Source organism: Meles meles, chromosome 5 (genome assembly GCF_922984935.1).
Source record: "Meles meles chromosome 5, mMelMel3.1 paternal haplotype, whole genome shotgun sequence".
Lineage (NCBI taxonomy): Eukaryota > Metazoa > Chordata > Mammalia > Carnivora > Mustelidae > Meles > Meles meles.
In genome coordinates this window covers 3,744,649-3,816,737 of record NC_060070.1, presented here as the reverse complement: position 1 = coordinate 3,816,737, position 72,089 = coordinate 3,744,649, and the positions used below count along the sequence as shown (strand labels likewise).

General features: G+C 44.0%; 2 protein-coding genes across 3 annotated transcripts in view; both read right to left on the bottom strand.

Moving 5' to 3' along the window:
- Positions 1–16,934: 16,934 nt before the first annotated feature.
- C5H6orf118 (chromosome 5 C6orf118 homolog) lies at positions 16,935–51,002 on the bottom strand. Its single transcript, XM_046006839.1, has 10 exons — positions 50,978–51,002; positions 41,875–42,548; positions 40,883–41,005; positions 39,482–39,541; positions 28,406–28,530; positions 25,597–25,655; positions 21,297–21,478; positions 19,544–19,597; positions 18,730–18,791; positions 16,935–17,007 (listed from the first exon to the last, which is right to left on the bottom strand). Exons 1-10 carry the CDS (start codon positions 51,000–51,002, stop codon positions 16,935–16,937), a joined length of 1,437 nt encoding a protein of 478 aa, XP_045862795.1.
- Positions 51,003–60,817: 9,815 nt separating this feature from the next.
- Positions 60,818–72,089, bottom strand: part of PDE10A (phosphodiesterase 10A) — a 573,461-nt gene continuing 562,189 nt past the window's right edge. Inside the window, exons 20-22 of one of the 2 annotated variants that reach the window (XM_046006910.1) lie at positions 71,946–72,026; positions 69,747–69,835; positions 60,818–67,387 (exon numbers count right to left, since the gene is read on the bottom strand). In XM_046006910.1, the coding sequence (XP_045862866.1) occupies positions 67,270–67,387; positions 69,747–69,835; positions 71,946–72,026 (288 nt within the window). In that variant the 3' untranslated portion in view covers positions 60,818–67,269. The remainder of the gene's footprint in view (positions 67,388–69,746; positions 69,836–71,945; positions 72,027–72,089) is intronic. The other variant, XM_046006911.1, reaches the window with a different exon arrangement.

Here is a 72,089-nt window from a genome sequence, read left to right as displayed (position 1 = left end):
AGAGTGATTGCATTCCAGAAAAGTCCAAGACCAATTCTTCTAAGAGTAGACAATAAGAAGTCTAGGTGACTTGGTTCAAAGATAATTTTCTTAACGAAAAATGAAGGGTCAGAATTCACATACAAAAAATCATACCCAGGGCACCTGGATGGCACAGCCAGCTGAGGGTCCAACTCTTGGTTTTGACTCAGGTTGTGATCTCAGCGTCATTGGATCGAGCCCCATGTCAGGCTATGCACTCAGCTCCGTCTGCTTGAGTTTCTCCCTCTCCCTCTGCCCTTCCCCACCCTTCTCTCTCTCTCTCAAATAAATAAATCTTAAAAAAAAAAAGTCACCCAGGATTTATGCTATTTTGAGCAAGAGTGGTCTAGATTTGAACTTCCAACACAGTCCTACATGAAGGATGCTTCCCCTGCCCTTTGAGTGTCCCTGGCGCTGGGGGTGGAGCTCGTTCCCGTGGTTAAGGTTAACTTCCCGAGCACTCGTCCCTCAGCCATGCAGCAGACACACAGGGAGCCCTCACTGCATTTGCTTCCTACAGCTGCTGAAGGAGAGTATCACAGACTGGCTTACACAACAGAAACTTCTCTCCCCATGGTCCTGGAGGCCGCAGGTCTGGGATCGGGTGTCCAAGGGCCATGCTCGCTCCAAAGGGAGGGTCCCAGCCTCCCTCCAGGCTCCCGTTGGTTCCCTGGCTTACAGCAGCAGAACTCGCATCTCCCACAGTGTTCTCCCTGTGTCCATGGTTCTCTTCTCTAGGGACGCTGGCTGCCGTGGGTTAGGGCCCACTGCTCCGGTATGATCTCAGCTTAATCATCTACAAAGAGCTTATGTCCAAGGAAGGTCACTTCTGAGATCCTGGGTCTTAGAATCCCAACGTCATTGGGAGGACATAGTTCTACCCATAACAGTCATTAAGAGGCATCAAGCATGATGAGGATTTTGAAGGTGCTGAAAAGTTATCTGCCCTCAAGAATCAAACCCCTCTTCTGGGGGACACTGACCCATAAACAGCGTATGACCACATCTGTGACGATATATACCCAAGAAGGGCTGCATGCCCACTCTGCGACAGCAAGGGACAGCTTTCTGGACACGGTGAACATCGGATCTTAAAAATCCTGCTTAATGCAGCAACCAGAACAGTAGAAGAATAAATCAAGGGAGGTCTTCAGTTTTGTTTTCCCCTATGTTTGGAATGTGGTTCACTTGGGCATGTTCACAAGTTAAGTGAAAAGACCCATGGGGCACCTGTGGGGCTCAGTCGGTTAAGTGTCTGGCTCTTGGTTTCTACTCAGGTCATGATCTCAGAGTCATAAAATCAAGCCCAGCGTTGGGCTCCTGGTGGGGCTCTGTGCTGGGCATGGAGTCTGCTTGAGATCCTCTCCCTCTCCCTCCATCCCTCCTCCCTCCTTCTGTCTTTTTTTCTCTCTCCTTGTCTGGGCCTCTCTCCCTCTCAAAAACAAACAAACAAACAAAAAGGAAAAAGGTGAAATTGAAGATAAAGGCTAGAGGACATACTCAATGAAGTGAGGTTATCAAAGAGTCAGCCAAGGCTATGTCCAAAGACTCAGAGTTCACAACAAGCTAAATGGGCATAGACATTATTAACATACCTTCAGGACCCTGTTCATAAGAGTTGAGTCTGAGATCCTGAACAAGCTTCTCCTTAGCAACAGAAAGTCGTAAGACAAGATGTACAGAAAGTAGTGAGTCTCAGAGAGCAGTTCTAGAAGCCCCAAGAACCAGTGGTTACCTCCACCCCTAGGATCCTCTACTCAGGATCCTCTACTCAGAGTGCCCGGACTCCCTCGCTGCTCCTGTCAGGAAAGAGACCAGAGCGAGTCTACAGCACACCCGATAGCAGGGTCTGCAAACTCATCCTGGAATTCTAAATTCTCTTAAACTTTGCTAGCAGAAAACGAGGGAGAAATGACATGTTGGTGGAGCAGATGTAATAGTTCTTGAGGTAATTCACATTTTAAATGAAGTCGATCCAAGGGATTTATACACACTTGAACATAAAACATAATACTCATTTAAATACAATAATAGAAGGCTGAATGTCGTGCTGAGGCTCAGCAAACTCAGATGATAAAGTAGTAATTTTAGGTCCGGTCTCTTCAATAAGAATAAACAGGGACTCTGAAAAATTACGGCTTAGTCTTGCAAAAACATAGCTCTTCAGAATTTATTTTTACATTTATGAATGAACCTAAAGCAAATTAGAATATGGAACCAAATCCAAGTTAAGATATTCAGCATTCTCAAGATAAAGACATTTTCTAAATAAGTGTGTATGTGCTCACTAGCTAACAACAACAACAACAACAACAAATGTGCTCATTAACTACAAGTTCAAGTTAATTAAGATTATAAAAATAGTTCACAAAAAAGGCAGTGGTGTTCGATTAAAGTTATTGCTGTTTCACTCATTCTGTTGATTTGGTCAATGTCCCTTATCAGTGTTATGAATAGGGATATATATATCGATAAATATCTTTCTCAATTCTTTAATAGAAATACATAGTAATTGGGTACATTCGGCCTAGTGGCAAATTAGCCTTTGTGATAAAATGTTATTAAATGCACAGTAATCTTCCAAGATTCCATGCAACTTTAAACATCATCTAGAATTATTTTGGTGTTACGACATTTCAATTCGGCTACTATTAATGCCTTAGCCTTGAACATTTTCCCAGTTTCTTCCACTGCCGATTTCTCCTGTCTGTTTCATGTTTCCCACATTACAGAGACAGGAGAGAAACCCTCAGGATCGAGATCAAGGCTTCACTATGTCTGTATACACACCACAAACCCCACCAGACGCTCAAAAAAGAAAACCCCACACGAACATGCCCAAAGTATGAACATGAATAGCCTCTGGGTATACAGAACTGTAGACAGTTTCCTACATTTTTACATTGTTCAGTATTGACCAAAATTTCCAAGAGGTCAACATTACTTTTAGAAGACCAAAACACTACTCTCCGAAAATAATACATATTCTGAAGTTTTACCCCTCTCCCCCCAGAAAAGCTCAACTTCCTAATTTCAAAACTGGGGGAATGTAAGAGTAAGTAAAAATTCTGTCAGTTGCTTAATCCATTTTTCAAAGATTTTCAAAATAGTTTAATTTTATGTAAAAAGTGAATGACTGTCAAGAGAATGAGAAGGCAAGCCACTGACCGAGACAGAATTTTTGCAAAAGACATATCTAATGAGGGACTGTTATCCACAATATACAAAGAGCTCTTAAAACTCAACAATGAGGAAATGAACAATCCAATTTAAAAATGGGCAAAAGATCTAAACAGACACCTCCCCAGAGAAGACACACAGATGGCAAACAGAAGATGCTCCACGTCACATGCCATGAGGGACGTGCAGACTAAATATCTCTACACAACCATCAGAATGAGCAAACTCCAGAACACAGAGGACACCGAAGGCGATGGGAACTCCCGTTTACCACTGGTGGGAATGCACATGGCCACACGTGCAGCCACTTTGGAAGAAAGCCTGGTGGTTTCTCACAAAACAAAATATACCGTAACCAAATGGTCCAGCAACTGTACTCCTTAGTATTTGTCCAAATGAGTTGAATACTTATGCCCACACGAACACCTGCATATTAATGTTGATAGCAGCTTTGCTCATAATTGCCCAAACTGTGGTACTTCCAAGCAATGGAATATTATTCACCACTGAAAAGAAATGAGCTATCCATTCAAGAAAAGACATCCAGGAAACGTAAATGCATATTGCTGAGTGAAAGAAGTCAGTCTGTTAAGGCTACAGACAGTATGATCCTAATAATATGACATTTTGGAAAAGACAAAACCATGGAGACCGTGAAAAGATCCATGGTTGCCAGAGGTGACTGGAAGAGGGAGGACTACTTAGAGCACAGAAGATTCTTATGACAGTGAATCTATTCTGTTTGATATTAAAATGGTGACATGTCATTATACACTTGTAGGGCCAGAGTTTACATGGAAATCTCTGTACTTTCTGCTCAACTTTGCTCTAACCTAAATTTGTCCTAAAAAACAAAGTCTATTAAAAAACTGAATAACTCCATTTACAAATATAAATAAAGTGCCTCTCCCCTTGGGATTTTAAATCATTGCTTTTAATGCAAAGAATAATGTAGAGATAGAGGAGACTCCTGGGGAATAATTCTGAGGATCTATAAAGAGAACATTGCTGGAGCCTTTGGATCTACAACCCCCTGCCCCCATCACTACCCCTGACCCCCCACCCCCACACCCATCACTAACCCCCACCCCAAACCCTACGCTGATCCTTCATCCACCACTCCTGCCACCATCCTAGGGCCAAATGGATTTATCTATAACACAGGCCAATACTAGGTCCTTATTTTTTGATACTAATGATACTAATTTTAAGTTGCTTGCTGTCCCTTGAAAAGAGATCCATACTTTAATCCCAATGGATTATTCTCACAAACAGAAATTCTCATAAAAGCTAAGTAACATAGCAATTGAAACTTAGCTCACTGGTAGATGGGCTTCCGCTTCTTATATTAACTTAGCGTTTGCTTCAGGTCTGCCATGTGGACAAGGGGGGGAGACGGGGCCGTACCTAGGCTTGGCAACAGAAGGAACATTTCTTTAATGAGCTTGAAATGCCTAGAAAACACACCTTTGCAGCACTTACAATACCTATATTTATAATTAGAGTTTGCATCTTATGTGACTTGATCTGCACACTTTGCTTTAATGTAAATCTAAAATTCATGGACTTCCTTAGAAAATACATTCTTACCTCTTCCTCCGGCTGGGGCACAGGCGGTGCACGTACGTAGACTGTTGTGGGGCAGGGATGGGAGCAGATTCAGTTCCACTCCTTCATTTTCCAAAACAAACAAACAGGCGGAGGGCAAGTGAGATGACGTCTTAACGGAAAGCACTGCAATGTGGACAACTAGGAACATCACGCTCCAGGGGCATTCCCACCTCTCGAGCATCACCTGTTTCCTGGACGTCTCCATGCACCAGGCGAGGGTGCTGGGATACTACTGAGCCCTGCCCTCTGGTGGGGAGGCATTCCTCCTCCTCACACTTTCTCCCAGGGCTCCCCAAGGATTCGTGGCTGTGTTCCCAAGACTGGCTTCATCCCAGCGCCCCCCTCTGTCACCACACACAGGGAACATGACTTCAGCAGTTGAGCTACGAGCAAAACATCAAAGACCCCCACCCCCACCCAGTGTCACCGCTGCCTGATGCCATCCAGCTCCTGCCGTGTCCGCAGAGCACGCCTGGAGAGTCAGACACCGGGGCTTATTCACGACTTAGGAGCACATGCCATGGGAACCCATCCCTAGATTAGGATTCTGTATGTTGGAAGTGGATCTGAGAATGTGGATTCCCAGCAAGTTCCCAGTCACACCCACGTGGCTGGTCAAGGACCAGACCTGCAGAAGTACCACCGCACAGGTGAGCAGCACATCCCAAGGCAATGAGGATTCCGAGTTGAAGGCACAGGAAAGGGGAATGGGTTTGGAAGGAGACATAGTAAAAGTAATGCTAACATTAGCTGACCCTATTTACTCTATCCAGGCAGCATGTTAAGTGTTTAACCTTTATTTTCCCATTTAATCCCCAAATAATTAGATGAAGGAGGGATGAGCATCACTGCCATTGCCCAGATGGAGACACTCACAGGGAGATGGAGAGCGGGTCGAGCGGGCGGTGGCTGGGGACGCTGCTTGTCTTCAGGGTGCCCGCTGCTTGCTGTCACTCCCCACCTCCCGTATCTGGGCTGGAAGCCAGGTTCACAGTTTCCCAATTGTGTCACATACCGTCCTGTGGGCCTTTCAGATCCACTTTCCTTCCTTCTCTGCCTCACCCTGGAAGGGCAGAGAAGCCCTACCTGCCTTCTTCCTGCTGGGGTCTGCTGAGGATGAGACCAGAGCCTCTGCCGACCCTTCTCCTTGGAGGTCGGCCTCGGCCGGTTGTGCCTCTGCTCCCCGCTAGGTGGTCTCTGCTACATGATGCCCTCCTTTTGGGGTCCAGTAACTGCTCTTTTCCCACATCCCTTTAGCCTAGTTAGGCTGACGCTCCAAAAGTACCAGCTGCGGGGTACTGCCTGGGCTTTGTGGGTGCCCTCTCCCCGCACCTCGGAAATAAACAGTTTTTCTCTGTAAATAAACGGTTCTGAGATGATCCTAATTTGAGCGGGCCTCCTTCCTGTAGGGTCCTGATGGTTGCACGAGGCTCTCTTGCAGATAGAGTTTGAGCATCTACCCAGTTTTATTCTGAGATCTGATGGGAAGTCTAATCACAGCTCCTGGGAAAGATCTTCTTGATAAAAGCCAGGAATAACACAAAATGCCTCTCTTCTTTGGCCATTTACCATGACAGAATAACTCTAAATGTCAAGCCAAAATATGAGGATCCAGAACCAAGGAAGGAGCTTGGATATCCGAGGATGCCGGTCAACTCTGGAACCGCCTACCTCTGGGCTTCATGACTTCTATGGCTACAGACAGAGAGAAGTTCTTTTTGAATCACTGGCCCACGTCAAGGTCTTTTTGTCTATGAAAGGCACAGCACTGAGCTTCGTGGTGATGCCTGTTGTCGGATTTCCAGTAGTAAGTTAAGGACATGGATTCCTCCAGCGCATCACTTTTTTTTAAGTTTTTTATTTTAGGGGCGCCTGGGTGGCTTAGTGGGTTAAGCCTCTGCCTTCGGCCCAGGTCTGGTCTCAGGGTCCTGGGATCGAGTCCCACATCGGGCTCTCTGCTGAGCAGGGAGCCTGCTTCCCCCATCTGTCTCTGCCTTCCTCTCCACCTACTTGTGCTCTGTCTGTCAAATAAATAAATAAAATCTTAAAAAAATAAAATAAAATAAAGTTTTTTATTTTAATTCCAGTGTACTTAGCACAGAGTTGTCTTCATTTCTGGTGTACAATACAGGGCATCAACAATTCTATACACTACTCAGTGCTCATGATGAGTGTGTTCTTTGTAGTGTATCACTTTTTTAAAAAATTTTATTTATTTATTTGACAGAGATCACAAGTAGTCAGAGAAGCAGGCAGAGAGAGAGAGAGGAGGAAGCAGACTCCCTGCTGAACAGAGAGCCCGATGCAGGGCTCGATCCCAGGACCCTGGGATCATGACCTGAGCTGAAGGCAGAGGCTTTAACCCACTGAGCCACCCAGGTGCCCCATTGTAATGCATCACTTTTGACACTGGGCCCTTAGCCACCCATGGCTCAGCCCCAGTAATCTTACCTGTAAAATGGGGACAACACGGTTTTCTTGAAAAAGGAGCTCACCAGATGCTTTCATGAAGGTCTAATCAGGGGCTCCTGGGTGGCTCAGTCAATTGAGTGTCCAACCCTTGATTTCAGCTCAGGTCATGATCTCAGGGTCGTGAGATCAAGAACCCTGTTTGGCTCCATGCTGGGCATGGAACCTGTTTGAGATTTTCTCCCTCTATCTCCCACTGCCCTTCCCCTCCCCCCATTCACGCTCGCTCTCTCGCTCTCTCTCTCTCTCTCTCTCTCTCGCTCTTTCTCTCTCTCTCTAAAATAAATAAATTAATCTTTTTTTTAAAAAAAAAGGTCTAATCAGCTCTGAGAATAATGACAAGTTTATGTTGCACATTCCTCCTTCAGAATCTGGCAACAATTTACAAGTTGGCAGCCCCAAAATTAAAGATTCAATCAGTTGGCATTCAACAACTAAATTGGACAAAAAGACTGATTCATTATGGTAAAAACTAGCACATACATAGGTACCTCATGGCCCTAATCTAGCAGGCACATGCCTTAGGGACAGAAAAAAAACGAAGCCTTTTTTTTTTATTACAGATAACACAATTTCAACTTTCTTGTTGTTTTAATTAAAGAAACAAAGTAGCACTAATAGTATACATCTTGTATATTATTGACAGGGAGAATAGATTCACGATTATGTAGGACTTTGAATCCAATTGTCTAAATTGCTCTTATCCAAATAGAAATCAATGCTTTGTATTCGGTGAATGCAACACAAGACACAAACTGCACAGAGTTAAGACGAAAAACCCATAAAACGAATGAGTGTGATATAAATGGATAGTCAATAAGCTATTAAAAATAGTTACTGAATATTTTACATGCCAGAAAATACACAGAAGGGGGAAAAGAAAGAGATAATGAGTGTATTTTAAGATGCACAATCTTGTTAATGAGCAAAGAAATTAAAATATTTTAAAAGCATGAGTAAGAATCTTAACAACTAAAAGCTCATTATTTCCTCCCACCCCCACTTTTTTTTTTTTAATTTGTTGTATTTAAGCTTAAGTTAGGGCAGCAACGCAGGATACAAAATCTTCACAAAGAAGAAAGTGCTCCAGGAAAGGAACATTTGGTGTAGGATTATACACATTTTTTTTTTACATTAAAAAGTTACAAATCAAAACAAAGGACGTTTCCGAAAGTGGCAGACCTTATTTTAACCTTCTGATATATGCAGGGTTGCATGACTTTAATCTTATGGGAACCAGGGAAGTTTCTTCCTTTTTCTTATCTATTGTGTTCAGAATGCTCCTTTTTGGTTGTTTTCTTTAACAAAGCAGACCTACCATGTGTGCTCGGGGCAGAAATAGAGCCCATGCTTTGAGGTTTTGCCAAGTCATTCTGACCTTGGTAAACGTTAAAGAGCAGCCTCCCTGGGAGCGCAGGAGCAGGGCCCACAGCCATGAAAAGTTGAAAATTTCTTTTACCAACTACAAAGCTATGATCAAACAGTATGATACTGGTATCAAAATAGGCACATAGACCAATGAAAGAATTCAGATCCCAGAAATAAAGCCCACATATGCAGTCAACTAATGTTTGACGAGGCAGCCAAGAAGACTCAATGGAGGAAGGGCGATCTCTTCAATAAATGGGGTCAGGAAAATGGGTAGCCACATGCAGAAGAGATTGGGTCCTACCTCACATGACTCACAAGAATTGGGTCAAGATGGTTTAAAGACTTAAAGAGCGGATACCATAAAACTCCTGGAAGAAAACAGGGGAAAAGCAACTTGACATTGGTCTTGGCAGTGATTTTTTGGGTAAGACATCAAATGCAGGGGCGCCTGGGTGGCTCAGTGGGTTAAAGCCTCTGCCTTCGGCTCAGGTCATGATCCCAGGGTCCTGGGATCGAGCCCCGCATCGGGCTCTCTGCTCAGCAGGGAGCCTGCTTCCCTTCCAATCTCTCTGCCTGCTTCTCTGCCTACTTGTGATCTCCATCTGTCAAATAAATAAATAAAGTCTTTAAAAAAAAAAAAGACATCAAATGCATTAGCCCCAAAAGGAAAAATTAATAAGGGGGACTGCATCACACTAAGAAACTTCCTGCACAGCAAAAGAAGCCATCAACACAAAGAAAAGGCAATCTACCAAATGAGAGAAAATATCCACAAATCATATATCAGATATGGGCTGATATCCAAAATACATAAAGAACTCAATAGCAAAATACCAAACAATCCAATTAAAAAACGGGCAGAGCTCTGAATGCTTCAGGAAACATATGAGTGCATCCATGCTTTTGAATTAGAGTTTTTGTTTTCTACAGCATATGCATGCTTTCACTCATATGTGAAATACAAGAAACAGAACAAAGCAGCAAACGAAAAACCAGAAGAGACTCATGAATACAGAGAACAAACTGGTGGTTGCAAGAAGGAAAGGGGGTGGGAGATGGGCATCATAGGTGAAGGGGATTAAGAGGTACAAACTTTTCATTATGAAATAAATGAGTCACAGAGATGAAAAGCACAGCATTGGGCACAGAGTCAATACTATTGCCAGAACATTGGTGACTACACTTAATGTGGTGAGCTTTGAATATTATATAGAATTGTCCAATCATTACGTTGCATGCCTGAAACTAATGTAACATTGTATGTCAACTATACGGAAAAAAAAAAAAAAAGACATAATAAGTGTTGGCGAGGAAGTAGAAAAAAAGGGAGCCCTTATGAACTGTTGGTACAAGGTAAATTGGTACCGAAATGGAATATAAATTGGTGTACAGAACAGTATAGAGATTCCTCAAAAAAATTAAACTCTGAGGGCACTTGGCTTGGCTCAGTTGGTGAAGTGTGAGACTCTTGATCTTGGTATATGTATATATACATATACATCCCGCCGTGAAATATTAATCAGCCATGAGAAAGAAGAAAATCCTGCCATTTGCAACAACATGGATAGACCATAAGGGCATTATATGCTAAGTAAAACAAGTCAGGCAGAAGCAAATATTTTATGATGTCACTTACTTATGGAATCTAGAAAAGCTGAACTCATACAGAGAACAGAATGATGGCCACCAGCATGGGGTTGGGGGGACAGAAAAGGGAAGATGTTGGTCAAACTTATGAGTAAGTTCTGGGTATGATGTACAATATGGTGCTTACAGTTAATACTGTGTTATATGCTTGGAAATGACTGTAAGTCAGTCTTACGCATGTTCACCACACAAGGACTGTGGTCCTGCTGTATGCTAGAGGTCGTAGCTAACTCTGTAGGGGTGATCGTTTCCTGGGATATAAACGGGCATCATCTACACATCGTACACTTTAAAGTTACACAGTGTTATACATCAAATGCATCCCTCAATAAAATTGGAAGAAGAAAAGCAGCTGGTCTATGTGGAGACAGAGCACCAGAATGGTAAAGGTCTGGGGAGCTGCACATCCCCAGAGGCCTCAGTTGGAATCACTTTTCTGGGAGCCCAGAAGCAGGACCTGCAGACAGGAGAGGTTGAAAGGTCTTTTATCAGTAGACGAGAGGACGCTTACTTGAGGAGTGGCCAGCTGCTCAAACATGAGACACAGAGACTGGCAGCAAAGTAAGTTCAGAGGCACCTGGAGGCAGAATTCTGGATTAGAAGCTGGAGAGGGTGTTCTTGCAAACCGCTCTCAAGTCAGAATCCAGAAAAGCCTCTGACAGTGTGGAGGGCAGCGGAGTCAGTGCAGCCTCGCAGGTGGAAGAACGTGGGCACATGCCAGGAAGCTAGCACCTGGAAGAACAAGGTTTCGAGTGACCCTGCCTTACCTAACCTGTTCTCCTGTTTCTCCTGGTTTCATCTCCACGCTCACAAAAATCATAATTCATAGGCATAAATTCTCAGCTTCCCAATGTGTTACCAGTAGGCTCACTTGAATATGTCCCCACATCCAACTGCTCTCCTACACGCAAAGGGATGGGAGCTCTGTCCTCTTCTCACTCATTCCCCCTCCCTTGGTCCTGACCCTCAGGACTCAGGGCTCAGCCTTCCAGTCCTGTTCACCTCCTCTTCCCTCTAGACACCCTCCGTGGTGATTTCCCCCCTCCTTTGGCATCCACTTCCACTCACTGCTGCTGACTCCCAAATATCTGTCTCTTCCCAGCCCCCCGTCCACAGACTCAGCTCCACCCAACACCTCCCTACAGATGTAATTCCCTAGAGACACTAAGCTTCAGAATGTCCCAAAATGAATGAATCTTTACCCTCAAAATCTACTCCTCTTCTGTGTTCCCTATTTTAATGAACCATCTGAGTTGTCATCCAAGCCAGAAACCAGGGAGTCAGGCTGAACTCCTGCAACCCTTACTATCTTCATCCAGCCCCTCACTGACTTAGACGCCCTTGCATTTGGTCCTTTTTGCCTCCTCCTCACTGGCTCCCCTGCAGCTCAAACCCACATCACCTCCAACTCAGACTCCCACAGTAGTCTCCCACCTGGCATCCTTCCCTCCAGTCCTACCTCTTACAGTTCTTATTTTTTTTAAACAATGATGCTAGAGTGATCTTTCTAAATATTGAATGGGATCCTTTACTGCTTAAAGGTCTTCAATGAGTTATCTTGTTTGACTCCATCCTTTCATTTTCTAGACCACCAGCCACCAGCATCTGAAGACACACGCACACACGCCAACACCACCACCAGCACCAGCACCAGCACCACCATGACCATCATCACCACCATCATCATCACCACCATCATCAGCACCATCATCACCACCATGACCACCACCACTATTACCAGCAGCACCACGACCACCGGCAATGTCTCCACCAATTCCAGTCTACTTGCTCTTTCACATGGTTCTCTCTTACCTGAATCACCACTCCACCCATGAAAACTTAATGGTAAAAATAACTTGCAAAGTTTATTTGGCCTTTCTGTCCCTTCTCCCCCATGGATAGTATTGAGTTCTGTGAGCTCATCTTTGTACTTTCCTTATATCACTTACAAATACTTATGCCACAGCCCCATGATAAATTATTGCATTCACTATTTCTTAAACTATATTTAAATTGTAATTAAATTTAATTTTTCAAGATTTTATTGATCTATTTAACAGAGAGAAACACAGCAAGAGAAGGAACACAAGCAGGGGGAGTGGGAGAGGAAGAAGCAGGCTTCCGGCTAAGCAGGGAGTCTGATGCGGGGCCCAATCCCAGGACCCTGGAATCATGACCTGAGCCAAAGGTAGATGCTTAACTGACTGAGCTACCCAGGTGCCCCTAAATTTAAATTTTAAATTAAAATTTAAAAATTTAAATAAGATATTTCCTAATCTGTAAAATAATAACTGTAACCTACCACATAAGATCACACGGAAACTAAAAGAATACAGGTTAAATGCATAGAATAGTGTCTAGCATATAATAAGTGTTTAACAAGTGTTAGCATAGTACTTATAGAAAATAATATAATACTTATGAATCTACTATCAATATTAAACATATATTAAGATATCAGAATATTTGCTTCATATTTTTTCTTTTTTTATTAACATAGCATGTTTCATATTTTTTAAAAGAAATAAAACACCATACATACTACTGAAATATTAAAGCCCACCTGAGCCTTCTCTTTTCCCTCTCCTCTTTTCCCTACAGTTTTTTTTTTTTTTAAAGATTTTATTTATTTATTTGACAGAGAGAGATCACAAGTAGACAGAGAGGCAGGCAGAGAGAGAGAGAGAGAGGGAAGCAGGCTCGCCACTGAGCAGAGAGCCCGATGCGGGACTCGATCCCAGGACCCTGAGATCATGACCTGAGCCGAAGGCAGCGGCTTAACCCACTGAGCCACCCAGGCGCCCCTCTTTTCCCTACAGTTAATCAACATCCTAGAATTAGTGAATTTCATACCAATGTATGTTTAATTTTATATTTATATTAATAATACTACCATTATGTACTCTACTGAAACTACTTTTTTCACCCAACATTATGGTTTTGCTATTTACTCATGTCGATGTATGTGGGTCTATTTCTTTTATCTGCTTTATAGTGTTCCATTTAAAGACGACCACCAGGACCATTACTACCCTACTCAGAAAAAAATGATGCTGCTTCTGTTTTCTAGTATCAGGGTTATTCGGTGAACATCAATAGATCAAATATCTAGATAGATAGATAGATAGATAGATGGATGGATGGATGGATGATAGACAGGACAAGATAGAGAACAAGAGAAAATGAGGAAGAGAAGCTTCCTTAGGTACATGCACATGAGGTTCTTTAGGGTAAACACAGTAAATCGATGTAGACAAGGTCATGTCACAATAATGAGTTAACCCTGATCTCCACTGGCCTGATCTGACAAAGTTTATGTCTCACACATGTTCTGTGCCCAAAATGGTGGGCTCTGTTGAAGAACTAGGTACACAGAAGGCCCAGTGTCCCAGCAGCCACACCACCTGGAAGAAACACAAGTCTTTACAATGTCTACAGTAGAAAAATATCTCTCTCATGGTCCACATTCTGATTAAGAAATTCCTTTGCTCACCTATTTCTTTGCATAAAACACAGTGCCATCCTCTCTAAGGGAGAAAAATCCCCCCTGTCACCACATCCAGCTCAAAGTCCAAGATCCCTAAAGGAGACACAACTTTTTTCCCATCCTTTGAGAACCAGGATAATTGCAATACATTTACGAGTGGATGTTCATACCAAGGCGAGGACACACACACAGCAGTGCATGGTCTGTAGCATTCCCGAAGCCCTAGAGAAGACCAAGGCACAGGGTGAAGTCTGACGGCATCGGGTCGGAGCTCTTGTTCGTTGCCCTTATCACTGGTTTGGCCGTCCTTTGCCCTCCTCGGGCGCATCTGAAGGGGACTTAGGGGACTACATTCTCTTAGGGGATATACAGATTCTTCAGTCTGCCTTCTGCTCTTCATGGATGTTCGGGGACCCAGGGCTGTTAAAGCTTTTGAGTGGCAATGGACTCACTTACCTTGGTTTCCTGATTGCCTGTAATCTTCAAACTCCCTCAAAAACTCAGTGCCCTTCCAATCCATTTGCTTCCAGTCAGTTCCACATGCCCACAGTTTGGTTAGAGTTGCTCTCAGATCTCTTTCCTTTCTCCTCCTCATGGCTCATCCCTAATGGTCCATTCAGACAGGAGGCTATGGGCTTTGATGAAAAGGCCACACTTGTAATGCATTCTTTACTTTCAGACATATAATCTGCCTGTAGATTTTTTTAAAACTTCATCTCTTGAATCTGTGAACTGAAGTCAGTCATCTTTTCCCACACTGAGAAGTCACATTTCTGTTTCTCTGTATTCCCCTTTATTTCTTTCTACACATAAGCTGATCTCTCCAGAACTCACCCTTCCTCTCCCGTGTTATCACAATCATCCCACATCGGCTCAAACAAGCTACATAACCCTCATGCCAGCAGGCCTGATTCTGCAAGATTCTGGGAACACACAGGTATTCAGTGAGCTTGTTGCCAAATTACCTCCCAACCGTTCCTGTCGATTTACACTTGCTCCGGCAGTGGGTAAAAGCGTACCTACCCACATCCTTGTATCCTTTAGTTTTATCAGGCTTTCTTTCTCGCTGTTGGCATTCTTTTCACAAGTCTGTACAACAAACAACTGTCAGCTCCTGGAGGATTGGGGCCATGTTTTCTTTTTTTGTCGTTTCTTTTTTAAATTTTGATTTATTTTTTTAAATTTCTTTTCAGTGTTCCAGAATTCATTGTTTATGCACCACACCCTGTGCTCCATGCAATCCATGCCCTCCTTAATACCCACCACCAGGCTCACCCTACCCCCCACCCCACCCCCCTCCAAAACCCTCAGTTTGTTTCCCAGAGTCCACAGTCTCTCACGGTTTATCTCCCCCTCCCATTGGCCATATTTTCATTTCCATACTTCCAGCAAGCAGCAAACATCTGAAATGTACCTGAAGTTGATCTAATGAATGTTGCTTGAATACACGAATGAGTGGTGGGATTACTTACATTGCTTAAGTGAAAAGTTTACCAATCCAAAGAATACCCATAACAAAGTGCCAGCTACAAGAGTTTGATCTTGACAAGGTCTGATTACAACCAAAGTCACATCTCTTCCAAAACAGTGCTTTTGTGACATCAGAATAAAGACCAAACAACAAAGGGAATTTCCAGCCCCTGTTCGCCTCCCCAGGAAATCCACTCAGGCCTTCCCGACTAAAGTCCTCTTAAACAGACCAGCACGCCCTTCTGCCTCTAGATCCAGCCTCCCCTCCTTTCTAATCGAATCATCCCTGAATCCTGCCTCTCGAGTCAATGGCTGTCCCTCGCTCAACAAGTAAGTAAATTCGGCTTTGATTGTTGGTCTGTTTCTTCTACTCCTAGCAGTCTTTATGTCACTGCAATGTATAAACATTCATCACGCAGTGGTGAAACTTTAGGAATTGAGCACACCAAATCTGGGATTGGATTCCTGCTCTGTTTTTCACAGTGTAGTTTATAAACAAATCAATTCATCCCTTCACATTTTTATTCTCTCCGCCGTATGATGGGAAATAATGGTGCTTACTTAATAAGATCCCAGCGAACATGAATAACCAATAGAAGGGAACTTGAACTTAGAGAATTCAACAAACATGAATAACGCCCAATTTATTTCTATATATGGTGACATTTGCAGCTTCAGGGGCCACCATTTCATCTCTAAAAGCAGGATGACTCCTGCCCCAGGAAGAGCTACCGGATTTGAACAGAGCTGTGATGAAAACACCACCCTGACCTTGACCTCCCAGTCCATAGGAAGCAAAACCCACTCACCCCCCCACCAACACACACCACCCCTCTCTCACCCTGAGCTCAAACTCTACTCTTCCAGGTTGGGATCAAATCACCCCTACCTTTGATCCTCACCACAGCCCTGTATACGGCTGTCCAAAGAAACTGGACTAGTATTTGTTCTAAGGGCTCAGACTAGATTATAGGCAAAGTGGGCATTAAAAAAAATCTTAGTCACGGGACTCCTAGGTGGCTCAGTGGGTTAAACCGTTGCCTTCAGCTCAGGTCTAGATCCCCGGGTCCTGGGATTGAGTCCTGCTTCTCTCTGCCTCTGCCTGCCACTCTGCCTACTTATGCGCGCTCTCTCTCTCTCTCCATCTGACAAATAAATAAATTCTTTTTAAAAAATCCGAGTCACAATGTTGACATGAAGATCACAGTCAGTCAAGACCCACATGTATTGAAAAGCACCATGCCAGTTCTGTAACCTTTCAGAGCACTGCATCACTTACAATCAGTAAAGATTATTTAGTTTATGAGTGTTAATTCTGTGATTGCTACATTAAATGTTTATATATAAACTTGCATTGGCAAATAAGAAACATATTTGATCTGTATTGTAGCAGTGCTGAATTTCTTATTCCGATCAAATAATTGAAAGTATTTTTCCCCAGAGAAAATTACTGAAGGAAAGCAGAAAATACTCTAAGAACTAGTATCGCTATAAATATATATACAAAAGGAAAACTAATCACATGCACACATGTATTTATTCCAATATCTTGAGTAGAATACATATACTACGTTAACTTTATTGGAGATTAAAACTGACAAAACGAGATGTATCTTCATTAATTTATAAATCTGCAAACATTCGTGCTACGAACATGGTGGCTATGAATTTTCATAGGTCATTTTCCAATCACTTGATTAGTTTCTGTTTCCTTTAAGTTTACAAATTCTTTAATAAAATCCCAAAGGTTCCTTAAACACAAGTGAACACAATAGATTAGACAAAAATGCCTCAAGGATAAGAGAAAATTTTAAAACAAACATTTATTTTAAGACGTAATTACTCAAAAACACAAAGTGAGACTCTGTAATCTTCAACTTCCATTTTAAAGGACTTCTTGCAGAATTTTGGCCTGGAATGTAGCAAAGATTCTCCTTGTATTTGGACACAATCCCCTGCAGTATTTTCCAGACAAAGTATAGTATGGCAGCAGATGTAGATTTATCTTGGAGATAATGATGATTAAACTTTAGGTCCATCCACTCTCATTGCCAAAACTATGGAAGGAGCCTTCCCAATTTTGTATGCATAATTCTATCTTCTTTTCTTTGAGGACACCCCACCTGTGTGGTTCACTCAGTCACCATTCTACCACTGTTCTCCCGTGACTCTCTCTACTGTGTGAGCTAGAAAGTAGAGTGTACTATCTCCTAGACTCCTTTGTGGGTAAGAATTGTCTTGGGGCATGGTGCTGGGCACTGAGATATGGGTGTAAGTCCCTGAAAGCACTTCCCCTTCTAAATAAAACAGAAAAGTCTCCTGATGAGAAGCTCTTTGCCTTTTGTCCTCCCCTTTCCCCTTTATTTCTCTTTGGGATGTGGACCTAAGCCTGAAGATAGTCACACTGAGGCCTCCAGGAGGAAAACCATACTCAAGGAAAACAAAGAAGAAAGATAGAAGATACTGGTTCCTTGATATTATCATTGAACCAAGGCCACCTACAACTAAATGTCTTTTAACTGTTGTTACAAATTAGCACTTTCCATACTTAAAACAGCAATGGTTTTCTGTTGCTCCCAGCCTTACCAAATCCTGAAATGTAAACTGTAGTACCAATTCTAAGAAAATTAACTATATAAAGCTAAATTTATGTAATTGATACTATAAATCAGCCATTTCATTTTTAAATTAAAATTGTCAGAGTGGAGAGAGTCAATTATCATAAGATTTCACTTATTTGTGAAACATAAGGAATAGAATGGAGGATATTAGGAGAAGGAAGAGAAAAATGAAGGGGGTGGGAAATCAGAGGGGGAGACGAACCATGAGAGACTATCAACTACAGGAGACAAACTGAGGGTTTTAGAGGGGAAAGAGATGGGGGGATGGATGAGCCCAGTGATGTGTATTGAGGAGGGCACGTGTTGCATGGAGCACTGGGAGTTAAATGCAAACAATGAATCTCGGAGCACTGCATCAAAAACTAATGATGTTTGTATCTTTAGGGTAAATACTGTTAGGCTGAAAAAATAAATTAATTAATTAATTATTAAAAATAAAAAAAACTAATGATGTACTGTATGGTGACTAACATAACATAATAAAAAAAACCTGTCAGAGTAATAAATGCACAGCATTCTTCAAAAATTTAATGTCACTAAAAGCCATATAATTTGAGAAAGGAAAGTCACCACAGTCACCGTCTCCCCACCTTCCTGATCCCTGCCTGTGAGAAATTACCCTCAATTCTTCAGTTCTTTCCAAAGAACTGCCAAGTAATATATAGTGATTGAGATTTAAATCTTGGGCTAAGAATTCTTGAGCCCAGAAAAGAATATAACATATATATTTAAAGTTAACACTTATGAATAGAAACATTTCGGAGCACTGTCCTGTCTAATGCAGATCTGAGTGGACGGTTTTGAGGGAGCGTGAGATTGCCTCACTTCTTTTATCACGTCATCAACACTTACCGTTGCTCGTCCTCACTCATCTTACTCTTCTCCATGGTCTGCTTCACCTGGCTTTCAATAACCTGCAAAACCAAATCATTTGGGCATGTATAATGGCATGAGACTGACCTTATCTGATAAGAAGATTGAATCAAAATTGAATACCACTTCTAGAATCAGGCACAAAATACAAATGTACATTGTATATAATACAGAGGGATATACATATCCAATTGAAGCAGAATTACAGTCTGTTAAGCAGCAAATTGTTAGTGTGTGTTCTGGAAGGATATCCTGAAAGTCATTAGAGAACCAATTTATTATATTCCCTGGTACCAGATAAACTCATTACAACTCACTGTTACATGTGCAAGCGTTAGAGAAAAGGTCAATTCTGATCGGCATATTCAGCGATTAAAAAAGGATGTTTATTTTTTTCATTAATACCTTAGGTTACACATGTCCCGTTTTAAGCTAATGTCTGCATAGTGAGATATTCTCAGCATTACAGAAAGTTATTATTTAGAAAAATAGTGTATTTGGGGCTCCTGGGTGGCTCAGTGGGTTAAAGCCTCTGCCTTTGGCTCAGGTCATGATCCCAGGGTCCTGAGATCGAGCCCCACATCGGGTTCTCTGCTGGGCGGGGAGCCTGCTTCCCCCTCTCTCTCTGCCTGCCTCTCTGCCTACTTGTGATCTCTGTCAAATAAATAAATAAATAAATCTTTTAAAAAAGGAAAAATAATGTATATATTCTTATTTTGTTTAGGACAAGAAGCACACACACATCAATAAAGGAAATATTCCTACTGAAAAACATTAATTCACAAATACTTACATGCATTTTCTTCTTTAAAATTCTATTTGCTGTTTCCAATTTTATAGCTTCAGTCTGAAGAAGAAATGGTTTTAAAAGTAAGATACTTGGTTAAGAATATTTATTAAATACTTCTCCCCATTTATGGGACAAAGATTATTATGTAAATGATGTTATTCTAATTTCAAAAGTACCCAACAGCATACCATTTTTTTTTAAGATTTTATTTATTTATTTGACAGACAGAGATTACAAGTAGGCAGAGAGGCAGGCAGAGAGAGAGAGGAGGAAGCAGGCTGTCCGCAGAGCAGAGAGCCCGATGCGGGGCTCGATCCCAGAACCCTGGGATCATGACCTGAGCCGAAGGCAGAGGCTTTAACCCACTGAGCCACCCAGGCGCCCCATACCATTTAAAAACAGATGAATGAACAAAACATGACTTGAAGGACATGTGGCAAAGAGAGATCAGTAGCCTCCTAGTAGGTCTAAAACTAGAGAAGATAAGGGTTGATATTAGAAAAACCCAGAGAAGTTTAGGGAAATTCTAAAAAAGTTCCTTAATTTCTGTAATTAATAACAGACTTTGTTAAGGTGGCTAGATACAATATAAAATACAAATATCAGGGGCACCTGGGTGGCTCAGTCAGTTAAGCATCTGACTCTTGATTTCCAGGATCTCAGAGTCACGGGATGGATCCCCACGTGGGGCTCTGTGCTCAGCGTGTTTCTCCCTCTGTTTCTCCCACGTGTTTCTCTGTTTCTCCCTCTTCCTCTGCCCCTCCGCCCACTTATGTGCTCTCACTCATTCTCTCTCTCGTGCTCTCTCCCAAATAAATAAATAAAATCTTAAATAAATAAATAAATAAATAAGAACAGACTGTAAACAAAAAACAGAAGCAAATCTGACACATTATTTTAAAAGAGAGAAAGACGTCAAAATAAGTTTAAACTATCACCACCTTCCTATACACTTTATAATCTTCTTTTTTAAAAAATGGTGCTGGGAAAATACATGTAACTATACAACCATGAGAAGAAGAAGAATCATGTGTCACTTATAAACTCTATAACTAAGTGATAACATTGAGTCAAATTCTACACAAATAAAAATCAGGTTGTAACATAAAAATCAGGGCAGCATAACATTTCAAAACATAGATTACAATCTACATTACACTGTTCATCAAAAATTGGTTAGTGATAATTGTTAAAGACGACTTTTAATATAGCAGACTCTCCTTTCTATGGTAGTAACTGATTTCTATCTTCTAACGTAATTGTACAACTCACTGAAAATCTGTGAGTTTCAGTGTGACACAATGAAAATAATGAGGGCTTTAGAGCCCCAAAGGCATTAAGCTTCAACCCCAGCTTTGCCATGTAAACTGTGTCATCTTGGGCAGGTTACTTAAACCCTCTGAGCTTCAGCTCAATCTAATTAGTACATATTAGATACTAAAAGTTGGCAGTCATGAATTTCATGACAAGCGTCTTCAAAATTGTTAAACTTCAAGAGACATCAATTGACCTGAAAGAGATCCAATTGAAACCTTTACGGAACTCTATAGAATTTTTAATCACCTTTGTTTTTGTTGTTTTAGCTAGATGTATTAATTATTCTAATCATTTGCTACAAATGTTTTGCAACAAAAATATATTTGGACCAATTTTTCCATTATTGTTTACCCAGCTGCAAAAGGAAATTGCTTCGTGTGTTTGCCAACATCTTCAAGCAGATGAACAATGTAAACATTCAAATAAATAAATTACATACCTCTATGCTTTTAATCCTATTCTCAGTGATATGTGAAATTCCCGTATGAAGCAAATTTGTTTTGATTTCTCTTTCAAGAGCTTGAATTTCATCCCATTTATTAAGTATTTCACACCTCTTCTTTTCGACCTTCTCAATAAGAGTGAGGTGATCCTCATCCATTACATCTTTCTTAGATAATTCTGGAAATATTTTTAAAAGCAAAGGAGTACTCTTTATTACATCATCTCTTATTAATGGTATTGTGCATTACTAACAGTATTATGTATGTTATATATAGCTATAAAATCTAATATGACTCAAGCTCCAAGCACATCAATAAAAATGATCTGATCCAAGAATGGGGATATTCCTCCTCTAATTTATTTATACAATCAACAAGTATTTATTGAGCGCCCAATTTGAGCACCCAACATAATGTGAGGAAGATGCAAGGACAACTTTGCAGAAGAAGTGTGACAAAGTTGAGACCCAAAGGTGAAAAGGCGTTAGACAAGGGAAGGGATAATGAATGGGGCAGGAGATCAGAACTTGGCACGTTTCAGGGAAAAAAAAAAAGCTATATATAAGGGTGGGAACATTGAGGGCCAGGGAGTGACATCAATGAATACTAGAAAGGAAGCAGGGGGAGATCTGAAAAGGTCTTATAACCTATGTTAGGAAATTAGTCAGTGTTGAAGGTTTTTAAGCTGGGGTCAGCACACACAATGGTCTTTCTACAGTACCAAAAGTAGATGAGAAAGGGTGAAGCTGGAACAGGATGACCAGTCAGAAAGCTACTACACTCATCCAAGCAAGATCAGATCAGGATAGTACCTGAGACATAAAGAGAAGTGGAGAGATACAAAAAAGATTTAGGGAATGAGAACAAGGAAGGTTTGGTAACTGACTGGATCCAGATGCAGAGGACAGGTAGGTATCAAAATAACACCTAGGTTTCAGCTTTGCTACAGCGAGGAACAGAGGCAGTCTGATAGGGTGGAGGAGGAAAGATTTCTGCCACAGGCTTTCTGACTCAACTTCCATGTGTTTGGTGATGACATTCACTGAAACAGAGTTTAATCCGGGATGTGCTGAGTTGAAGTGCCTATGGGATACTCAAGTGGCCATATCCAGTAAGTAATTGGATATAGGAATCTCAAGCCTCAAAAAGAGATTTGGGCAGGAAAAAGATTTGGAATGAAAGATGTGTGCATTGAACCACAGACATGTTCGGTTCCAACAAACGTCAATATTGAAGGGTTCAGAAAGGTGAAGGAGACATTAAGAGTAACTCACTGCTAAAGGAACTTCATCATCAAACAGCACAGTTAGATTCTGACTACAGTGGTAAGACAATTTCTTTGAGAAGGAATGACTAATCCTTTTTCGTAGGAAAAAGGGCAATTCAAAGAGTGATAACATTTACCCATACATGGTGAACAACACAGAAACCACTGCCATCATTCAAACTTGCCAAATTTGGAAGAAGAAAAAACTTTGAAGAAGAGTTTTAAAATTGGGGGGAATTAGCTAAGCAGATACACAATGAACTAAACAAGGAAGCAGAAACAGCCAGGGTTACGCTTTTACACAAAAATAAACTATGACGTCTGATCCCCTCCTTAACCTGAGCAGAAGGTTTTAACCTACAACAATTACCTGGGGACACAGGAGCCAAAAGGAGTGAAAGACCACTTCAATGATCCAATGTTCATTCAATGTTACCCCTTTTCTACCAAAAGAGGAAGACAAAGGAGGCACCTGGGTGCCTCACTCAGTTAAGCATTTCCCTTTGGTTCAGGTCATGGTCCCAGAGTCCTGGGATCGAGCCCCACATTGGGGTCCCTGCTCTGTGTGGAGTCTGCTTGTCCCTCTCCCTCTCCTCCTGCTAACTCCCTCCCTCTCTCTCTCTCAAATAAATAAATAAAATGTTAAAAAAGAGAAAGAGAGAAAAAGACTGAGGTACCAGAAGGGGGAAGTTCCACAGAAAATACATACATACAGAGGCTCCTGAATTAGAAAGCTTTAGGAAAAGAATAAAGGAAGATGAACAGAAGCCACCAGATTTCTTCAATAGCAGTGGAAAATGTCAGAAACAGCTGGAATCAACTATTAAAAAGCATTTACTACAGTTCTAGAAATTAGCAATGTCTTCTTGTTTATTGTTTTTCAATCACTGATGTTTTATCCTATTAGCAATTAGCAATGAAGATCTTAAATCTAAAAGAAAAATGGGATAATTACCATATGATTCCACTCATAAATGGAACCTTGAAAAAAAAAAAGAACAAACAAAAAGCAGAATCAGACGTATACCTACAGAGAACAAAGTAATTGTTGCCAGACGGAAGGGGCTAGAGGGATGGACAAAATGAGTGAATTGGAGAGGAAGACTCAGGCTTCCAGTTACAGGATGAGTAAGGCACAGTGTTAAAGAACAGAGCATAAGGAATTCAGTCACTGATACTGTAACAGCGATGAACTTGGATAGATGATAGCTACACTCCTGGTGAGCATCCCATAATGCACAAATGTGTCAAATCACCAAGTTGTACACCTGGAATTAATGTAACATTGTGTCAGTTATACTCATATTGAGAAAAGAAGAAAAAAGAAAAGAAGGAAAGAAAAGAAAAGAAAATGGTGGAGATGTGTTAGGAGACAGCAAGGAAACAGGAAACAGGGAGCTGGAGTCCCATCCATGACTTTTCTATAGGAGGAACCCAAGAATACACATGGGTGCAGGAGAAAAATGGCCCCCACCCTCCTGTAAGTCCTAACAACACGGTCAGAAGACAAGCACTGCACCAACCTAGGATAAAAAAGAGGCCAGGACTGTGGCCACAAGAAGACTTTGGAAGCCGGCCAGCAGGTGACTCACCGAGGTGCTGCTTGCAGGGAGGAAAGAAGTCACAGAAGGAAACAAAAGATCCAAGTAAGAAGGGGCATTTGAGGCCAAGTTCTGCTAAGACCTTAAAACAGGTTAGTCTGTAAGTATACCCCAGAAGTTGCTGAGGTGAGGGGAAAGTGATGCCAGCATGAGTTAGCATTTAACAAACTTGGAAGAAAAATGACATTTGGCTGAATCATTGCATTAATAGTATATATAGAACATATTTTGGTTACTTAATCATATTCTTAACTGTGTATCTAATTTTAAAATAATTTTAATATTTAATGCATAAGGGTTCATAAATGTAATTAGATTCCATCAACTGTGTAGTCTTCCTCACAAGCGGCCATGAGGAAGAGGAGGAATGGGCAGGACCACTCCCCTGAGCCAAGCTCCCTGGTCCTACTTCCCATGGATACTTGCATTTATTTAATCCTCACAGCACACCTGAGCAGGAAAGACCATCATTATCCTAAACTAACAGGCAGGCAGCTGAGACTAATGGAGTTGCGATAACGAAGTTGGCGGTCTGGGGGATCCACCAGCCCCGTGGCCTGCCAGGGAGAAGAGTCCAGCCCAGCGCACCATGGGAGCGGGGCTGAACCTGACAGAATGTGTCTGTAAGACAGAGGACATCACAAACTGGGACAGCCTGGGAAACGTATTGTTTGTGAACACTGATTTCTTTGAGCCGGGAAAAGAGATGCACAGGTTCTGGAATCCAGAATGGACTGTCATCATTGCTGTTACGCTGGCAACCACGAGAGGCCACAGCCCCTGTGCTGTGGTTCAGTCCCTTGTGGGGCGCTGAGTGGTGTCCACAGCCCCCTCCAAAGCCTGTCATTATGCCAAGACCCTTTCTGTAGGGTACGATTAGTCCTTCAGCACTCCCTCATGGGAAATGTTCCCGTATGCATATCACTTGCTCAGCTTCTTAGGATCTATTCCACATGTCTTGGTCAAAACGTGACATAATTCTTTCTACAGGAGGTCTTGACTAAGTTCGTTATTCCGCTAAAAACCACAAGGATCTTAGAAAAGAAGGATGTGGTGTCCATGTCCAGAGAAACTAAAAAACTGAAGGTGCGCAAAGCACCAGCAACAGCCGTCTTAATCTCCACACCTGACAGGACCGATTAAAGAGATGAATAGTCTCCTACCTTTAAAGTACTTCATTTAACCTCTTCAGATTAAATGAGAACTTGCTGGATTTCTAAACAACTTGACAGAAAAAAAACGTACATGAATAAAATTTAATAAGCTTTCTGAAAAACAAACAAAAAGAAAAGAAAAGAAAACAAAACAAACAAAAAAAACTGTTTCAAACGAATAATAGCAGGCAGCCCTAAATCGCAGATAGTCACAGACGAGGACATGAAGATTCTTCACGCAGAGGTCAGAAGGACACGTCCCACAACGACTTGCCTGACTTTTCCTTAGCAGATCGCAGCAGTGTTTGCTCCCTCTCGAGTTCGCTTCTGAGTCTACAGGTTTGGTGATTAAAAAAAAGAAAAAAAAAAAGAAGTAAAACATCAGAACTCCATTCATAGCTTTCTTCCTTATTTATTTTATGCCACAAGTCTTTCTTAAAAATTGAGAAACAAAAAGTGATCTCAGTTTCTATCAAAAAAGATCCTTTGAAACCCTATATAAAATGAAAGCTTCGGTCAGTCAAATTAAATAAACAAAAGAATACTTTCTTACAGAGATTGTGTAAACCACTAGCTTATATATAATGGTTATATATAATATATATATATTTATATATATGATATATATGGTTAATATAAAACAAATGATTTCCTATAGTGTTTATGGATATTATTTTGTTACAAGGCAAGGAGGCAAAGAAACTAGAATTTACACTCTGAGATGGAACAGTGAAGGCACATGACTGCAGCTAGAGTGCACACTGCCTATTCCCAGACCCTGGTGATTTCCTCCCACAGATACAATTCACAAATCCCACTACTTTTACACTAAAAATAAAATAAAAGACATTTTAAAAGAAGGAAATGAAAATATCTGTAATCTTTTTGTATCCTCTCCCAGAACAAAACAAAACAAAACAAAAACTAAATCAACTGTCTTATGTCTAATACATTGCAGGACAGGGGAAGGGAGTCTAATACATATCTACATATCTCTTATACAGAGAAACCCTGCGATTCAGTTAAAAACATCAGCACCACAAATCAGTCGATGCTTCCAACCTACAGGGGCCTAATGGTTAAATAGCTTCACAGACTATTTTATCAGAGATGAAAAGAAACAGAAAAGTATTCTGACTCCTAATTTTAAGAATTTGAGATTAAATGAATTAATAAGAATGTTAACAGCCTTGTCAGTATGCAGAGTCAGGGCATTTAGTTTCCAGAAATGTTAAATATGTCATAGTTTTAAATACTATGTTCTGTTCCATTGCTTTTTCTTTTTCTTCTGGGACTTCAATTATATGTAAATTGGATCTTCTTTGCCTGCGTTCCATTTTAACCAGTTTTCCATTTTTCCTCTGTCTTTTTATTTCTTTTGTTATCTCATCTTCATTCTCTGGCTTGTTTTTTGCTTGTCACAAAAGACTATCCCTCCTTGGGTATGCAATAATTTTGTCTGGATATCTGACATAATTTTCACTTTTTCAACTATCTTTCCTCAGTGGTCAAATCTTGCTTCATGTCTTCTTTTTCATTGCTGTGTTTAGTGTTTACATTTCTAACTCAAGGTCCTTTTCACAGCTAGAAATGTTCTTTTGAGACTATTTCAGTAAGTTTGGAGTGCTGTGGTAAAGTTTTCTTCTCCAACTTTTGTTGTTGTTGGATGGTAGGAATTTTCATCAGCTAAATTTTCTCGGTCCTCATTTTATCAAGAAAGACAGTTGCTTGTCCAGACAGGGATCATTTGCAAATCTGCATTTTTGTGGGGAGGGATAGCAGTTTGGGTAGTATGTGAGGTTCCTAATTCAAGAGGACACATTTTTGTCAGAATAGCAAAGTATGCTTTTGTTGCTATTTTAGAGCGTTCTATTTTTAATTTTTTATTGGACAACTTTTTTTTTTTTTTTGGAGGTGAGAAAGAACAGCAGTGAAAGGGTCGTGTGCCCTTCAATTTTTTTTCTTTTATGGGATTCTAAACTCCCCTCCCTTGCTTCTTTTTCTCTTCAATGCATAGTTCTAAAGAATGCTGATCACTTCCTTTTAAAGCTCTTCCCACCATATCATTATCATTTCAGCAGTGTTCCTTGCTTCCATGCTCACTTCAAAGTCCTTTCCCATCTAAGTCAGTGCTCTGATAGACAGACCAGTAAACTCTGGTATTATTTAGGAAAGCTGCTCTCTCTCCCTCCCTCCACCCACCCTCTTCCACCCTTCTCTCTCTCTCTCTTCCTATTCCTTCCCTCCCCTTTCCACCTCTCCTTCCCCTTCTCCATCCCTCCCCCTCTCTCAGGACTTCCCCCTTCTCCCTGTCTCTCTCTCCCTCCTCTCCCTGTTCCCCTCCTGCTTCTTCCTCTCTCTCTCTCTCTTCCCTGCCTCCCTCTCTCTCTCTCTCTGGCCTAATTTTAGAACATGATAGGCCTTCAACCAGCTCCATTCTTCTCTCTTCCCCCACTGCCCTTGCTCTCACCAAGGTTTGCAGAAAGAGAGTAGATAATGATTCACTGGCATTTGATGTGTATTTTTCTAATTTCAAGTATTTTGAACTTTGGTGGCTTTTTGTCTTCTACTTATACTGAAAGCATGGTTGTGTCTTTGGTTTTTGTTTCTTATTTTATTTTCTTAATGATATTTTGGGTGTGTTGGCTCTGCCTCAATCTTCTTTAAATCCTCTATAAAATATATAACCTATCCAGTTGTGATTTCATCTGAAAGACTACACAGAAAAATTAAAAGATTGTTTTCGATTAAAAACATAATAAGATCATTCCTGAGAGGTTTATCTTGACTTTGCAGCAGCATCACCTATCAGTAGTTCCCCGTCTTACACAAAGATAAGACGCCTTCAGAGACCATCCCAAACCACCTTCTCCTTCCCACACAAACACCAGATTGGGTTGAATTTCCCAGTAACAGATGTAATGGCTTGTGAAAGAGGCCAGATGACAGGGTATTAGTAAAGGCAAAGTGCCTTCCCCAACAGTGCCGAAAAAAATGTAAACATATATGCTTGTCACGTGGTTTTAAAACATTATAAAATAATATAATCCCAACATAAATCAAATCAGACTGCTAACTCTTACTTGTCATTATGCTCCATGGCTGCTTTGGTGGCTGCCACCATTGCCCTCAGTTCCTCCTTGGCCTGGGTGACATCTGCAGTCTGCACTGATCTCTTCTCCAGACCCTTGGCATCAGCCAGCAGAGTCTAGGAATTGCAAGGTCATAATGAGTAAGACACACACAGGAAAGGTGAACATTTTCCTTCTTTGTTATTAATTGTATTCAAGCTATCCTGTGCCAACTAGAAATTCTAAGTAAAATAGGCAAATAGGATGAAAGAGAGGAGAAAATATTGGAGAAGGGATAACTAGTCATGTAAAGACCTGGGTAAAATATTGTTTTTTAAGATTTTATTTTCTTAAGAAAGTTAAAAAGAGGTAGGAGTTCACTGTGGGTTTGTATGGGAAAAAGAAATGCTAAATAAATTGTTCCAAGTATCTTATCATGAACACCAGAATTATTTCTAAATTGGTGAGAAACCATTTAATTTGATTATTCTACATGGATATAAAGCAATATTTAACTCAAATGTGGAGAAACAAAGATCTCTGCTTCATTAAGTGATAGGTTGCCACATTTCCAGAAACAGAAAGAGGGATCTGATATCCTGTTGACCAGGAAATTTTCATGCTGATATTTTAATGGAATAAAGGCATTTATGTTCCTTTTGGACTCAACCTCAAAAACCAAGGAATATGGTAGACCCCAACTGGAGGCTTTGTTTATTCCTGTCAAACAAAAGCTTATTTTTCTGCAGCATGAAAAGCTCAGAACAAGGAAAACTGTACATACATGCAAGTTTGAATTAAGGAGTAAATCAAAGATAGGGAAGATGACAATGAAGTAGGAGGACACCAGGCTCACTTCATCCCTCAAATACAACTAGCCAACTATCAAATCCCTAAATACCCCCCAGAAATTGAGCTGAAGACTGGCAGAACAAACTCCACAACTAAAGTTAGACAAAAACCCACATCGAAGAAGGCAGTAAGTGTGGAGACATGGTTTGGGAGAGAAATGGCTGGTGGCCAATGTAATGAGGAGAGCGCTACAGTCTCAAAGAAGGGTGAGAGACAGACTAGCACATAGGGAAGCCCACAGGAGGAACACAAATCCCCATACCAGTTGGCTTGGAAAGCAAGTGGGGCTGAATTTCATGAGTTCTTGCAACTAGTGGGGCTTAAAGCCTAAAGTTTTAAAGGTCAGTGTGCCTGGTTCAGGGAGAGCTCCAAGGTCATTGGGGCTACTCCAGGAGACAAGGCAGGGTAAGCAGCCTGCAGAGATACAGCATGGGAACAGCAATCCAAAGAGTGCCTGGAGCACATAATGGGGAGGTTATTTGCTCATTTTGGAGTGTGTCCGAGAGAGGAAGTGTTCACAGAGAGACCCCTCTGGGAACAAAGGAACTGACAAGCACCATTTCCTTTACAACCCTCAGCATAAGCACAGGGCCACCTTCAGGAACCAGTGCCACTTGGACACTCTTTACCTAACTTGCTTACCAAGCTCTGCCCCAGTCCCCTATACTTCAGTGGAACCCATTATCCCAGCCACATTTTCCATGGTCCCAGTACAATGCATCTCCTCCCCCAGAAGAATAGCCTAAACCCCTGACAACACCACATCTCCCAATCTGGGAGTTTTTCAGAGCCTCAGTGCCAATGTTAGTGGTGACAAGTCTCATTTCAAAAGCAGAATACACTTAGCTAAAATGCACCACATTGGGGCACCTGGGTGGCTCAGTGGGTTAAAGCCTCTGCCTTCGGCTCAGGTCATGATCCCAGGGTCCTGGGATCGAGCCCTGCATCAGGATCTCTGCTCAGTGGGGAGCCTGCTTCCTCCTCTCACTCTGCCTGCCTCTCTGCCTACTTGTGATCTCTGTCTGTCAAATAAATAAATAAATAAATCTTTAAAAAATAGATAAATAAAATGCACCACGTTCAAGCAAGGGACAAAACACTGCCCACAATAGGCAAAGAGAGCCTCTGCAGACAACTGGCCTAAAGGATAAAGCAGCCAGGAAAAATCAGCAGAGTGCATGAAGCACACATTGGAGACACTCTGAAGTGCCAGGACTTGTGGAATAGGACACAGTAAATGACAGGGCACTATAGGACTCTTCTTCATAAGGCCATTAACCTCAAGAACAGGGAGATGTAGCTGACTTTTCTAACACAGAGAAACAGGAATAGACAAAATGAGAAGACAAAAGAGAAGACAAAACGAGAAGAGTTTGTGCCAGATTGAAAGAACAAGATAAGGCCACAGTCAGAGATCTAAGATACAGATATAAATAACATGCCTAAAGGAGTATTTAAAGTAACTATCATAAAGATATTCACTGGACTTGAGAAAAGAATAGAAGACAGAGTGAAGGAAAGTAGTCAAGCTGAACAAAAGAGAGTAAAAAGACTTATGCAAAATGAGAATAGACTTAGGAAACTCAGTGACTCCATCAAATATAATAACATTCATATTATAGGGATCCCAGAAGCAAGACAGAGAAAAGGGGACAGAAAAATTATTTGAAGAAATAATAGCTGAAATTTTCCCTAATCTGGGGAGGGAAACAGACATTCAGATCCATTAGGCACAGAGAACACCCAACAAAATAATTTTTTTTTTAATTTTAAACACTCAACAAAATAAAAATTAAAAAAATTTTTTTTAAGTTTTTAAAAAGTATATCCACACCAAGACATATTGTAATTAAAGCGGGTAAAATGTAGTGATAAAGAAAAAAAAATTAAAGCATCAAGACATATGTAGACAGTTACATATAGGGGAAACCCCACAAGGTTATCAGTGGATTTTTCAGTAGAAACTTTGCAAGCCAGAAAGGGGTGGCATGAAATATTCAAAGTGTTGAATGGGGAAAATCTGTAGCTAAGAATACTTTATTCAGCAAGGTTATAATTCAGAATAGAAGGAGAGATAAAGAGTTTCCCAGACAAATAAAAAATAAAGGAGTTCATGACCACTAAACCAGCCCTACAAGAAATATTAAAAGGGACACTTTGAGTGTAAAGAAAAGACAAAAAGTGACAGTATCAAAAGTAGGAAACACAAAAGCAGTACAAACAAATATTTCTATAAAAAGTCAGTCAAGGAATTCACAAAATAAAAGAATGTAAGTCATGACACCATATATCTAAAATGTGGGAAGAAGAGGACTAAAGAATGTGTTCAAACTTAAACAATAATCAACTTAATATAGACTGCTATATGTAGATGTTATATGCAAACCTCATGGTAACCACAAATCAAAAACCAGCAATAGATATACAAAGAATAACAAAATCCAAATGTATCACTAAGTAAACCAACAAACTATGAAAGAAGAAAGGATCAGAAAAAAATTTCAGAAACAAAGACAAAATAAGTAATAAAATGGCAATATATACATATCTATCAATAGTTACTTTGAATGTAAGCGGACTAAATGCTCCAATCAAAAGACATAGGATGACAGAATGGATAAAAAACAAGACCCAGCTATATGCTACCTACAGGAGACTCATTTCAGACCTAAAGACACCTGCAGATTGAAAGTGAGGGGATGGAGGAATATTTATCATACAAGTGAGTATCAAAATAAAACTGGAATAGCAATGCTTACATCTATATATATATATATATATATATATGTGTGTGTGTGTGTGTGTGTGTGTGTTTTAAGATTTTATTTATTTATTTGACAGAGAGATAGAGAGTACAACTAGGCAGAGTGGCAGGGAGAGGGAGAACCAGGTTCCCATCTAGCAGGGAGCCCAATGTGGGACTTGATCCCAACCCCCTGTGATCATGACCTGACCCGAAGGCAGCCGCTCAACTGACTGAGCTAGCCAGGTGCCCCAGACAATATAGATTTTAAAACAAAGACTGTAAAAAGAGACAAAGAAAGACAGTATATAGTAACAAAAGGGGGTAATCTAATAAGAAGACATAACAATTATAAATATTTATGCACCCAACATGGGAGCATGCAAATACATAAAACAGTTAATAATGAACATAAGGGAACTAATTGATAGTAATACAATAATAGTAGGGGACTTTAACACTCCACTTACATCAATGGACAGATCATCCAATCAGACAATCAACAAGAAAACAATGGCATTGAATGACACATTGGTCCAGGTAGATTTAAGAGATATATTTTTAACATTCTATCCTAAAACATCAAAATACACATTCTTCTCAGGTGTACATGGAACATTCTCCAGAACAAATCACATATTGGGCCACAAAACAAGTATCAACAGTTCAAAGAGATCAAAGTCATACAATGCAGCTTTTCTGATCACAATGCACTGAAACTAGAAATCAAACACAAGAAAAAAAATCTGGAGGGGCACCTGGGTGGCTCAGCGGGTTAAAGCCTCTGCATTCGGCTCAGGTCATGATCCCAGGGTCCTGGGATCAAGCCCCGCATCGGGCTCTCTGCTTGGCTGGGAGCCTGCTTCCTCCTCTCTCTCTCTCTCTGCCTGCCTCTCTGACTGCTTGTAATCTCTATCTTTCAAAAAAATGAATCTTTAAAAAAAAAAAAAAAAAAAAAGAGAGAAGAAAAAAATCTGGAAAGACTACAAATAATAGGATGCTAAATAACATGCTACTACACAATTAATAGGTCAACCAAGAAATCAAAGAAATCCAAAAGTACATGGGAATAAATGAAAATGAAAACACATGGTTCAAAATCTCTGGGAGACAGTAAAAGCTCTTCTAAGAGGGAAGTTTATAGCAATACAGGCCTACCTCAAAAGGCAAAAAATCTCAAATAAACAACCTAACCTTATACCCAAAGGAGCTAGAAGAAGAGCAATAAACAAAACCAAAAAATAGAAGAAGGAAAGAAATAATAAAGATTAGATCAGAAATAAATGATATAGAAAAAGAAAGGAAGGAAGGAAAAAGAAAGTGTAGAACAAATCAATGAAATCAGGAGCTGGTACTTTGAAAAAAAAAAACTAACAAAAAATGTTAAATAAAACTATATAGGATGCCTGGGTGTCTTCGTTGGTTAAGCCTCCAATTCTATTTTTTTTTAAGATTTTATGCATTTATTTGAGAACGTGTGAGCAAGAGATTAAGAGAACAAGTTGGGGGAGAGGGACAGAGGGAGAAGCAGACACCCTAAAGAACAGGGAGCCTGACGTGTGATTTGATCCCAGGACACCCATATCATGACCTGAGCCAAAGATAGATGCTCAACCAACTGAGCCACCAAGGTGCCCCCTTTTTCTTTGCTTTTATCTTTTCTTTTCTTTATTTTATTTTTTTAAGCCTCCAGCTCTTGATTTTGGCTCAGGTCATGATCTCAGAGTTGTGAGATTAAGCCTCATGTCAGGCTCTGTGCTCAGGGAATCTGCTCAAGATGCTCTATCTCCCTCTCTCTCTCAAAACAAATAAATAAATCTGTAAAAATAAGTAAGTAAGTAAGTAAAATTACAAATGAAAGAGAAGGAAGAACCAACAATATCACAGAAATACAAACAGTTACAAGAGAATATTGTGAAAAACTATATGCCAACAGATCAGACAACCTAAAAGAAATGGATAAATTCCTAGAAACATATAACCTACTGAAGCTGAAGCAGGAAGAAATAGAAAAATTGTATAGACTATGCGCCAGAAAGGAGACTGAATCAGTAATCAAAAAACCCTCAACAAACCAAAATCCAAGATTGGTTGGCTTCATAGCTAAATTCTACCAAAATTTTCAAGGAGAGTTAACACTATTTCTCAAACCATTCCAAAAAATGGAAGAGGGGGGAAAACTTCCAAATTCATTCTATGAGGCCAACATTATCCTGATACCCAAAGAAGATAAAGACACCACCAAAACCAAAACAAAACAATATGGTTGATGAACATAAATGTAAAAATACTCAACAGGGACACCTAGTGGCTTAGTCAGTTAAGTGTCTGCCTTCAGCTCAGGTCATGATCCAACGTCCTGGGATAGAGTCCCACAAGAGACACCTTGCTCAACTGGGAGTCTGCTTCTCCCTCTGCTCCTCCCCCAACCCCACTCATTTCTCTCCCTCTCTCTCTGACAAATAAATAAGTAAAATCTTTAAAAAATTCCTCAACAAAATGCTAGCAAACCAAATCCAACAATACATTTGAAAAATCATTCACCACAATCAAGAGGGATTTATTCCCAATATGCAAGCATAGTTCAATATTTGCAAATCAATGTGATACATCATATCAATAAAAGGGTAAAAACCATGAGATTATTTCAATAGATCCAGAAAAAAAGCATTTGACAAAGTATAACATCCATTCATGATAAAAGCCCTCAAGTAGGTTTATAGAAAACAAACCTCAACATAATGAAGGCCATATATTTAAAATATATATATATCCCACACTACTCATCGGGGAAAAACTGAGAGCTTCCCCTCCAATGTCAGTAACAAGACAAGGATGTCTACTCTCACCACTTTTATTCAAAATAGAACTAGAATTCCTAGCCACAACAATGAAACAAACAAACAAACAAACAAATAAATAAAAAAAAGGTATCCAAACTGGAGAAGTAAAACCCTCACTATTTGTAGATGCCATGATACTCTATATAGAAGACCCTAAAGATCACCAAAAAACTACTAGAACAGATAAAGGAATTCTATAAAGTTGCAGGATACAAAATTGATGTGCAGAAATCTGTTGTATTTCTATATGCTAATGATGAAGCAGCAGAAAAACTAAGAAGAAAAGCCCTTTTACAATTGCACCAGAAATAATAAGACACCTTGAATAAACCTAACCAAAGAGGTAAAAGACCTGTACTTTGAAAACTAAAATATTGATGAAAGAAATTGAAAAGGACACAAAGAAATGGGAAGAGATTCCATGCTCATGGATTGGAAGATGAAATATTTTTGAAGTGTTTATACTACCCAAAGCAATCTACAGATTTAATACAAACCCTACCAAAATAGCAATAGCATTTTCCACAGAACTAGAATTTTTAAAATCCTAAAATTTATTTGAAATCACAAAAACCCCAATTGCCAAATCAATCTTGAAAACAAAAAGCAAAAGAATGAATACTGTTACGCTGAAAAAATAAATAAAATGAAGAAAAAAAAAGAAAAAGAAATATGGCACGAGAATCTAAAAACAAAGCTGGAGGTCTCACAATTCCAGATTTCAAGTTATATTACAAAGCTGTAGTAATCTATACAGTCTAGTATTGGCACAAAAATAGACACATGGCTCAACACAACAACAGGAAGCCCAGAAATGAACCCACAATTATATGGTTGATTAATCTTTGACAAAGCAGGAAAGAAGAGCCAATAGGAAAAGGATAATCTCTTCAATAAACAGTGTTGGGAAAACTGGACAGCTACATTGAGAACAAAGGAAACTGGACCACTTTCTTACACCATATGCAAAAATAAGCTCAAAATGGATTAAAGAGGGGCGCCTGGGTGGCTCAGTTGGTTAAGCGTTTTCCTTTGACATGGGTCATGATCCCAGGGTCCTGGGATGGAGCCCCAAGTTGGGCTCCCTGCTCAGTGGGTAACCTGCTTCTCCCTCTCCCGCTCCCCCTGCTTGTGTTCCCTTTCAAGCTGTTACTCTCCATATATATATCAAATAATAAATAAAATCTTCAGAAGAAATGGATTAAAGACCTAAATATGAGACCTGAAGTAATAAAAGTCCTAGAAGAGAGCATAGGCAGTAAGGTCTCTGACATTGACCTTAGCAACATTCTTCTAGGTCTGCTTCCTGAGGCAAGGGAAATAAAAGCAAAAATAAACTATTGGCACTATACCAAATAAAGCTTCTGTACAGTGAAGGAAACAATCAACAAAAATAAAGACAGCCTACGAAACAGGAGATGATACTTGCAAATGACATATCGAACGAGGGGTTGGTATCCAAAATATGTAAAGAACTTATACTCAACACTCGAAACTCAACTCAACAACTCAGCACTCAACAAAACACTCGAGTGTTTTTCAACACTCGAAAAACCAAATAATCCCATTCGAAATGGGCAGAAAGGGAGTGCCTGGGTGGGGAAGTCAGTTAGGGATCTGACTCTTGGTTTCAGCTCAGGTCGTGATCTCAGAGTCGTGGAACTGAGGTCCACATTGGGCTCCACACTCAGCATGGAGTCTGCTCGAGATTCTCTCTCTCTCCCTCTGCCCCTCCTGATCGTGCACTCTCTCTCTCAAATAAATAAATAATTCTTTTTTAATGGGCAGAAGAAATGAATGACATTTCTCCAAAGAAGACATCCAGATAGATGGCCAAGAGACATGAAGAGATGCTCCACACTACTCACCATCCGGGAAATGCAAAATAAAAATTATAATGAGGTATCACCTCACACCTATCAGAATGGCTTAAGTCAATGACACAAGAAACAAGATATTGGTGGATTTGTGGAGAAAGGGGAATGCTGTTACACTGTTGGTGGGAATGTCAACTGGTGCAGCCAGGCTGGAAAACAGTTCGGACATTCTGCGAAAGGTTAAAAATAGAGCTACACTACAATCCAGTAATTGAGGTACTGGGTATTTACCCAAAGAATACAAAACACTAATGTAGAGAGAGACATGCACCCCAATGTTTACAGCAGCACTATTTACAACAGCTGAATTATGGAAGTAGCCCAAGTACCCATAGACTTACAAATGGATAAAGAAGATGTGGTGTCTAGATATACAATGGAGTATTACTCAGCCATAAAAAAGAACGAAACCTTGCCGTTTGCACCTACATGGATGGAGCTAGAGAGTATAATGCTGAGTGAAAAAAATCCACCAGAGAAAGACAAATACCATATGATCTCACTTGTATGTGGAATTTAAGAAAGAAAACAAACAAGGAAAGGGGGCAAAAGACAGCAATAAGCCAAGAAACAGACTCTTAACTACAGAGAAATGATGGTCCCCAGAAGGACAGGGGTGGGGAGGTGGGAGACATAGGGGATGGAGATTAAGGAGCACACCTGTCCTGAGGACCACCGAGTGGTGTATGGAAATGATGAATCACTATCTGGTACACCTGAAATGACAATTATACTGTATGTTAGCTAACTGGAATTAAAATTAAAAGTAAAATAACTCCAGAGGAAAAGAATTAAGAAGTAAATCAGAACTGGCCTTGTAACGCTGTGAGTTTTCTCAGATACAAAGAAGCTATACTTCCCAATTTATAAGATTGGACGTTTAAACTTTACGGAATTCAAGAAGTCAAGAGTAGTTGTAGGAGTGTCACTCTTCCTTTTCAGGACTGAGAGAGTTACTCCTGAAGGCTGTTCTCCTCACTGGAACCTTCACACGTGTGAACGCTAGCCCGGAGGGAGTCCCCGGGCCTGTGAGCTGGGGGACGGGAGCCCTGTGGCTAGCCGGAAAGTGCTAACTCGCCACTTTGGGTGCTTACTGTCTCTGGCTTGTTTCCATCACTGGAAATCATATAGAGAATTTTAGCGTTTTTGGTCCTTGGTAAAACCTAGAAGACATTTGTGATGTTACAAAACGGAAGGTTTTCGGTTTTTCTTTTCTTTCTTTTTTTTAATCTAAGAAGTTGTGAATGTTGTTAATCATTTAGCAGTTGCAATAAATGTAGAGGAAACCCCCCCAAAAAAAAATCACATCACAGTGCCTTCTTCATGCTTTCCCTAAGGGTACCAAATGCACCTGCTCCCTGGTAATTCCTGACAGAGCGCCACTTACATTCCCAAACTGTTTCCACATGGATACTTTAGTGGTTTGGGAACATTGTCAGCGTGTCACCGTATGCCCCACACCCAACTCTGCCTCCTGCTTTTGTGTCTGGGTCCAAATTCCTCTTTTCTCATCAGGACGCCGGTCGCTGGATTAGGAACACACCCACACAACGACTTCATCCCCACTTGATTACACTGGCACAGACCCTATTTCCCAGGAAGGTCACACTCACAGCTTCCAAGCCGACACAATTTTTTGGAGGGCACTACTCAGCCATGCACAGCACCCCCATGGGGGATATGCAGGCAAGGCGTGTAATCCAGGCCACCGAGTGGCGCAGGTGAGATGATGACTACTACTACTGAGCTACTCCAGTAGCTGAAGTTTAATGAAGGACAGCGTAAAAAAAGGTGTTGGAAACTCTATTTTGAGATATTTATGGAACTTTTTCTAAATTTTATATCATTGTCATAACAAATTACCATAAATTTTGTGGCTTAACATAAACCTATCACCGCTGTTCTGTAGGGCAGGAGTCTGGGTTCGCTCTGTTGGGCCCTGCTAGGGTCTCCCTGGGCTGAAATCAGGGTGCCGGCTGGGTACCTTCCTTTCTCAAGGGTCTAGGGCAGAATCTCCTCCAGGATCCCTCAGTGGCTGGCAGGACCCACTTCCTTGCGGTTGTAGGACTGAGCTCCCGTCCTTGCTGGCTGTCAACTCCTAGACACCTCTCTCTAGTCTCTGTATGTAGGTCCTCCATACCAGAGCCCCCAATGGCTGTGGAACCCTCCTCTTCCAGGACATCTCTCTGACTCCTGCTCCGCCGCTTCTCCCTTCTGAGCCCAGCCAGAGAAGGTTCTCTGCTCTGAGGGACCCCTGTGATCAGATTGGGCCCATCCAGGTATTCTGGAAAATCTCCCTGTTTTTAGATCTGTAATCTGCTCACTCTGGACACCTAAGTGTTAATGTCCAGCAGGAAGCTGGAAACAAGTATAACCTAGAACCCCCCAGGAGATATCTGGGTGACATACACAGAGCTGGGGGTCAGCAGGGCAGGGTGTGCACATGTAGCTCATAACCAGGGCAAGAGGGAGAAAAGAGAGGGACAATGCCGAGGGAAACAGCCCGGTGAGCACTGGGCTACGGAAGGGAGGAGCCAGAGAGGTCACTGACGATGGGTGGCCAGAGACGTTGGCAAAGCCCAGGAGCTGTGTATGCTGCCTACCATCCCACCACTCAATCTCCTGTGGGCAGGAGGTAAATTCTTTACCCATGGTGTCCTTCAGCTGTAGAGACACAAATGGGGCTTCTTGGATTCAGAATGCTTTCTCCTACTCATGAAACAGGAAGAAATGGGGTAGTCTCTATTCAGACACCTGGAGGATCGGCTGTTACCTTGTCCTGGGACGTGGCCTGGGACTTCAGAAGGATTGCCATGTAGAGTTCATATTCATCCTGTACCAAAAAAAGAAAAGAAAAGAAATCCATTGAAAATGTGTTATATCACCACAGTTTCTTCGCAGGGACAAATAATATGGAAGTTAAGGGTGTCAGTTTAGATCATTTTTAAAACTACAAAATGTTCCTTCAGTATATAAACCCACAGAACACACAATGAAGTGTATAAAATCTCACCAACTTCAAAGCACATTTGAGCGTGAACTATTGATCACCTCAGAATAGCTTCCTAAAATACCTTGACACGCATACAACATGTGATCTCCTGCCATACAGAGGCTCAGTGAGTCCTGCCCACCTGCCAGGACTCACTGGGTTCCATGGCCATTGGGGGCTCTGGGATGGAGGACCTATGTACAGGGACTAGAGAGAGGTGCTCCCTAGGGATGGAGACGTTCTCTGGAGAACAGGCTACTGTATGGCTGCTCTTAAGCATTCCTTGTCATCAGGACTTAGGCAATAGCAAGATCTGGAAGGAATCTCCATAATACCCATCACTCTTTTACCCCTATCCCCACCTCTTTCCTCTCTGAAACCCTTAGTTTGTTTCACAGGGTCCATAGTCTCTCATGGTTTATCTCCCTCTCTGATTCCTCTCCCTTCACTGGGTGTTAGACCTAACTAATGAATCACTGAACACTACTTCAAAAACTAATGATATACTGTACAGTGAGTAACTGAACATAAATAAATAAATACACACATACACACATACACACAAGATCTGGAAGCAACCTCTTTTCAACTCAGTTTTGATATGAAGGTCACTTTCATCATGAAATCACAGCAAATTTATAATTCCATAAGAATGTATATGAAATAATTACACATACTTATAAAAATTTAAATGTTACGGGGGCGCCCTGGTGGCTCAGTGGGTTAAAGCCTCTGCCTTTCGCTCAGGTCATGATCCCAGGGTCCTGGGATCGAGCCCCGCATCGGGCTCTCTGCTTGGCAGGGAGCCTGCTTCCTCCTCTCTCTCTCTCTGCCTGCCTCTCTGCCTACTTGTGATCTCTATCTGTCAAATAAATAAATAAAATCTTTAAAAAAAAATTTAAATGTTACATATGTGCAATTTAGAAAAACCTATAAATAATTGGGAGGTTTTAGTGGGGGGGGATGGGTTTGAGGAGTGAGCTAGCTGGTTATTTATTCACATGGTCCACTTGTAACTGATGTGGCTATATGCACATTACTTTGAGTCTGTGAGTGATTTTCATCATCTGTAGGATGGAGGCCATAATACTTGGCAGAATTTCTGGGAGAATTGAGACTGTGTGTGCAGAACATCGTGTGTGGCTCCCAGTGGTTATGTGGGAAACAAACATTTTTTATTACCTTGACTTCTTTCAAGATGTCACCAAATATCAAAGAACTATTGCAAATATCTTCAAAGACTTCTCCGAAGATGTGCAGTCTGTTGAACTGCTGAGGTTCGCATACACACACTTTCTGGAGCTCCTGGTAGAAAAACAGAACCTGTCATTTCAGGATGTCTTCATTTTCCTTTCCAAGTAACTTCTCAGGTGGAGTAATAAGAATTTCCACGGGGCTTTCTACTAGAGAGCCCAGCTCCCACCACCCCAGAGTTGGGTCTGGGGCAGAGCCAGGTAGCAAACCAAGGGGCATCTGATTCCATCTGAGCAGTGCTGAGAAGGTCTGATTGCATGGTTGTCAAAGGTATTGATCTACGTTTTCTTTATTCCCTCCCTTACACACTGTACTTGAGGACACCACATCCACAACATCCCCAGGGTCTTCCTCTTTCCATTAGTCCTCTCAGCCAAAACCCTCATCAGATTTGGTTATTTCTCAGCTATGCTGCTATTTCTTCCCTTCCTGCATTTTCACACTTGCATCACATCCATGGTCCCTGTGGACGACTCACAGCCCCCGGGGAGTTCACCAAAGCTCCTCCCATCATGCTAACCACATTCCACAGACATGGGTGACTCTTGGCAGACTGTACGTAAATTACCTAGCCATCTACTCCTACCTCACTCTCCCCGCACATGCTTCCATGGTGAGTTAGGCAAACCTTTCCTCAGATGTGTCTGCTATCCATGAACATTGTATACCACAGCTACCAGGCAGTATCTGATGCCCTGCTTATGAAGTTGCCTCCAACTGACCCGTTTCCAGACTTAGCCTTCCTTTACTTCTCCCTGTTATCCTCTACCTCGTGTCAGAGATTCTCAGCAACTGCTAGGTACACTCTTTTCTACCTGGAAATGTAAAGGAGGTGCCTGAATGCAGGTCTCCACCCATGACATTTAGACACCAGGAACTACAGCAGTGTGACCGTGGTACAGCAGAATCCTCCTCCTCACCTGTTCCAACTTCTTTTCATGGCAGATCGCTGCCTTTCTCCCAGTGAAATCGTGCTTCATGAGATCTTGCTTTGCAAGAACTTCTTTTTGGAAGCACAGGAACTTTCTGTACTTGTCTGTCTTTGTAACACCATCTAGGTAGGAGCTGATGTACTGGTACTTATCCTTGGGTGGGGGAGACATCACACACTGACGGCTGGACTCCACTGTTCTGTACTTGAGAACCTTCATCTCTGGCAATCTCAGCTCTTCTCTCCTCCGTAGTTCTGCAGAAGCCTCTTTTCCTGGAGCCTTCCCTGGAATGAAGTCCTCTTCTGAAGTGCAGGAAATAGGCTCCAGAGGGTCCAAATACCTGAATAGTGGTGTGGTCTGGACATCTTTTGGACTCAGAGCTGTATTGATGGTAAAATAAGCCAAAGCATCTTTCATCTTTGCAATCTTCTTTTCAGATGGTTTCTCTACTTTGAAGATTTTTTCCCCTTTTGGTCTATTGGCATTGGGCCAGTGAGAGAGGATTGTCTCAGGAGGCCTGTAGAGCTTATTGGAATTCAAGTGCCCAGAGGTGTAGAGATAGATGTCATCTCTGTGATCTTTCTGAAGTTTGTTCAAAAGTTTTGTTAGATTGCATAAAGGCCTATCACCTTGCACCCCACAGTGTTTCCATCTCACGTAAACTGGTCAGAAGAGATAATAAGATTATTAAATGTTAGTTCCACAATAAGACAACAAAACAGCTGTGTGCATTTGCTGAGCATGCATATCCCATTCCCGGAGGAGGGGCCAACAGACACAGACAGAAAACAACACAAAAGCCAGGCCTAGCAGCAAACGGGGGGCTGCTAGATACACGGGATACACAGCTCTGATCAGAAAGCCCAGGGGCCTGCAGGGATGCCTGGCTGGCTGCTTAGTTCATACAGCGTGCAACTCCTAATCTTGGGTTGTAGTTTCGAACCCCATGTTGGGTGGGGAGATTACTTAAAAATAAAATCTGGAAGGGAGGGAGGGAGAGAAGGCGAGAGGGTGGAGGAAAGGAAGTCAGTCAGTCAGTCAGTCCAGGGCCCTTCAAAGCCAGGAAGGAAGAGGAAGGGATTTTTGATTCAACACAAGGTCTCTTACTATCGTAGCAAAAATTCTGAAAGGAAAGTTTAACAGTGTAATTATAATTCCTAATGATGGCGCTTAGAGACATTCACCCCTAGGAAATAAAGACAGGTGTTTTTCTTTCTCTCTTCATATTGAAATGACTCAGAGTCCCTGATCAAACCCCTCAGTGACTGCTGAGCCAGGCACCCCCTCTCCTCCCATCCCCACTTGTAGGAAGATAAGGAGTAAGCTGATGAGGATCCCAGCTCCTTCCACAAAGGGCCCTGCTTCTCATACTTCCCAGTGGTAGGGTCCAAGTGGGCACATGGTCCAGGACATGAAACTGTAAAAACCTGAATTTTTGAGTCAGTTTCCTGGCCACGTGATCTCAAAGAGCTTACATAATCTCTCTGAATCATAGTTTCTCCCTCTGCAAGATCAAGATAATCATCCTACTCAAAGGGATTGATTGGCAGCTAAATGGAATCGTATTTGACAGAGAGGCCCATGGTCTGAAACAGACACTCCATAAGTGGTATCTATTTTTAAGAAAAGATTCTAGGATAGGGGACACCTTCTGAAATGCTTCTGGTAAACATGAGTTGGCCCAGACTTCAACAAGGGAAAGGAGATTTCTTTTTGGCCATGCATTGTGAGGGCCACAGAGCAGCTAGCCCATAGCATCACCTTCCCAGAGAACCCTGGAGGAACAAATAAGCAGATCCTCTGCCCCCAGCATGTGACCTGAGCTGGGAAGGGCACTGGCAGCAGAGTGGTAAAGCAGATCCACCAGAGGCCTCAAAGGCCCCTTCTGAACTCCCACAGACCACGCATTACTCAGGCTGTCTGGTCCTTACAAGGATTCCATTTGTGACTGGTTTTGTCTCCATTTTGTAAAAGGGAAGCTGAGAAGGAGTTCTGGGACTCATTCAGGTCCAGACACCTAACTAATAGCAGAACTGATTCCTGAATACAACATTTTTAACCGAACTGCTAGGTCATCTCTCTCATTCCACAAGGGCCTGACCAACACAGGGGAGGACTTTCTGGGAACCAAGCCACATCCAAATCCATTTCCCTGGCCAATCCGTGTCTGAAGTAATGATGATAAATCAGGATACGTGGTTTCCTCTGTTTTCACCTAAGAAAAGAAAAAAGGCCTGGAGAATATGAAGAAGTAGAATCACTTCTATTATTATGTAACAAATTATCACAAACTTAGTAGCCTCAAACTCATGTATTAGATCACTGCTCTGTAGGTCCAAACTCCAGCATGAAAGGGTTGGGTTCTCGACTCAAGATACTACAACACAGATATCAAAATGTGGGCCTGGTTGAGGTCTTGGAAGCTTTGGGAGAAAATTGGCTTCCAGGCTCATTCCTGTTGTTGACAGAATCCAACACCTTGCGGTTGTAGGACAGATGTCCCCACATCCTGGCTGTTGGTGGGGGTCACTCTAAGCTCCCAGTGGCTGCCCTCATACCTGAACACATGCATCCGCTCATCCCTGAGTCCCCCTCTCATACCTTTCATCCCCCAGACCTCTGACCCCTCCGCCATGGCCAACTTCATGTGATTAGGTCAGGCCCACCCAGCAGGTTTCTTGTCTTGAGGTCACTGTTACTGTGGAACATAGTGCAATCACAGAGCACTCTCTCTTCATGTTCAACGTCTTGAGGATTGCCAAGTATACACCAGAGGTCAGGGAAACTTGAGCCATCTCCAAGTTCTCCCCATCTCAGGATGCTGACGAGCCCAGAGCACAGTCTCCCCTTGCATTGTTCCATGAGGAGACAAATCAACCTTTCCCATCTGTGTGGTCAGATATAAGAGCAAATACTTCCAGCAGTAGGATTCTTGAGAATTTATCCCCATTGATCAGCTTTTTACTTCAAAGAAACCACTTATAAAATGTTAAAATATTAATGAACCATTTTTGAAGACAGTTAATGATTATAATTCATCAAAGGCATAAACATTAAAGAAGACATGTTGTATTTGTTGGGCTTCTCCAGAGGACAGAACCAATAGGAGAGAGAGAGGGAGAACATGTAAAGAGATTTGTCATAAGGAATTGGCTCACTTGGTTGTGGCCGCTGGCACGTCCAGAATCTGCGCGGTCGTTCAACCTGTGGGATACCCACTTCATGCCCAAGGCTTTCTGCTAGAGAATTCCCTCTTGCCCTGGGGAGGTCAGTCTTGATTCTACTAAGGCTTTCAACAGATTAGATGAGGCCCACCCATATTTCATAGAGCAATCTGCTTGACTCAAAGTCAACTGATAAAAATGTTCATTTTTTATTCAACAAACATCCTTAACAGAAATATCCAGAATGAAGTGGGCACCGTGCCCTAGCTGAGGTGACCCCTAAAACCCACCCTCATGCGTGTTACTCCTATTCTCTTTGGAAAGTGGGAGAAGGAGGCAGCTCAGTTGTGCTTATTTTATTTCCAAAAAGGATTTGAAACCCCCAGGAAATGAGAAAAATTATTTTCCTACTTAGATTTTTTTTTCTTTAGATTGCAACAAGACATGCTTCCCTAGATTTAGAGATTCTGGATTCCCAGAATTCTTACAATATGTACCAGGGCTCCCATACTGGCAATAAATATTTTAATTTTTTTCTCTATCTGAAAACATTGTTTGTTATTTGCATATTCTCCCATCTCAATCTGACAGAAAAAGAACAGAAAAGGTTGAAATAATTCATTGGAAAATATGCTTCTTTACCAAATAATCCAGAAACAAATTTGTTTTAAGTAAAACCAATGTTGAATAGATATTGATAAGACATAGTAATAGGTTTTTTGGATTAAGTTGAAATTAATAAATATTTCAAACATTAGCATTTCAAATTTTTAAACACAAGGCATAATTACTGGTGTTTCATCTTTTCCAAGATGAAGCAGTAGGTATTCAATGTCAAAATTACTACAAGTCACTTCCTGTGTTTTGTGGTCTTGGGGAAACCTGGAATCCCATAGAAGATAAACATCTTCTTGGACTGTCTCCCTCGCCTCCAGACTTAAGTTAGCAAACATCCCTTCGTATGTGTTAGAGGCAAGAATTGAGAGAAAAGAGCAGGCCAATCCTGGCCCCACAGACTCCTTTCCCTGTGGGGCACACATGGCCAGAGGAGAGCCCCGAGGCCTTGGGGAACCAGGCAGGCCAGGCTGGATGTTTGAATTCCTTGAAGAATCCACATGGGGCCCCTTCTGTCTGTGCAGAACCTCTTCCTCTGGCTGTCCGGCCCTCCCCCATTTTAATCACCTGTAGGATATTTAAAACTCTCCTCAAGATTGTAAGCTTTCTTTCCAGAACTCTGTGGTTGGCTTTGTACTGGCCACCCACTGTAATATCCTTCCCCTGTGCCTTCTACTTTTTCTCAAGGGAAGAAACTGTTTTATTAACATTGGCATCTTCAGAAAAAGACCAAGAGTAACTAGCTTGCTTCATGAGTAAATGTGGAAAAGAAATCATATTTTTAAAATTAGCATTTTTAAAAGATTGTATTTATTTATTTATTTGACAGAGAGAGAGCAGGAGCTCACAAGCAAGGGGAGTAGGAGTGGGAGAGGGAGAAGCAGGCTCCCTGCTGAGCAAGGAGCTGGATGCAGGACTTGATCCCAGGATCCTGGGATCATGACCTGAGCCAAAGGCAGTTGCTTAACCCACTGAGCCACCCAGGCTCCTATTTTAGAACGTTAAATAATAAGGTCAAATTCTATTCTGTACCACACTGCTGTCTCCCTCAGAGGATTCCTCAGCAGCATGTCAAAGTCCAGTAGAGACTGAGCTACCTGATAGGGAGAATGTACCAGCCATGGGAGAAGCACACATCTCCAGAGTTAGAGCGAGAAGGGAAAAACACACTTTATGGTACTTAACTTAGATGGGTTGGACATGGAAAGCAGATTAATGGGTCCACCCAATTCTATGCTCCTGCCGAAAGGACTTTGCAGATTTCATTACAGTTATGATCTTAGAATGAAGAGATTTTCCAGAATTACCTGGATGGGCCCAATCTGATCACAGGGGCCCCTCACAGCAGAGAACCTTCTCTGGCTGCGCTCAGAAGGGAGGAACTGCCCAGTGGGAGTCAGAGAGATTCCCTGGGAGAGGAGGGTTCCATGGCGGTTGGGGGCTCTGGGATGGAGGACCTGTACAGGGAGCTGACAGCCGGCAAGGACAGGAGCTCAGTCTTACAACTGCAAGGAAGTGGGTCCTGCCAGCCCCTGAGGGATCCTGGAGGAGAGTCTGCCCCAGAGCCTGGAGGAAGGAAGGTACGCAGCCGGCACCCTAGCAGGGCCCAGCAGAGCCGAACCCAGACCCCTGCCCTACAGAACGGCGATAACATTGGTTTGCTTTAAGTCACTGAGTCTGCGGTCGTCTGTCATAGCAGCAGAAGAAACACAGAGCACTGGGAATGTAGGTAGGGTGGTTCCTAGGACGTGTAGGGTCAGAGGGTGATGATGCTGAGATGGGGGTTAGTCGCCAGTGGAAGACGCAGGAAAGTCACTGAATAGCCCTGACAATTCAGGGATAGCCTGAAGTGAGGGGAGTGAGGTGCAGGGGGAGGGGGGCACGCACAGGACACCCACGCCCCCTTCCCAGCCCAAGGATTCCAAACGGAAGAACGCAGTGATACTGCCTAACATTACAGAGGAGAGGCTCCAGCTTCTTCACGTGCATATTAAAGAAAAAATAGCCTCCGAAGGCTGGAAGACTGAAAATCTCCCCCCAGCCCACTGCACAGTCGCTGCACAGCCGGGGTGCCGGGCCTGCACCCTGCAGCTCTGGGGGGACGTGCCTTTGTCTGCACCCGATTTACTTGTAAGAGTTTCATCTGGCAACTCGTTTTCCCTCCTACTTTTCAACTTACGGGAGTTGTACTTACTAAGAAACACCAAAAAAAGACGAGTCCTTCTCTGTTTCCAACCACCGTGTTGCACCGTTGGCCGAGGGCACGCAGTCAGCTTGCAATTTAAATCTTACGGGGCAGTTCTTTTTTTTTTTTTTTTTTTTTTTCTTAAATTCTTTATTAATATATAATGTATTATTAGCCCCAGGGGTACAGGTCTGTGAATCGCCGGGTTTACACACTTCACAGCACTCACCATAGCACATACCCTCCCCAGTGTCCATAACCCCATCCCCCTCTCCCTACCCCCCTCCCCCTGGCAACCCTCATTTGTTTTGTGACATTAAGAGTCTCTTATGGGGGGCGCCTGGGTGGCTCAGTGGATTAAGCTGCTGCCTTCGGCTCAGGTCATGATCTCAGGGTTCTGGGATCGAGCCCCGCATCGGGCTCTCTGCTCTGCAGGGAGCCTGCTTCCTCCTCTCTCTCTGCCTGCCTCTCTGCCTACTTGTGATCTCTCTCTCTGTCAAATAAATAAATAAAATCTTTTAAAAAAATATTTAAAAAAAAAAAGAGTCTCTTATGGTTTGTCTCCCTCCCGATCCCATCTTGTTTCATGTATTCCTTTCCTACCCCCCAAACCCCTCATGTTGCATCTCAACATCCTCATATCAGGGAGATCATATGGTAATTGTCTCTCTCTGATTGACTTATTTCGCCCCACATAATACCCTCTAGTTCCATCCATGTGGACATCCAGATGGCCAACAGACACATGAAAAAGTGCTCCACATCACTCAGCATCAGGGAAATATAGATCAAACCCACAGTGAGATACCACTTCACACCAGTCAGAATGGCTAAAATTAACAAGTCAGGGAATCACAGATGCTGGGGAGGATGCAGAAAAAGAGGAACCCTCCTGCACTGTTGGTGGGAATGCAAGCTGGTGCAGCCCCTCTGGAAAAGAGCATGAAGGTTACAGGGCAGTTCTGGAATGCTGAGTACCGTGCACACAGAGCTTTCGAGGCAAAAGGGGGCTCAGATGTCCTGTGCACGCAGCACCACATCTGTGAGCCCCCACGGGCTCTACCTCCCGCTGCCCGAGCACCCCTGGGCCAGACAGAAGCAAGTGTTGTGTGCAAAACTGAGCCATTAGACGAAAGGCAGGGCCTGAGATGGACCTCACCATGCAGGGGAAGCCCACCGGAAGCCAGGAGGAACTCTGGAAATGCAGGAACAGCGCGCCTGGAAGTCAGTTAGACCACGTGCCCAGAGACCGGACAGACGTGGGCATGTAGAGCCTTTATAAAAACAGGGTTCTCATGCCTGTGAGGACCTATTTAGCCAGAGCGAGTCCATCTTGGGTAAACAGCCATTTTGTTGTTTGTGCAGTAACCTTAAATTGACTCTCCCCCCCAGAGAAACTTACTTAGAAATAAGTCCAGGAAACCAGTAAAGTGTAGTCAGCTAGTTCCTGATACCAGAGCCCAGAATACAAGGATGAGTCAGGTCAGATGGAGACATCTAATCAGTACGAAGAACTGTTTGTAACAGTGAGAAGGTCTTGCCCAAACCTAAATGACTCCATCTTGGGAAGGACGACGATCTTATTATTCACACTGAATGTGTTAACTGACTAAGCCTTCCCAGAAAGTACTGTTTGCAACTGTCCTAGTATGGTGTCATCTTGAGTAACACGTCACCAGACCGGGTGAAACTAGCCAATCAACAAGAGACACACAAACCCGCTGGGTTGAGATACCAAGATATGGGCTGCAGTTTCACCCACTAAAAGGTAGCCTGTAAGATTGGGAGGGTTCGCTCTCTTTGGACGGCCCTGGCCGGTCAGTCTGACTTCTAATGCTTAGCATAGAATAGAGTTTTGCATAACTTTAACTTTGTTTCAGTCTCGTTCCCCTGGCCAATCAGTCTGATTTCTAAGACTTATCATAAAATAAAGCTTTAAATAACTTTCACTTTGTCTCAGTCTTGTTTCGTTTAATAACGGACCTAACAATGCACAGTCAGTGAGTGAAGTCACTGCAGGAGGACCAGACGCCACCCATGGTCAGGAGCTCCTGGGAGAGGAGTGCCCTCGGCCCACTTCACCGCTGGGGAGAGTGAGCCACAGGTGGTTTCCGTCTGGCCTCAGGGGTCAGTCCAGGCTGCCTGTGCGCTGGCTCTCACCGGCCCACGAAGCCAGGCGCGCAGGAGGGGCGCAATGCCCTGCAGGGAGTGGAATTTCTTTCTTTCCTTTTTTTTTTTTTCTTTTAATTTCTCGTGCTTGAGTTTTTTTGGGGGGTTTTATTTTGTTTTTATTTATTTATTTGACAGACAGAAATCACAAGTAGGCAGAGAGGGAGGGAGCTGAGCAGAGAGCCCGATGCAGCAGAGAGCCTCATGCGGGGCTCGATCCCAGGACCCTGAGATCATGACCTGATCCAAAGGCAGAGGCTCAACCCACTGAGCCACCCAGGCGCCCATGGAATTTCTTTCAACATGGTTATAGCTTAGACTCTACGGCTCAGTCCAGCAAGCTTTCTCCCAATTCAAAATTCCTCGGGACCAAGGATCCCGTTTTCAGGCCGCGGTGTGGCGAGAAAGCGACGGCTTCGGGGTCCGGTCCTAGAATCAGAGCCGTAACCCTCGCCTTCGGGGACCGGAAGCTAAATAAACATGACGACTGTCCTGTGGCGCCTGGGGGAGGACGGCAGGGTGGCGGCGTGCCGGGGAGCGTGCCCTCCAGTAGGTGGCTTTTTGGAAAGAGCACTCGGACCAACGTCTAGAAATCTCCCCCTTCATCTCTCCTCCTTCCAGAGGACACACACGTGCGCGCACACCTGCACACACACGGCACGCACACCTGCATGCACAGGTGCGCGCACACCTGCACACACACGTGCACGCACACCTGCACGCACACACGTTACGCACGCGCGCACACGACCTGCTTCCCCAGACTGTGGCTCCCGGGCTTTCGGAGGTGGCACCGCGTCCCCAGACGCAGTTCCACACCCTGGGGACCCGGGGCTGAGGGGCAGCCCCAGCAAGGTTTTCGTTTTCCACCCCGGGTTGGGAGCCGCTCGGGTTCTGGGCAAACCGCACACCCCACAGACCTCAGCCGGCAAACACAGAGCGCTGGGCGCGCACTTACGCTCTGGCTCTGGACCCCCAGCCATCGCCTCGGCGGCCTCAGCTCAGAACTGCGGCCGCGGTTACCGCGGAGACGGACAACATTCCAAGCCCCGCCCCCGATGGGCGGGGTTCCTCTGCTACTGGGCAACCCCCACCTAGCCCCGCCCTCCCAGGACCTCCCTCCTCCTGAACCGGGAGTACCAGGTTTCGGGGCTTATTTTACTTTTTAAATTAAAACACTTTCTTTCATCTGAGAATCATCAAAATGCCCTTGTACTCTAATACTTTACCAAAGCCTAGAGGTCAAAAAAGCAGCTGGTCCTTGGCTGGACATCTTTATAGAGACATTCAGGTTGCACAATGCACACCTATGCAACCGTACCTGGCGTTCTAGCACGTAGTAGGTGCCAGTCCCTAAATGATCATTTAGTTATTTTCCTAGTCCAGAGATGAGATTACGCGAGGTAAAATAACTTGCCCCCATCGGGTAGTTAGCAGAGCAGAAGAATGTAAACGCACATCTGTTTGCAGTCTGTGCTCTCTCCTCAGGCTATGCCATGTGCCAAGGGAAGAAAAGCGAAAAATCTCTAAGTTTCCTATCTTTGAAAACTGTCGTTCTATTTACATTTCTTCCAGCCAGGGAGGATTCGCGTGTCCTGGCATGGTGGCTGCAACTCTCAGACGTGACCTCAGGCGGCCGCTCACTGCTGCCCAGCTCACCGAGGAAGTGGTGACGATAAGGTTAGACAGTGTGTGTGAGAAAGCTGGCCACACAACCTCCTTTCATCGCCACTGGTGCTGGTCAGACACTTTGTAGGGTGAATGCTTTGGACACCATGAAGTGCCCTGACGCTAGCGCGGCTTAGGTGGCTCCATACATAGGAGCATCTGGATCTGATCTGGAATAAATAAATAAATAATAAATAAATAACAGAAGTGTTTCCTGATTTTCTCTCTCCAGCATTCAGTCTTTAGGCGCCTACCTGGCCATCACTAGAAATGCTGACATGAAAATACGCACACCGCATAAGGGTATCTAACTAAGCATTGACCTAGGACGAGAGAAGTTTTCTCCACATTGTGGCAATCCAGGTTTTTGTATTACCAACTATTAGAGATGAAACAATGAGCCTTTCTGCTCCAAGCTGTTTAGTGACTGGGTGGCAGGCAGGCAGGTGACAAGTGTTCTCCTCTCTCCTTCCAGGGATGGCTCAGAAGACAGAGCTCGTGACCCTGGGAGAGAAGGCCAGAACCAGGGTGGCGCCCGCGGAAATTCCGTGGGCCCCAGAACCAGTGGGACACTTCCAAGAGCTCAGCCTGTGCCGTCTTCACACTATTCATTGGCACGAGAACGGATTTGCCTCATTCCACATGGAATTACAGATCAGAAAGAAAATAATGTATTTCTCCCAAGTCATCCCGGGTAGGACACATATACAGTTAAATTCAACCGTCTCTCATACACTAAAGATCAGGAAATCAATGGTCAAATTGCCTTCAAACATTAAAACCCACTGCAGCCCTCCGACCGCTAAATATTTCAACGAAAGGTTTGACGCAGAAAGATATAAATATCAGTGAAACTAACTGGTCCGCCAAGATCAGGACATCTTGCTTGAGGCCAGGTTTCTGTGTAGGAATCCCCAAGAACTGCTGGCCACGCAAACTGAGCGAGCAGATACTTGAGTTCGTGCTGTGCTAGCTTGTTTTCAGCTCTGGGTGGCGCTGGAACACACCCCGAAACACTCGGCCCAGTTACTGAACGCTGCCCCTGAGGGTGCGACCCGAGCGCGTCCCCGCGAACTCAGTCCTGCACACACGTCCTTTCACCCTGGGAGCATTCAAAGAGAAAACACGGAGTAACGTCTGCTCGTGACGCTCCGCGAAGAATGCAGAAACGCACGTTCATCCCCTGCTCTGAAGATGCTCAGTGGAGAGGAGACGAACCGCTTAAGGGCAAGACGCGGGGGAGGGAGGAGGCAGGTGCAAACTAGCGCAGAGGACGGAATGGGGGCGGGGGGTTGTGCTCCGGGAGGACCCCGCGTTCCCCGCCCCACCACGGGCCAGCAGCAGGCGTGGAGAGTCCCCCCTGCGCTCGTAGCAACCAACTCATTGGAAATGTAACGGATCAAATATAAACGTTTAGTTGCCGCCTTTCCAGCTGTTACACTTCGTTGTGTAAAAATAGACAAAGTCAAGATGACGTTTGTTTATTTTTTATTTACATATTTTATTTATTTGACAGAGAGACAGTAAGGAGAGGGAACACAAGCAGGAGGAATGGGAGAGGGAGAAGCAGGCTCCCCACTGAGCACGGAGCCCGATGCGGGGCTCGATCCCCGGACTGTGGGACCATGACCCGCGGAAGGCAGCCGCTTAACGACTGAGCCACCCAGGCGCCCCCGAAGACGACTTTTAGAGCGCCTTTGTGCTTTCTAAGCGCTGCAGTGACACGGAAGCCGCGGTTGGGGACGTCCCGCCGGCTGTAGACTGAAATCACACAGCAGCCCGACCGGGAGACGCGGGGTGCGACCCGGAGTCCGCCATCTGCCGGCGAGCACCGGGCGGGTCGGGGGCACGGCCAGGTCGCTCCTGCACGCTGCAAGCGTTCGCGAAGAATTCCAAACACACAGAGAGAGACCACGGGCTTCCGTTCAGAAAGATCACCCGGGGGTTCGCCGTGCCGGCGGTGGAAGCGGGCGGCGACAGAGCCGGCCGTCGCGCTTCCCGTTCCGCGCGCAGTTACAGCCCCGACTCCCTGCGCCCTGACGCAGCGCCAGCGAAGTCTCCATCCACCAAAGGCCCGAGCGCTGCGGTCCCCACCTCTTGCCTCCTGCTTTCCAAGGTGCCCGCGCGGGGAGGGCACGTGGCGGGTCGGCGCAGGTGGGGACCTGACCGCAGCTTTGCGCGCGCCCGGGAGGCGGGAGGAGGGGTCCCCGCCATGCCCGCGTCTGCCGCGAGGGGCGCTCTCTCCACGCATCTCAAACCTTCCGGCTTGTAGCCTCGATTTTGCCCTAGAGGGACTTTTCTGCAATAGAACTTTATTTTTAAGTGGCATTCGAGGACAAAATAACTACGAGACACAAGAAGGTTGGACACGGGATGGAGAAAATGATGCAGGAAGAACAGAGCTTCCCCAGAAGCGCGCGCACCGTTCTTCCCACCCGGGTCCTCCGGGAGCCTCCTCTTTGCCCTCCAGAAAGTAAAACACGCCTTCCTTCCTCGGAGCGGTGCATAAAACCGCGTTTCTTTACTTCCAAACTGCCATTGACTGCTCGTCTAAAACTGTTTCCGTGTTTCATTGAAATGTTTTTTCAACTGTGAAAATTGCTATCTTGGGTCAGGATGTTTCATTAAAAACAATGAAAATAGCTCTGATGCAGTGGCTTCTGGAAAACCAGAATTAAAGCCATCAAGTGAGGGATAAGTGGGTAATGAAAACTCCCCTTGCTAACCACCCGCCCCTCGCCCCCGCAGCCTCCGGTTTTTCTCCCCCAAAACAAACCACATCTGGTTTCTTGCTTAGCTTCCCAGAGTCAGGCCACCCACAGACAGGGGCCCCTAACCGCCCCCCACCACCTTCCCGTGACTTCCGTTGCACAGACCATGGCAGTTCCTGAACCTGGATTCTTTCTCTTCAAAAAACGTCTTGGAAATCATTCCACACCAGTATCTAGAGAGTCTGGCTTTCTTTTTTTTCTCCTTTTTCTTTTTTTCCTCAGATTTTTTTTTTTTTAATTTATTTGAGAGGGAGAGCAAAGAGAGTGTGCAGGAGTGGGATGAAAGGAAGAGGGAGAGGCCCCCTCCTGGCTGAGCAGGGAGCCCAATGCCGCTCCATCCTGGGACTCCCAGGCTCATGACCTGAATCAAAGGCAGATACGTGACAAACCCAAGCCACCCACGCCCCATCCTGACTTTTTAAACTGCTGTATTGTACTTCGTTTTTATAAAATCCATAGACGACTAACATGTATTGTTTCCACTGTTTTGTATTAAACTGTGCTCCCCTTCAGGTCACTCCTCAGGTGTGAGCGTGCGCAGGGAAACCCAAGGAGCCAGGTGAGCCCACAGTCACGGGGTTTGTGACCAGAGGCTGCGCCCGTCACCCAGGACGCGCCACACTGAGGTGATGTGGGGCTGGGAGTCGATGGTCCAGGAAGATTTCTGGAGGTGTTTTTGGTGCAAAATAAGGTGTTCTTATTAAAGCACAGGGCGGGGGGATGCCTGGGTGGCTCAGTTGGTTGGACAACGGCCTTCGGCTGAGGTCATGGTCCCGGAGTTCCTGGATCGAGCCCCGCATCAGGCTCCCGGCTCCATGGGGAGTCTGCTTCTCCCTCTGACCTTCTCCTCGCTCATGTGCTCTCTCACTGTCTCTCTCAAATAAATAAATAAAATCTTTAAAAAAAGAAAAAGCATAGGGACGGGACCCACGGGCAGGTAGCGCTGCTCTGGGACTGTGAGGAGTCACTGACTATATACTTGAGTTTATAATTATAAACTATATAATTTATACTTATATAAACATATAAGTAAGTATATAAATTTAAGTATATTATTTGAAAATCTAAAAACATTTAAAAAGTGTTGGGGGGGCTCGCCTGAGTGGCTCAGTCTGTTAAGTGTCTGCCTTCAACTCAGGTCATGATCCCAGGGTCCTGGGATAGGGCCCCATGTCGGACTCCCTGCTCAATGAGGAGTCTGCTTCTCCCTCTCCCTCTGCCCTGTGAGCTCACTCTCTCCCTCTGGCTCTCTCTCTCAGATAAATTTTAAAAATCTTTAAAAATTTTAATATACAAACTTATTTATATATTTATAATTTATATATTTCTTTATTTATATTTAGAATTTAGCGAGGGTTCAGGAGAGCATAAGTCTCGAAGGAATTGGCAGCAAGTCTTCCACGACCTTGGGGGTGGGCTGCTCTGCAGATGAGGTTATTTACTACTTTCCAGTAAAGCATTAGTCTTGAGACCCTCACATGGGTGGGCCGTAGGTTTGGAAGATGAACGCTAACAGGTACCTTGGGGGTGGAGTGGTGTTCACAGTCATCAGAGGGAACAACACGGTCAGAAGCCGAGCTCTAGTGACACACGAAGGGAAGTCCTCGCAGGGTGCGGGAGGAGAGTGACCGTCTGCAGCCTCAAGAATCCCGCCCGGGGACAGCCCCAGCGAGGCCCAACCTGTGCTCTTTTCTCAACCATCAAGGGTGCCTGTCCCCACTTCTTCACCACCAAACGTGGGCACCCATCTATATGTTACCACACCCCTGATCTTTGCAAATACAAAATTGCAAACTGGTTGGTGAGAGAGGGAAAATGCACAATTAAACTGTGTAGGAAATGAATTAGATGTAATAACTTTTGAAAACAGTGGCAGGATTACTATTTTAGGTGGACGATCGAAGAGGCCTCTCCGTGTTTCCTGTTGCTCCTGCAACAACCACAGATATAGTAGCTTAAGACAATACAAATGTAATATCCTAGAGTTCCATAGTTCAGAGGTTCTAGACAGATCTCACTGGATAAAATCCAGGTGTCCGCAGGACTGTGTTCCTTCTGGGGGCTCGGGGGAGCATCTGTTCCCTTGTCTTTCCCAGGTCCAGAGGCGTCTGCCCTGTAGGGCTCCTGGGGCCTTCCTCTACCTTCAAAATGAGTAATGAACCATGGCTGGTCTCTTTCACACCACAGAAGCTCTTGACCCTCCCTCTTCACAGACAAGGACCCTGGGGCCTGTTCTGGGACCTCCCGGACAATGCTGGCTGCTCTCCCCATCCTGAAGTCAGCCGAGCAGCAGCCTTCAGTCCACCTGCTGCCTTAGTTTCCATCTCTCAGGTGACCTGATACATCCTCACGTTCTGGGCTTCAGGCTGTGGACCTTTCTTGGGACCACTATTCTGCCAACTGCCACCCCCCACCCCCAACTAAGGGTGAGGCCCTTCGGCAGCAGCCGGAAGTACTGTGCTCGGAGCCAAGGAGAAGACTGCTGGCTTCCAGGGAGGCCCTGAGCTGAGCTGGAGCTGACCTAGGGACCCACTGCCCCCAAACTTGTCTCAGACAGGACAGCAGAGGTCAGGCCTCTCTCCAGCAGCGGACTGTGGGTTGTCGCAGACTTGGGCTTCTTCGAGTTTTGTTTGAATCGTTATGATTGGAGAGGCCTGAGCATGTTGAAGGAACCGAACAGGGGAGCAGGGAGGGCTGACGGTCCACAAAACGAGGGGAACTGGATTCTAGACGGGCACACACGCCGCAGGGAGGGGGTGTGCGAATTCCCTGTCCCTGCAGAAAACAGAACGATCGTGCTGTACCTAGTCTGCCAGGCATTTCCCAGTCGCTCTGCTGTGAACTCAGTTCTTGCGAAAAGCACAAAACCAAGCGAGCTGCGAACTCCCACGTGGGACTATGTAGAAGCCGCGTCCTTAAGGCACAAAATCCTTTCCAGGGTGACTTTTTTCAGACACTGGAGACACTGGTCTTAGAGCCTTCTAATTTCCCCGGGGGAGGTACTGAGCAAGAGCAACCACAGGCCGAGGTCATGGAGATCCCAGCGGGAACCCTGCACCAGCCCCGCCCCGACTGCAAATGAAGGGGGACCTGTGATTTTTCACCCCTTTAACACCTACTTGGCTTGCTGGTCACTTCCCGTTTCTTTCTTCCTTCCTTTCTTTCTTAAAGATTTTATTTATTTATTTGACCGGGAGACAGGGAGAGAGGGAACGCAAGCAGAGGGGGTGGGAGAGGGAGAAGCAGGCTTCCCGCTGGGCCGGGAGCGGGATGCGGGGCTCTGTCCCAGGAGGCTGGGTCATGACCTGAGCAGAGGGCAGAGGCTTAACGACTGAGCCCCCCAGGCGCCCCCACTTCCCGTGTCTTAACCTTACTTTGCATCACTTGTATTTTCCTTGGAAGCAAGAGTTGCTCACATTAATAGTAATAGTAATGATAATAATGATAATAGTGGCCTAATCTTCGCGGAACGCAAAAACAGGCAGGCGTGGTGACCCCGCTCGCTGCAGGGGCAGGTGTGGGCGTCCCGCTCCTTCCGAGGGAGGCCGTCCTCCGCGCCTTTCCAAGAGCAGATGCTTCCCAGGAGGCTGACGTGGCCGCCGCGGAGGTGTAATGCGAGAAGGGAAATTCCTCCTGTCGTCTTTCCAAGGGGGGTTTCCTGGCAGTGTGGCGGCGAGAGGATCATTCCCCCGAGGTGGGGGGACACTGTTACTGCAACAAGAAATCAAGCCGAGTTTAAGCCACTGCAAGAAGAAAAGCTGCGCCAGCGAGGCGGAGGGAAGCCAGGCCGAGTGTGCCGAGTCTGCAGCAGGTGGGCGGGGACCCCCGCCGGGCCCTCTGCCCCCACTGCCCCGACCCCTCACGGCGCCGCCCCTCCCCCGCATGAACCTGCTCCCTCTGCCCTGCTGCCCCTCTGCCCGCCCCACGCCCCCAAAGATACATGCTGTCCCCATTTCATTCGCTGCACCAGTTCTCAGAGCGCACCGGAGAAGGTTCATGCTCAACCCCGGGAGGATGTTGAGAATCTTAATTCTTTCTAGTGGCCCCAAACTTACTTGATGGCGGAAATTTCTAGTCTTTTCTTTTTTTCTTTTCTTTTCTTTTTTTTTTTTAAGGTACAACTCTGATGAGGCAACAGGCTTTAAGAAAAGCTGAATTCGTTGGATTCCCTTTCTAAGCCTCCTTGTCCTTAAATGAGAGCATCATCGTTGCTTTTGGGGGGATTCCAGGAAAAGGTAGAGGGCTGTGATGTCTGCTTTGTCCTCTGGGGCCTCCCTTGTCCACTTCCACTTCTGGGGAGCGCGGTGATGCAGGCAGGGGACAGAGGTGTTTGCCTTGAGTCTCCTTTCTGGCATTTATGTGGGAAAACAGTGGCTTGGGAGGACGTCTGCTGGGACGAAGAACAGAGCCTTGCAGGGGAGAAGCAGACCAGAAGGAGAGGAAACTGAGTTTCAGGCCTCTTACCGTCCTCCCAGTGCAGTTGGATCCCTTCATTGCGGGAGGAGGGGTTACCCCTTGTCTTGTTGCCCTGAGGGTAGGTTCTTTCCTATGCGTTTGGGGAGTGTGCTGTGAGGTGACCCTTGGTTCCCTGGAACCTTCCCCTCTCCTATGTGGCTTGCCCTGCCTGAGTCAGCCTCGGGCCTTTCACGGCCATCATTCTGTGAAAAAGAGCTATTTGGGACTAATCGCCAATGAAGGACATACTTTATTTCTTCCCCTTTCATTGTCAATTTCCAAGAAAGGATTTGGGGTGGGAGTCACCTCCCTAATGAATTCAGTCCTGGAGTCTGAAGCCGGATGACCGTCTACGGGACGCAAAGGCACCGCGTCTGGAAGGTTGAACCAATGCCCCAGCCGCCATGGTTTCCCATGGGCAAGACTCAGTGCCTCAGAAGGCTTCGCAAATGGGGTGTCTTGAGGCTTGCTTTTTCTAGTCAATACAAGGGCAAGCAGTTAAATTTTTTTCCCTTTTTTTAAAAAAGATTTTATTTGAGACAGAGAACGTGAGAGAGAGCGCGCACAAACAGGGGAGAAGGGCAGAGGGAGAAGCAGGATCCCTGCTGAGCAGAGAGCCTGATGCGGGACCCGATCTCAGGACCCTAGGATCATGACCTGAGCCTAAGGCAGAGGCTTCACTGACGGAGCCACCCAGGCGCCCCGGGCCTGTTATGTTATTTTCTTAATGTATATTAATTGTATCCATGTGTCTTAGTTTTTCCATATGCTAAAATGTTTGGGTTTTTCCCCTAATGACTTAGCATTTACCATACACTGAGCGCCTCATTCTGAGCAAGACCTCTCCCTGCTTAGCGACACAGGCATCTGAAAGGCGAGACATTGTGTGATTATGTGTAATGACCAAGTAAAAGTTGGAAGCTTGTGTTTCAAATTAGTTCCTGATTTTCTTTTCTGGTCAGTTTCCTTTTCCTCCTCCATGTCACTCCAGGAAAAGTCTACATCTGTGGGCAGCGGGTGGGAGGCTTCTGCTCGGACAGCGAGAGACGGTGGGGGGACGAGGAGAGCGGAGAGTTCACAGAACAGCACTTCTGTTTGGTTTCTGCTGCATTAGGCTTCCATATCCTTCTTCTTTTTAAGACTTTATTTATTCATTTGAAAAAGAGAGAGCACAAGCAGGAAGAGCAGAGGCAGAGGGAGAAGCAGGCTCCCCGCGGAGCAGGGAGCCCCTACATGGGACTTGATCCAGGGACCCTGAGATCACGACCTGAGCCGAAGGCAAACGCTTACTCAACAGAGCCACGCAGGGGCCCCCAGCTTTGGTATTCTGACGAGAACAGCAGCAGGTGTGGATTACTTGGAACGTGTTTAGCAATCATCTCGTTAACTATGTGAGATTTTCAGGTCTACAGACGTGTAGTTTCACCTCTCCGCGAAGAAGGACGGTGCAGGCAGTAATCGCAGAGCAGGTGCACGGAAAGTGATGGCGAAGCAGCAAAGGCTTCGGGGAGATGAAGCAGTCGGTTCTAAACCAAGGAAACCCCGTGCGTGTCCTGCCTTCTGCTCCTAATTCCCTCCCTCCACCTTGCACACATTAAGTGCCCACATTAAATGCATGTTTGCTTTAGAAGTGTCGCTCTTCAGGGTTTCTTTTGCTTCAGGACATAGAGTCAATGGAGAAATGTTCCTCTCCTCAAAGCTCTCAAGTTACAGAAGATTGATGGAAAAATCAGAAGTGTGCATAATTAAGGATTCAAATTAAGATCAGCTCTACAGAGTACCAATGTGCAACTTGAGTTACCAAGTAGGTTTATGATATATTAATTCATGAAATTCATTTTAACACAGGCAACATTTTATTCGGTTTCACTGGAAGTGAATACTCTAACAAAAATCCTATCTACAATACATACAGTGCTACGCACTCTGAGGGCATTCCGTTAGTGAGAGTTGGTGGTGCAGGAGAAGTCCATTTTAGGGGCTCTCTACACTTTTGTCTAATTAACAAGGCTGTGGACTCTCATACTTAACAATGTAGCAGGTCTTTATTCCAGGAAACACTTATTTTGTTAATGCCCAAATTTAGTTCTAATACGTTTGTGGTGGGGAGCATCTATGGATACAAATGAAATTCTAACTTTTTGGTCTCAAATATTGGCCATTTGCCTGCCCACCTGTTGGTAAGCAGGGAGAGCCAAATAAACACACTTTCTTTAAGCTGTCAAGATAAAGCCATGAGTATACTTATTGTGATACACAGATGATGTGAGGTTTAACCGACTTCTTTAACCGTCCTCTTTGCCGGAACAGAGAATCCCAACACTTAGACACACAAGCATGCACACAATGGGAGTCCTTCCTGCTCTTGGCCAAGAGAATCCGGATGGTTCTGGGGGCCCCTGGAGGCCAGGGAAGTTATTTCAGGAGTCTCAGAGTCAGCACTCGGGGGCCACTAGCTTTGTAATCTGAAGCACTCGTTCTAAGACTAGTTCCTCCCAAATAGTCTCTGAGCCTTTAAAATTATACAATGGAGTTAATAAATCATGTTACACAATTTAATGTCGTATGTCGTCTCATCCTTTCTGCTAGGAAGTGGCTGAAGCAGACACACACATCTCGCCAAAGTGAACTTGGGGTCTTCCACGCGGACACACTCTGACGGAGCCGTGGCCGTGCCTCAACAAAGCATCTCTTCCCTTCCCCCCAAATGACAGCAAATGATAAACGTGGAAAAGGATATTTTAAAAACTCTGTATTCAATTATTCACACCAAAGGATATCCATGAAAATTATGAACATCTCTACATATATTTCATGTATCATACATATATATATATACTTTGTATGTATAGTTACATATCGACAAAAACACTTCTGGCTGTCCTAAGCATGGAAGGAACATCAAAGCCCTGTTTTGCAATGTCACACCTATATATGCGTCTATACCGGCAGTGTGAATCATGAAGTTATTTACAACGTGCCTCACTGCTCTATTATACAAACGTAATGGTAAAGGTTTCTTTCAATACAAAGACTGCAAATGAATGCATGAAAAATTACGCACATGTACAATATTTATAATTTACAAATGCAAAGTTAGACCTCTTTAAATGATCGCACTTGAGCATTTTACAAAGATTTTATATGTCATACATATGAACTAATTGTTTTGTTTGCTAACTCATCAACTACAATGAGATCGGGTATTATTCACTTGAGATCCTTTCTCCTTCCAAGAGAGAGCCCAACAACGTTGGTGGGAGAGCATCAGCTCTCCAAGTCGGTCTGCGAAGCGCACTGTATTTCGGACAGCTTCTGACCCATCCTACACCTTCGCAGCGTGGGGTCAGCAGGATCACGGCTGGCAAACCCGAGGGCAGCTGAACTAGGTAGGGATATAGGATGCTTTTGTTCCTACAGAAAGCCACCTTTCCTTTTCAGAAAGATTCAAGATGCTGCCTCTCTCTAGGTTTTGGTGACTTTCACAGTGTTTGGGCAAGCACAGGATTTCACGTGGGTCACTGGGTTGGGTCAGGTGAATAGGTCCGGGCAGTGTCTAGAAATACCTTCTCCAGATCAGTCTGGTGACCTTTCAATGTGCACACCAAAGGCATGCGTAGAACATACACCATACAAGAGATCGTATGGGAACTAATGCTCCCCTGTGGCATTCACATTGGCTGTTGGAGGGATGGCACAGGACGGGGTATTATTCAAGTGGCTAAAGGAAAAACAAAAGCTGCCACACTCACGGGCTCATCACATGTCAGGGGAGCTGAAGGACCAGGTGATACTTCGCAACCCTCCCTTGCGGCAGGAATGAAGACCTTCCATGGACACTTCGGCACTACCAGCTGGCAGGGGGCACGTGTGTAAGCTGGCTTCTCCACTGGACCCACTGCATTCAGCTCTTAACTTGCAGGCCAGGTCCTTGAACGACACCGACCCAGCAGAGGCACACACGGGTCTGCACGCGATCAGCGACCGATTGCTCACGCTCGCTTTAAAGCGACGTCCAACGATGCGGGAGGCAAACGGCACTGCTGTCCACTGCGGGGCCGAAGAGGGACAATCAGAGCAGGTGAGTGAAGACAGTAATGCTTCTTTGGATTTGACACAGCAGGTCTTGGGAAACATTAGTGTCTTTCTCTTTATCACACCCCTTTAATTTAGACCAGAACACCACTGAAACCTCTTTCTTTCTTTTCTGCTATTTTTACCATCACAGAAATGCGTCCAATGCTTCAGACAACCAAAATAGCCAGGACAAAAAAAAGACAAAAATCCAGAAAGGGCATAGTGCTGCTTTGGGAATCACTAATTGAAACTTAAGATTAAGTGCTTAAAGAAATGGGTAGAATGTGTATCAGGGAAACACCTGTGCAAAGATTGAACAGAAGAGCCATGCACTGCTCACAGGCAGGGGACAGGGAGGGGACGGGAACCGATGGCATACTCGGCTGGGTTACATTCTACAGAATTTAAAGTCAGGCAATAAAAGGGATACGTTAATGTGACTAAATGAGTAAGTCTTTAAAGAATTAAACCCTAAATAAAATCAGCAAAGTGTAGAAAGCAAACACATGTCTGAAATAGATAAAGGTCAGAAGTAATTTTCAAAATCTAAATCATGCATAGGTACCTGAAACCCAAAAAATCACACCCGCCATAACTGTGTCACAGTTCTTGGAAGTTCTTGCAAAAAAGACGACATCTGAACAGTTCACTGCTTATAGTCATCAGGGTATGTGTGAATGACATCAAATAAAGGACAGGAGTCTGACGAGGAGAGAACGGCCCTATCCACTCGGTTTGATCCAATTACCATGGATATGTCCCTTTAGATGTTTTTAGTTCTAGTTAAGCAAGAAAAGCAAAATAATAAATATATGAACAAGGAAGTAAAATTATAGTATTTCAAATAAAGGCACAGGCCAAGGCGTGGTGAATAATTTAGTTCCGTTAAAGCTCAAACCTTAATTTTGAGTTAAAAGACCAGAAACATAATATTCAAACTAAATCTATTAAAAAATCCAGGGAGCTAAGGTTTTATGCGTCTATGTGTGTCCTGTACAAACACAGCTAGTGTGCCCAAACATACCAATAAAGCAAAGTCACTGAGACTGCACAGAACTTAAAAAATTCTAATGCTCTCTGAAAAGCATGCTAAGAAGAGGAAACCTACACTGGAGAAATCCTGTTTCAAAGTAGTTCCGTTTGCATCGTCGTGAGGAAAGTCACCTCCAGTGCACCCTATCCTTCCCGCTGAGGGGAGAGTCCGGAGGAGGACGGCGATGCTAAGCTGCTCTGCGTGGTCTCTCTTCCGTGACCGCTTTCTGATGAGCCCCGTGGGGATAACGGGAGCTGGGAAGTGCGTCTCAATCTTGCCCCAGGAAAAGGGCCGTTTTTGAGAATTACTTTCCACATCCATTTTATTTAAAATAATTCATTAAATCAAAGTCAACTACTAATTAATAAGATGCTTGCAATTTTTAGAGTTTTATTCCTCTGTCTACATTTAGTATTTCATGTTGTTAGAATGCACTTCCAAGAAAATCTCTAGCTAAAAAAATTTATTCACTGTCTCTGGGAAGATAATGAAATAATTGCATTTGACAATAAAATTGTGTCTGTTATAAATCAGCACAACCAATAAAATTTTCCACAAATTGAACATTCTACATATACTCACAGCTGGCTACCAAATTTATACCAAATGGGGAAATTTGGGCCCAATATAAAATGCTGCCTTCATGAGAAACTCATCAAAACCTTTGGTAATAAAAACCATCTGCCTTTTCAAGAAAAGATCTGGGAAAAAGATGAGACCAGAACTCAAAAGTTTGTCTGCTAAGTATATCTGCTCCAATACAAAAATACTCCTAACTGCATTTTTTCCAAAGCAAATTATTGACCAACACTGCATCTTGAGCCCATTTAAGCTAAATGATTCCTAACTAGATCTTAAGAATATTAACAGTTTACATTAGAATACAGTCCTTCCTTTGTTCGAACTTTGCTTTAATTATGACAATATATCAAGAGAAATCAACCCATGAATGTTTCTTTGGAAAACTGTTCAAGGTACAAGGTCAATAATATAAGACAGTTGGCTCTATCAAAATAAGAGAATTTTTGGTAGTAATTTTAGAAAAGCAATCTTAAAAAGCAAAAATAGCCATGAGATTCCCTCCCCTCAGGACTGTTTTCTACATCAAAAAGCAAAATTCATGCATTCTTTTAAGATCTTTTTAATTAAACAGTCTCCAGTGGTATTTCGAGTCACTCAAGTTCCAATACACGACCATACTAACTCTTGGGATTGAAATTTGATTGGGTGGGTCCAGTTTCATAAACCTGAGCGCAGAAAAACATGCAACATTTTAGAATTCAATTCTATAAATGCACTAACATGAAAAAAAGGACTTTTCTGCTCACATTTTCCAATACACAAAAAATTGGGTTTTGAAGAATGGGGCCGATTTTTACTTTGTGTAGATGTGTTTGTATCCCTATCCTTTATGCATATGTGCTTCCGTAGGTGTGTGTCAAGCCACGGTGGTATTTCTCTCTTTAGATATTTCATTTTACCTCATATTGTATAACCATAACAGCAAATGGAGTGCCAGGGAGGGAAGATGGCAACTTTCAGAAGCCCAGAGGGAAACTGAACACATAGTGTTAATTTTAAAATAAGAACAATGTTTCTATATACCTAACTCTGCTACAACTTAAATCATGTTGTAGGAACATGTGGTTTCTTTTTGCAAAGACCATATGGATGACAATGTGTACAGTACTGAATATGTAAAAGAATTATTTTAAAAATTTATTTTATCAAAAGTAATATTCAGTTTCCTGCCGAGTGAACAGCAGACAAGCTGTTTGTTACGGATCTGCCGCTCACTTCTTGAGACCCTAGTTCTCTCAGTCCTTCAGGTCAGGACTCAGCACAGCTCTGGAGGTGACCTTGCCATTGTGCTAAAAATCTCGATAGCTTTCATGTGCACTAGAAGCGACTGGCTTATAATCCTTGTAGGAAGGGGTCCAGACCTCTACTTTTGTGTGGGTTTCTTTTTTTCAAAACACTTACATTGCAGAGTGATATTAGTCTACAAAAATTATACAGAAGACTGTCCAAACTACAGGTTTGGATGTAGACACTTGATACTGGAGCAGAGGAGAACAGAACCGCGCTGTGATGCGTTCGCGCTGTCTTCTCCTCCCTCCCGTGGTGGACAGAGCACTCGGGAAACGTGCCCGGGGAGCACAAAGCAGGGGCCGGACCAGGGATGGGTGCGGCAGAGCAAAGTAAAAATTACACAAGACTGAAATTTTATGGTTTAATTTGGTTTTAAGAGAAATGTATGGTATTTTAATTAAATAATTCATAGAATAAACCTCTCACTTTGAATGTGAGTCTAAAATTTTGCAATGACACCAAGTGAAAATATAAAGAAATCATTATTAAAATTCACATTTGACATCCCGTAAGACCTGTTAAGAAAAATTCATATGCCTGGCTTTTTTTGTTGTTGTTGTTCTTTATGCAAAGGGTTTAGAAAACTTGCCTATGATGAAGCAAACAAAAAATAAAAAAACATTCTTTGACATTTTTTGAACTGATGCTTGGCGTTCTGAGATTTATTCTGATGTATATCCACGTCTCTTCTCAAGAGGACAGAAAGGCTACTTCCCTTAGTGTAAACCTATTCATCCAAGCCCCTTAGTATAAACTTAAAGAACACACTTTCCATCCACCTCGCTTTTAATTCGTGAGGCTCTGAAACAGGAATCTAGTTTCCATCACTGATTGCAGAAAGACACTTGCTGTCACCCCAGGGATGCTTGTCCCGAGGCTGTCCGCTACAATTCACGCTAATTACGAGCAGGTCACACACGAACATTCACAACAGTAATGTGTAAAAATTCCTATTTATAACCAACAACATCAAAGCAACATTGGTGTTGAGGCCAAAGCACAATACCATAATAGTCCCACGTTAACCCCTCCCTAGAAAGACACATGGAAAAGTACCCCCTTTGGAATAATTCTTGTCCATTTCCACGAAGGCCTCGGCCACGTGAGCCTGTTAGGAAAGGGCAGTTCACGAATCGGACGGAGCCCCTGGGACGGCGGATTTCGGTCACGGGGTGGTCCTGGGCGGTCGCGGTCTCTGACGCGTCACAGAGGAGACTGACGGGGAGTCATCGGCTTGACGTGTTCTCCTGATGCCACCTTCTTCGAGAAGCTTGTGCCCTAGTTACCAGGTGTAGGTTTCCCCCCACGAAAAGAAAAGGAAGAAAAGTCAAAGAAGCAGGATGAGCACGTGTAGGCGGGACGGGCGAGTGGCCATCAGTCGTCCATCTTCACAGGCAGCTTCTCCGAGGGCCCGTGGGCCGCTGGCGGGGACGAGATCCACACGGCGCTCTCCTCCCCGCGGATCACCTTCTCCCACTGGCTCAGGTTATTCCTAAGGATAAAAGATGCGGGGACAAGGGTGTTTAAAAAAGGATTTCTGGGCCGGGTCTCCATCATTCATCCCATCCCTGCCCCGCGAGGCATAGCTGAGCACCGTGGCCTTCTGGCACCTTTCTGAGGCCAACAGTGAGCAGCCCGCTGGGAGGGGCGTGGTCCCAGCAAGGCTCCCTGCTGAGGTCCCGCAGTTCATTTCTGCAGCACAGCCTGCAGCCAGCAAGGATGGGGGGGGGGGCGCTGGGGGGCGGGAACCTTGTCCCAGAGCTCCAGGCCACCGGGCAACCGCTGAGCTCAGCTCAGGACATACATTTCATAATCAGTGAGGAAGGAGGACCTGGGAAGGGGCACAAGCCACAGGGTGTCCTAGCCAGAAGCACGGCGGTCAATGGAGAGGAAGGGAACCCCGGGGGCAAGAACGTTCGGCCGCAGCACCGACAGCCAGGAGCTCCTGCTGTGCGGGTGGACACAGTGCGCTGCGTGGGGTCCCTGCCACCCATGCCGGAAACTGGGGAGTAGCCGTATTTGGAACACTGTGTCATATACAAAAAGTCACTGTAAGTTACATGCAGTACCAGTGTTAGAAATGTCTTTGTTGCGGTAAAGGCATCTTTCTGTTCTGGCACCTCGTGATCTCAGACTCAGGCTGCTTGTCCCCCTTTCCCTCGGTTTTTCCCTCTGCAAATCTGCGGTTCAAATGCTACGGGCATCCTGATCTCCTTGAACAGAGTGCCCACTGCCCTCGCCCCACGGGAGAGCTTATCAACACTTCCCACCTCGTACCTTGCTTTCTTAGACGCAAAGCCAAAACCAGAAGGGAGCCTTGCGCTGGCAGACACAGAATTCATACCAAGCGTGCACAATGCAAAGACACCTCTGGATGAAAGAAAGCTCTAAATGCATCCTGAAAAATGCAATACTTTTAGCTTCTGTGTCATATTACCACATATTATTTGCCCAGAGCCTAAAGAGATTTTTGATATATTGGAAAATAGACACTAAACTGATTTTGCCATGTTTCCTTAGACACCAATAAGACATGATTTTTTTTTAAGTGTTAGTGAGATTAAGATGGCCTTTAAGAGAGTCTGTGGTTCAGCAAGTACAACGGAGCAAGAAGGCATCCGGTCTGCTGGGATGGAGGAATCCCTGTTCTCCCGCTCGGTAAGGACGGCACGTGCTCATTCTGCTGGCTCTGGATAGTTCACGGAAAATATGGGTAATTTTTAAATAGGGAAGTACTTTTGACTGTTACCTACGATTTTGTTCGTAATGACATGGATTTTGATGGATATCGACATTTCTCTTTGGTGGGGCACTGACTTTTCCAACCCCATTCCATTAGGAATGAGTCCCAGCTCACACTCCTCATTGTCCACGTGGCTTAGCCCGGACGTAATGAGACGACACTGTGATGAACTAGCTGCGGAGGAAGGTCAGCGACGGCTCACGAAATCAGCTGGGTGTTACGCTCACCCCCAAGGGCAGAGAAGAGAAACCCTCACTTCCGTAGGAAAAAACAGGATCTTTTTTTCCCCATCTCCCTCCTTATTGGTTTTCTTTGTTTTCCTCATGATAATTAATTCACGAAATAAGTTTCAACAGCAGAGGGTGGCGGTTGGTATACCAAAGGCCTCGGACTTGTTTAAAATCCCACATCTGCTCTCTCCCCGAGTGTATGTCCGCCCAACCCCCAAGGGTGCTCCATGGCTAAATAGTCAGAAAAATCAGCAAAATCAGCGGGACGCCAGCTCTCTTGCAGAAAAGCAGCACAGACAGCTGCTCTGCTCATTGCCCTTTGACTTCCCCAGAGGGAAATTCTTTTCAAAGTAACATGAAAATCTTTAAAAAATTCCAGTGTTCGTAGCTAAGCGCATCCCTCAAAAGCCATGAGAAAAGAATGCAGCGGAGTCTGAAGCTGGGAAGGATGAGGGGGGCTCATCCCTCTTTTGGGAAGAAACTGAAACTCACAGAGAAAGAAGGTCCCAGTCAGGCTTCCCCCTCCTTCCCCGTCCCCCTTCACACAACGAACTGTGGGATTAAGCTGAGTCCCTCCCCAGCAAGCAGCCCTGAGCACACATTATGGGCCCGTATTTTTAAAAACGCATTGGGTGTGGCTCCCCGGATGCTAATAAAACACAAACCAGATCCCCTCCTGCTCCTTTCTGGTGAATGAAGGACTTTATGAACACTCTTAACGTGGCCTTGCTACCGAGGCAAACACAGCCCATGAGATGACATCGGCGTGGACTGCAGCGGGACGCAGCACGCACACTGCGTGCGGGAGAGGAACATTCCACCCGAGTCTTCCCTCCCCGTCCTGCGCCATCCCAGCCCCGCCGGGCGGTGGTACGTACCTGCAGGCTTTGAGGAGCGGCTCTGTGGGCGGGAAGATCTGCGTGAGCGTGGTGTAGCAGGGGATGGCCACGGCGTTGTAGAAGCCCAGCTGCCCCGTGCGGAGCCACGCACAAGACACAAAAGGGTACGTTAGCAACAACCTTTCAGCTGAGGCTTCTATTCTCAACCCTAACCGTAAAATGTTCTAGTTTTGTCCCCTGATATGTAGACTCCATGAACACGGCTGCTGGAGCCTTTAAAAACGCCTTAAAATATATCCTTGAAATAACACACACACAAAGAAGTTCATCCCAAATCCAAGTTCAACATTCAATGAGATTCCATTTATAGATCAGTCAAGTTGTAATTCAAGCCCTGTTCTTGTCGCTGGTCCGTTAGTTTTCTACCACGGACATTTCAGAGTCGACCCTGCCCTTTCCTATACGGTGGCTTCTTCTCCAACTCAGAGCTCGGGAATTGGGGCAGGTATTCCGTGGGCTTGCTACCCTCGGCTGTGGGTGCCTTGCGTGGTCTCCCGAGACTTTCTTCCTCCCCGCTCCCTGTTCTCAACCTACAACAAATCTCACGGACTGTAGCCTGTTCTCTCATGTCACAGTTCTCTTATGCTCCGTTCACAGTTTTTTAGCTGTGGTACTTTAAAAAATATATTAAATGGTATTTTATTAAGAATTTCAGGCCACAGTAAATGCTGCTGGCCCGGACTGGCCTCAGGAAGGCTGGATGCAAAGGGCCGCTAGGCTGTCAGCGGAGAGTGCAGATGGTCTAGCTACAGTAACTGCCCCAGTGGCTGACCCCGTGGATAAGACATGACGGGCTCTCTGGATGGGGGACCCCCAAACCGGGGCTTACCAACATTTTAATGGTAGTCACAGTTCGGAAGCAATACAGTTGGCAAAATATTAGCCGGTCACAGATATATTTTATTTAAAACTCGCTCATACTATAAACGGATCTGCAATTTTGGCAAAACCCCAAGCTCTTCTCTTAATTAAAAGGCGTTAGAACGGAGCGTGTCCTCTAACGGCATTTGCAGCTCTCCTATGTGCTTTGTTGGGGCGACAGCTTAACTATCGAGAAAGAAGAACTTTGTTAGATCCCTATCCTAAGCCATATGGCAAGATACGTTTCAAAGGAATTAACAAGTCAAATACAGGACGATGAAAGGGAGAGTAACAAAAGAAAAGAGGAGCGAATGTTTGTACAACCACACAGCTGGACAGGAACTTCACAATAGGACACGGTAAGCAGATGCCAGGCAGGGAAGACAGATCTCTGCGAGCACATATATGGGAAAGTTCCATAAACAACAGTAACAAGAAAGTAAACTGCAAGAACCACAGGAACCAGACACATGGGGCCGGGCACGTCGGTGCGTGTTCAGTAGGGAAGGAACAGGGAGTGCCCGGTGGGACGCGGCGGTGGCTAGGAATGGGAGCACACCGAGAACCCTGGACCCTGAGGGGGAGAAAACCACATGGCCCTTCTCTGTGCCGTTGTTTCTGAGAACTGCGGACTTGCCTCAACTTTGGTATGAATAGTGAATAAATTAATTTCAATTGAAATAGGAAAGCTTGAGAACTTAATCCAAAACCATCATCCTGTGAGTTTTCTAAAAGAAATCCTATAATTATTTGTCCATAACTAACTTCCCTGTTATGGTGTTAGAAGTTCTGTAGTTTAGAAAGACTATAATCTGAGAAACAGATCACACCACACATGCAAAATGGACAGGCACGAGAGCTGTCAAAACATTGACATAGATCATGTGGTAAGACTTGCAAAACTAGTAATTAATATCAACCGTTGGTAAGACAAAATGCAAAATGTACTAAAATACCAAGCATTGTTTGCTAGGAAAAGTGGGCCTGGTGACAATCTCTATAATGTTACTCTCTAAAAAATAACTGCGCATTCAGTGACAAAAGCTTTTCTGCTTGTTAAAGACATTAATGATTCCAACTCATCCATTCAAGCCATCGCTACCGTGATTCCGTCTGCGGAAGGGGCTGATGGCCTGGGTGGCTGTGGCTTCTTTAAACCCAACTCTGATTTCTTATCCTGGCCTTCCTATCCCCCAACTCCATCTAAACACAGAAGGTTCCAAGTGGTCCTGGGTTCTACAAGATGGCGTATACGTTGAATTTATGTGTGATTTTATGACTGCCTTAAATTATTTGACTTTTCAACAGAATCCATACCTGGCCTTGTGGGACCTCGTCCTTCTTGTCTCTGTCCATCATGGGAATAGGCTGTATTCCCAACTTCTTCATCTCATCACCCTAAGAGAAATGGAAAAAATCAAGCTTTGTCAACTTATAACAGCTCTCAAGTCTTGGTATCAA

Coding starts and splice junctions, on each gene's coding strand:
- C5H6orf118 (XM_046006839.1), bottom strand. CDS start 51,002: ATGGCTGGGGGTCCAGAGCCAGAGC. Junction 41,006..41,874: donor ATGAAAAGAAGTTGGAACAG/GTGAGGAGGAGG, acceptor TTTTTCTACCAG/GAGCTCCAGAAAGTGTGTGT. Junction 39,542..40,882: donor ACATCTTGAAAGAAGTCAAG/GTAATAAAAAAT, acceptor TTTTTGGTACAG/GATGAATATGAACTCTACAT.